This window comes from Spinacia oleracea, chromosome 5, assembly GCF_020520425.1.
Source record: "Spinacia oleracea cultivar Varoflay chromosome 5, BTI_SOV_V1, whole genome shotgun sequence".
Taxonomy (NCBI): Eukaryota; Viridiplantae; Streptophyta; class Magnoliopsida; order Caryophyllales; family Amaranthaceae; genus Spinacia; species Spinacia oleracea.
The window spans coordinates 126917934-126990022 of record NC_079491.1 but is presented as its reverse complement, the minus strand read 5'-3'; the positions used below and the strand labels follow the sequence as shown (position 1 = coordinate 126990022).

The following is a 72089-nucleotide window of genomic DNA, read 5'->3' as shown; positions in this document are numbered from 1 at the left end:
TTTGCATCTGGAATTCTAAGTTAATCGAATTTTGGAGAAATTTGATGCTTGATTTTACCAATTTTGTTTTTTAAATTAGCAGCTTCTACCGTTTAATCGGATTTTATTTTCTATTGATTTTTGAAATTTGTGGTCTTTGGATGCGCATGATTATATCTCAAATTTATGTACTGATATCATCAAACTTTGCCGAGTTTAACATTACTGATATTAAGGCAATGAAGCTCCTTGGGCTACAAATAAGCACTCAATTAATTAGTTGGCACCCTTTTTCCCCTTTAATTCCAATTTTCTCACATTTATTCTATTGTTCTTCAATTTAATTGAGTTTTGGTTATATGGCTATCAAATTCTTGCAAATTTAGAGTGACCCATTTAGATAAGAACGAGTTTTTGAGTGAAGAAATTAACGTCATTCTCATGTCTGAACCATTCTAACAAAAGTACTCTCTCTCCTCTCTTCACATTTTTTATTGTTGGGTATTTTGCAAATTGTTCAACAAACTATTACGTGTGTACTTGACTGAAATGCTGCTCTAATGTGTGTGTTTGACTGAAATGCTGCTCTAATGTGTGTGTTTGACCGAAACAAATGAAAAAACCAATGATATTGCTGCAGGGGATTGGTTTTATTTTCCCGCCTCTATTTTTTCATTAGTATGAAGTATTAGATATTGAGCAGTACCGTTACTCTGTTATTGTCTGTAAATTTGATTAAGTTTGAAATTCATCATCATTATGGTTGGATTTGTGATTTTCAATTGAAGCCCTAATCAATTAGAATTTAAATTTATTGGGGGAATTTTAAATTGGTCTCTATTATTGTCTGTAAATTTGATTAAGTTTGACTAACCCTCTTTGATATTTTGTTCAATTGTTTATTTCTTCAGCTCTAATGTCGAATTTTACATCTCTTACGAATTTGGGTCAAAATACAAATCCAACTAAGTCATATGAGGTAATTTTCATTTTTTTGTCTTCATGATCTTGATTGTTGAAATACTGAATTACAATAGTTTTTGGGTAAAAAAAATAATGTGAAAATTGTGGTTAAATTATGAACTCCAGGTGCCTCAACCACCAACTGATTCTGTGTCAACCCTTCATTTTAGTCCCAAGGCTAATCATCTTATTGCAACTTCATGGGATAATCAGGTTCGTCTTTTTGCATTATAGTCACATGGTTACATTATTTTACGTTTTTGCTACATAATTTGTTCAATAATTTTATGTTGTGACTTGGTGTTTCATTACATTGTTGTTGCAAACTTTTCTTGGGTTGCTTTGTTTTTTGTAGGACTCGATTTATTGAACAAGGTTAATAGTGTACTGCCTTATGATTCGTAATGGACGAATTTTTGCAATAATTGGTGTGGTTTTGGTTTGAGTTTGGTGACGAGTACATTCCCGTTGTTGTAATTGTAAGTGTGTGTAGTCGAAAAGATTGGGTTTATGACTGTAAGCTGATGTAGCCATGTAGTCTTGAAATGCTTTAGTCCCAATACTGACATTCTTCTGGGTTTGTGATATGGAATTTAATTGAATTGGTTTGTGAACGAAATTTCTGGAAACAGATTGATTTGGGTTTCTCTTGAAATGGGATAAAATCTTAACCCCGAAATTCAGTACCAAACTAGAATAGTTGTAGATAATACTCTGTGTATCCTAAACTAATTTAAAATAGCTTGAGGGCACAGAGATTCTGGAAGCTTCCATTAAGCTAGCTTCTTTAATTCAATTCATTTTTGCTCAAATTGTGTGATTTCTCAAAAAGAAAAATTTGACTTAATCCAAAAAAAACTAAGGGTACACCTTGCACGCTTTTCATCATGGATTTCTAATTAAATAATGTACATGAGTGATTAGCATCAAAACTTTGGTTAGAAGCCAATGAGACCTTGAAACGCGTTGAGAGTGAGAAAGTTGTTGTAGCGGAAAACCTCAGCACCTTGAGGCACAGTACAGTTCTGCAGCTGTGTTTGCTGCTGCTGTTGTTGAATGTGTACCTGCTGTTAGTTCAGTTCTGATTAGTTCAGTTAATCTGGCCAGTTACATTCAGTTGTTCAATTGTCCAATGGCAATGATGAGGTACCCTAATAGAAAAAGTACCTGAATTGTCACAGTGCTGGACCTCCTAGGGTCCTATCACATCTCAGTTTTGGACCTTATGAGTATAATTTAAAAGAAAAACTAAAGTTTTTTATGTTCCTTGAACCATTTTCTATATGAAAAACGAGATAGAGTAAGTTGGCTTATCAAGAAGAGCTGTAGATTAAAACTCAAGTTATGAGATAGGAGGGAGCATATGAATAAAACTCAAGTTACAATAAAATTTTAGGCAAGAAATTAGATTTTAGCTTGAGTTGGACCTTATTGGTTGTATTTCTGTTTGTTCTGGCATATAAAACTTTGAATTGTTGTGCTGAAAATTATATTGCTCCTTGAACTGTTTTATAACGGTGTCCCATTAGGAGGTCCTCCTAGGCTTAGAGTCGTGTACTATGTTCTGGCATTTAAATTTTCATTGTGATTTGTCAAAATACCATCCTAGAAACTCACAAATCTTGATTTCAGGTGTACATCCAGGGTAGTTACTGTGAAGCAGCAGCAACAAGAGGATTCTTCTCTACCAGTCGATGATCATGACTTTCTGAATCTCGGAAATTTGGGGTTTTAACAGTGGTGATCAGCCTGGCTATGCAGCAACAATGGTGAAGAATTCATAATGTAGACTTCATGTAGCAAACTCAGGATGGTATTTGGGTGTTCTATTTGGGAAGAAAGGCTCTTTATAAAGAGCAGGTGCCCATGCATCATATCCCCAATGCATCATTGTGTTTCATAGGTTTATACTAGACCCCTCATGGTTTGTTACTTTTTGACATGTCTTGGATGTCATTTTAGTTCACAGCCTTATGATATCAGCATTGCAACAGGCTCATAGCCTTACGATATCATCATTGTGTGGGATTAAGTTGAATTTCCGTCTACTAACTTGGTGTTCCTCCCCTCATTTTCGTGTGTAGAGTTACTTTTATTTTAGTTTTTCAATAAGGAATGCACCTACAATTTAATTTTTTTATATAATCCCGCACGTATCGCTCCCCATTATTTTATGTTTTTCGTCATGTAAGGCTACGCGTATTGTATGACTTCACTATCGCAAAATATGAACTTTACGAATGCTTTTTAATGCTTTCTAAAATTCCGCACGCATCGCGTGCATAAAATACTAGTTATTCATAACCTAACAAGAATGCGATAGAATTTTGCGCTTTTTACCTATTTTTATGGTATTTTTATGCATTTTTATGCTTATTTTAGAAAATTATACATGTTGATGCAAAGTAATTAGATTCTCCGCATAAGAAAAAAGTGTTCATGAGTATCACAAGCAACTTTAAGTTGGCAAAAGAGTGCACATGAGTGGCTTTTGAAAATTGTGGGAATTTTCATGTCAAGTTCCGGGACGAAACTTCTTTTAAGAGGGGTAGATTGTAATCCCCCGTAAATTTATAAAGTTTATTAATATATTTTAATGTATAATTAATTATATTTTAAATAAAATTGGTGAGTTTTAGTAAAAAAATATACATATATAATGTATATTTATTTTATTTAAATACATTTTAAATATTTTTATGATTTATGAAATCAAACATTTTTAGAATCATAATTCGAAAACGATTTGAAACATAGAAACACTTCGGTTTTGGAAAAGTATTTCTAATCGGGTTTGGACTCGAGCACTTTTAAAATTGGAAAAGGAGTCCTAATCCTAGCCCAATTAAAATATATAAGCCAAATAAACCCCCTAAACCCAAAAGTTTACCCACACAATAATTTCTCTCTCCTCTCAAACTCACAACTCACGTACATTTTCTCTTTCACGTAAAAACGCAGCCTCCTCTTTTCTCTTTCTTCTCTCGCAAGGCACCAGCCACTTCACACCTTGCTGCGCCACCGCTGTCGACCAGCTACCACCCCTACTGCGTCGCCGCCGCCGACCAACCAGCACCAGCAGATACCCTTCTTCCTCTATGTCCCTCGCTTGTGGAACCCCCTTCCTCTTTGTTTCTTCCCTTTCTCCTTTCGCACGAAACCAGCGCAACCACCACCCACCTACGTCGCCAGCTGCGGTGTCTAGCCTCCGCAACCGCCCAGATCCCGTTGTTGCGCCTCCCAGCCTGCTGTCGCTGCCCCTTGTCCGCCGACCATCTCTTTCTCTCTTCTTCTTTTGGTTAATTCTTAAACCCTAAACTAATTAATGTTTTAATTACGTTTTAATCATTTAATTATGTTTTCTGAATTAAATTTATAGTTTTTATGATTAAGTTATGAATTTCAGATTATATGTTTTGCATAATTAATAATTTAATTTTCAGATTATATAATGGAATTGAAATAAGGGTTTTAATTGTTTAAAGCATGAATTTTAAGGTTTTAATGATTTTAAAATCATGGTAGGATGATTATAGATTATTAAAGTTATGGTTTTATGATTCTAAGCATGTTAATTAGGTTTTGGTGAAGTTTTAAACTATTTTGTATTGTTGGAATTTTAAAAAGAGATGCTTTATTGGAGTTTATGATAATTGGTGATCATTATTGGAGTAATTACTATGCTAGGAGGTATATTAGTGAAGACTTTAATGTTGTTGTAAATTCAAGGGGAATTGGTATGAATTTATATTGGTTTTGTTTAGGTGGAGAATTCTCGGTATGCGACTTTTGAGTTATTAAAGTAGCCTCGCAATTTGTTTACACAAGGTACGTACATACCTATGTGTTTGTGGATGTGATACTATGAATGGAAACTATGTTGAATTCATGTATGACTCGATTATATTGGAAATTGCATGTTCGATGCCCTTGTATTAACATGTTGAACATAGAATTTTATTATGAAATTTATATTATGTAGGCATGATTGATTTATGCAAGCATGATTGATTTGGGAACTTTATATTATTTATATATTGGCATGGATCATGATTGATCGTTGTTCCCATTTTAGTATTTCACTACTTTATGAGGACCGTTGTAGACACCTACTTTTGTCCTCATTCCCGAACGGGAAGGTTCGATGATGAGAACATAAATCTCCACTTGGCAACGCATCTCCTATAAAATAACGAATCTCAATCACCCTTTTCATTTCACCCGAAACCTGCTATTTATAGAAACCTGCTATTTATGGAAACCTGCTAAAAATAGTAACTGCCGTAATGGGTAGTTGTTAAAAGTGGCAAGTCATAAAAGATAGAAACCTGTTAGAATTAGGTGTTGCACTCCAACCTAAATCCTAAATGAGATAGAAATTGTGAGAGGAATTCTATTCCTAATATGATTCGAAAATAAGAGTTACGTATTAATTAAAATCCTAACGAGCCTAGAGTTCGTAACGGGCCCAGACGCATCCCGTCATAAAGTTAATACGCACTAAAAGACTCGAACAAGTCTCGAACACTCCGGATTCTAAGAGTCCGAATCTGACAAAGAAAACGGCCCAGACCCTATTTTCAACGCCTGGCTCTGGGCGCCGAAATCTTCGGCGCCCAGCCCTGGGCGCTGAAATTACCTGGGACGTGTTCTTTCCTAATTCCTCGTGGATTAGAGCTCTAAAATTCTATCTTTCCACGAACTCTTTTCTATAAATATAGCCCCAAGTTCGACGTGAAAAGACACAATGATTATTCTGAGTATTGACTCCAACCCTTAAGCCTAAGCCTCACGCTGCGAAATTGATCACGCGTTCTGTCGCAATCGATCCAAAAATCGAACAGAACGTATCCTGTCCCGTATCTTGAGATTCGTTAAATAAAAGGAGAAATAGCAAAGTCAAAGTGGTTAGTTTTCTGAGAACAGTGACGCACCTCTCAAGGGTGCGTCGTAATGTGTCCCTTTTCCATGATTTAATTGCTTTCCTCGCCCTTTTATGAACTGTTAAACTAATTAAATCTGATTGTTCTATCACGCCTAATAAAGATAATATTTTTGGGAAATTGGATTATCATACTAGGTCCCTTAATACAATCTAAATCAGATAATCGCGCTCGATCTAGTATTATATGTTGCATATTGTTAAAATCAACTCAGATTAGTTTAATAGTTAACGCATGTCCCTTCAATTATTTATGCTGAGCTAGTAAGGATATCCTGCCTCTGGAGTTATCGACGAGCGAGTACTCCTCTCGGTAGTTACAGTCCCCTAAACCCTCAATCTCTACCCTGCGGGTGTACGTTGAGAGATCCCCACACCAGGGATCACAAGGGAACCTATGGTTGTCGTGGTCAAACATAATTGCACTCCCTTTATGTTACGATAACCGGGTTTTGTCAGTTTTTCTCATTGTCGTTAAAAACTGAATGGCGACTCCTATATTACTAGTCAATTGGGTGTAAACTCACAGGAAATCCAATTACACTTGATTTGACAAAAAGAAGCGTCACACCCACGAGGGACGGGGTCACGCATTAGCCTCGTGCTTTTTCGACCCCCTCACAACCGTGGACCTTTTTTAGTAAGTTGTTATTTACACCTATGAAAGGTAGTTAATCTGTAGGGGAATATAGTTAAATATACATAACATGTGCGGAACAATCCCCAAAGCCAGGAAACATGTATAAAGCACAGATTAAGCAAACTTACATCCGAAGCGTATTTTCCCGAGTAATGTATCAACGAACACGAACAAAGAACTCCACTTGTCGTTCATCTACTTGGTTCACCGACACGTTCAGATCCGTCTTGATAATCGTAGCTTAGACAATCACTTAAGAGATTTTACTTTTCGGGATGAACAGTTTTCACAAAGAGAAAACTGAATGACGTAATATTAGAATTAGGTTTTGGGGTTCTGGAAAACTAATTGTGTAATTGTGTGTGTGTGTGAAAATATAATTAACCTAATTATATTAATGATGTAACCGGCCAAAGACCAAATGGCCTTGACCGGCCACATCAACACACACGCCCCAACCCGCGCCCAGCCACACGCTGCAGGCCGAAGCCCACAGCGCGCGCAGCCGAGCAGCTAGGCCGTGGGCCTTGCTCGCTCGCTGCTGCGATGCTGTTGCTGTTGCCCGCTCATGCCACAACGCGGGCTGGCTTGCTCTCCTTGCTCGCGAGCTCGCTGGCTTGTTGGGCCTTGCCCGCTTGCGCGCTTGGATCGACGGGTCGGCAGCTCCGATGCTCCTCGTATTCGCAACTAATACCTTACGGCTATTATTTATCGTATCGTATACGACGAATCACCGTCGTACGATACGATTATTCATTTCGCCTAGCTTACGAATATTCGTGATACGATATACGATTCCGATGCAAGGTCGTATCGTATAATACGTTTTCCAAAACTAATTCCCGAAAAGTTATTAAATGAATTTCCGATTCATTTAATCCGGTGATCTGTTACATGCCATTGGTGTGACCTTGTAGGTTCAGATAAGAGTAAGTTGTGAGCTTAATATTCATTAGAACTCACTGATCGGAAGCATTGCTCCAGCTAGCTGTTCCGATCACTTGATCTCACTGAATTAATTATTCGCAATTAATCTGAACCTTGGTATTAGACTTAATGCACCTTAGATGAAGGACATATTTCCTTCAGTCTCCCACTTGTCATTCAGACAAGTGTGCATTCACATTCCTTTGTCACCTAGTGTTACTTACTGAACATAAGGTAAGATCCAAGCCATCCTTATTAGGTCCAGAAGTGTTACTCGGATTACAGAGCTCAACTGTTGAACTTTTACAGAAGGTTAAGCCTTAACCATTCTGAGCAAGGCCATACATTTTACAGTATCTAACTCTCCGAGAGGCCTTGTTACACAACAACACCATATCTTATCAAAGATAGGAGGACAATCCATTCTTGCAATCTATGAACACTCACTTTGATTCATAGAACTCCCAATAACTTATTTTATAGCCTCCTTTTACGGTGCGACGTTTAGCAAGCATCAAAGCGAACTAATTCTCAAACGAGCAGACATAATCGCTCATGTTCTGAGGAATGGTTCTAATCACCATTAATGAGAACTACTTATGACATGACTTTAATCTCTTAAATTGTTCTCGTGGTCAATCCGATACAAGATCCAATAAGTATCTATGCAAAAGATTCTGACATCCAGTCAAACTAGTTCAAGAAACAGAACCAAAAATCTACTTGCAATCTAAGCTTCATTAGTCATTAGTTGTCCACCTTTCAATGACCTGGATTAGGGATCCTTTGTGACTTCAATATTCAAGTTCACTTATGGGTGTTTCTTTGTCGAAGAATCCATCTTGACATCCCATTTGAATGATTTGAATCACATGGACTTATCATTTAATACTAAACCAAAATTGAATGAATATGAAATAATAAATTTCATAAATATGAAATGGTTCAACCAATTGTTTTAAACATCTAATAAATCTTCTAAAACAAAACTTAGAAAATCAAATCCGGTCTCCAACATGCTTGATTCCCATGGTTGCTACATAGGGATGGAAATATCCAGTGGATGATCCAATAACCCGGTCACCCGCTCTAATTAAACGGATGAAAACCCGAAATAAATGGATGAAAAGCGAGTGATGGGTGAAGCGGGTGATGGATGCGGGTCGGATGCGGGTGATGTTTTTTCATCCATCACCCGACCCACCACCCGTTTATCACCCGATCCATCACCCATTTATTTTAAATATATTATTTTTATTTTTGTTTTAAACATAAAAATGTGTTAGTAACTCCATTATTTATTAAAGTTAGAGTTTGTTTAATTTTTTTGGGTTACTAGTTATGCATGATGAGAAACAATTATATGTTTCGGTAGTAAATGTAGGTATATAAGATTTTTTTTTTTTGGGTTAATTATTATGCATATTTTTAGGTGGTGAATTTGTAGTGGTTAATAGTTTTCACCCGAATATCACCCGATCCACCCGGTTCACCCGCGGGTGATGGATGGACGGAATGCGGGTGATGAGTAAAGCGGGTGACGGATGGACCGGGTGGAGCGGATGAAAGCGGGTGATGGATGCGGGTGATGCTCCACCCGATCCAAATCCCACCCATTTCCATCCCTATTGATACATGTGTGTTGTGTTTCGCTTGTGGCAACGGTTTAGTCAATGGATCTGCGACGTTGTCGTCAGGTCCAACCTTGTAAATCTCGATATCTTTCCTTTCAACGATTTCTCGAAGTATATAAAATCGCCACAGTACTTGCTTGGACTTCTGGTGGCTCCTAGGCTCCTTTGCCTGGGCAATGGCTCCGCTATTGTCACAATACAAAGCCACTGGTCCTTTAATGGAGGGGACAACCCCAAGTTCTTCGATGAACTTTCGAATCCAAACAGCTTCCTTTGCTGCTTCTGAGGCAGAAATGTACTCGGCTTCAGTTGTAGAATCCGCAATAGTGCTTTGCTTAGCACTTTTCCAGCTTACTGCTCCGCCGTTGAGGCAGAACACAAACCCATACTGTGATCTGAAATCATCTCTGTCGGTTTGAAAGCTTGCGTCCGTATAGCCCAGAAACTGATCCTTAGTCCTTTTCAGGTACTTTAGGATGTTCTTGGCAGCAGTCTAATGTGCCTCACCTGGTTCTGATTGGTACCTGCTCGTTGCACTGAGTGAGAACAAAACATCCGGCCTTGTACAAATCATAGCATACATGATGGATCCAATAGCCGAAGCGTATGGAATTCCACTCATCTTTCTACGCTCATCAGATGTTTTGGGACACTGAGTCTTGCTTAGATATGTGCCATGTGACATGGGTAGATGGCCTCTCTTGGCTTCCATCATATTGAACCTAGCTAGAACTTTGTCAATGTGTGGCTTAGTCCAATCATCATCTTAGATCTATCCCTATAGATCTTCATGCCCAATATGTATTGTGCCTCTCCTAAGTCCTTCATTGAGAAACACTTTCCAAGCCAAGTCTTTACAGACTCCAACATAGGAACGTCGTTTCCAATAAGTAGTATGTCATCAACATACAAGACTAAGAATGCAATTTCACTCCCACTGACCTTCTTGTATACACAAGATTCGTCATGATTCTTGATGAAGCCAAACTTATTGACTGCTTCATCAAATCGTTTATTCCAACTCCTTGATGCCTGCTTTAGTCCGTAAATGGACTTCTTAAGCTTGCATACCTTTCCTTGATTCTTTTGATCGACAAAACCCTCCGGCTGCGTCATAAACACAGTCTTTTCAAGAACACCATTCAAGAAGGCAGTTTTGACATCCATTTGCCATATTTCATAGTCATGAAACGCGGCAATCGTAAGGATTATCCGAATAGACTTAAGCATTGCGACTAGAGAAAAGGTTTTATCGTAGTCAACGCCGTGAACTTGCATGTAACCTTTTGCTAACAATCTAGCTTTGTATATGTACACAATTCCATCTTTGTCTTTCTTCAATTTGAAGACCCATTTGCATCCGATAGGTGTAAACCCATCCGGCAAATCTACCAAATCCCAGACTTGATTTTCAGACATGGATTCTATTTCAGATTTCATGGCTTCTAACCATTTAGTGGACCTTGGGCTCGTCATAGCTTGCTTGTAAGTCACAGGTTCATCACTATCTAATATGAGAACGTCTAAGTTTTCAGTCAAGAGGACGCCTGTCCATCTGTCCGGCTGAACCTTAGTTGTATTTGACTTACGAGGGGCAACAACGTTTTGAGGAACTACTCCCACTGGCTCTTCTAAAGACCTTGGAGGTTCTTCATCCTGAACTGCTTCTAAAGAGTTCTTAGTTCGTTGTTCGTCTCGAATCTCTTCGAGGTCTATTATTCTCCCACTTGTCAATTTGGAAACATGATTTCTTTCCAAAAAGACATTGTCACGAGCAACGAATACCTTGTTGTCTGACTTGTTGTAGAAGTAATACCCCTTTGTTTCTTTTGGATACCCAACGAAGAAACATTTGTCAGATTTTGGTTCGAGCTTGTCCGAAATTAATCGCTTGACATATGCTTCGCAACCCCAAATCTTTAGAAAAGACAACTTTGGAAGTTTCCCAGTCCATAATTCGTATGGAGTCTTTTCAACAACTTTTGTCGGAGCACGATTCAGTGTGAGTACTGCTGTTTGCAACGCATGTCCCCAAAATTGTAAAGGAAGTTCGGCTTGACCCATCATTGACCTGACCATATCGAGTAAGGTCCTGTTTCTCCGTTCCGACACTCCATTCCATTGAGGTGTACCCGGAGCAGTCAATTTAGAAAGAATACCGCATTCTTTTAGATGGTCATCAAACTCGTGGCTAAGATATTCACCTCCTCGATCCGATCTTAGAGCTTTGATTTTCTTGCCATGTTGATTTTATACTTCATTTTGAAATTCTCGGAATTTCTCAAACGATTCAGACTTGTGTTTCATTAAGTAAATATAGCCATATCTACTGAAATCATCCGTAAACATTATGAAATAGCTGAACTCACCTCTAGCTTTCGTACTCATAGGCCCACATACGTCCGTATGTATTAGCCCTAGTAGTTCGCTTGCTCTTTCTCCCACCTTTGAGAAAGGTTGCTTTGTCATTTTGCCAAGTAAACAAGATTTGCATTGATTAATCTTCTCTAAGTCGAATGATTCTAGAATTCCCTTTCGTTGAAGTAATTCCATGCGCTTTGTGTTTATATGACCTAATCGACAATGCCACAGAAATGTGAGATCGGAATCACCAGTTTTAGCCTTTTTAGTATTTATGGTATAAACGTGTTTGCTCGTATCTAGCACATATAGACCATTTTCTTGTTGTGCTGAACCATAAAACATTCCGTTCAAAGCAAAAGAACAACTATTTGTTAGTTTATGATACATATGACAAAACATAAATCATGCGAACACTATGTTTCCGTTTCCGGCAACATCTACGACTTGGATAATATTTATATTTCCGATACGATCCATATTTCCGTTTCCGGCAATATCATCGTTTCCGGAGTATTCATTTCTTGCTTTTGACGATCTCAGCTCCCACTGAAACCCAGATCCGACGATTCCGAATATCCATAGATGGAGTATTTAATGCCATTAAATACTTGATCTGTTTACGTACTATTTGTGTGACCCTACGGGTTCAGTCAAGAGTAAGCTGTGGATTAATATCATTAATTCCACTTGAACTGAAGCGGCCTCTAGCTAGGCATTCAGCTCACTTGATCTCACTGAATTATTAACTTGTTAATTAATACTGAATCGCATTTATTAGACTTAACATTAAATGCATACTTGGACCAAGGGCATTATTTCCTTCAGTCTCCCACTTGTCCTTAGGGACAAGTGTGCATTTCCTAATTCCTTTGTCGCTCGATGCTTTCTCTTGAACATAAGGTAAGAGTTGTCATCCTTATTATGTCCAGAGGTGTTTCTCGGTTTCAGAGTTCAACTGATCAAATAAACAGATAATCATAGCCTATGATTCATCTGAGCACGGCCATGCATTTTACAGTTTCTAGCTCTCCAAGTGGCCTTGTACAACTTTTAAGCATCTCATCCCGATTTATGGGAGGACAATCCCAATCTTGTGGTCTTGAGACTAGACTTCGTTTGATAAGTGATTACCTGAGCGTTGCCTTTATAGCCTCCCTTTACGGTGCGACGGTTGGTCAACGTCAAAGTAAGCAGTTCTCAAACAAGTAATCTCAAATCACTCAGGTATTGAGGATTTAGTGTCTAATAATTTAATTGAAATTTACTTATGACAGATTTTCATCTCTTACAGTAAAGTTTCATAGGTCTGTCCGATACTAGTCTTCCCAAAGTAAGTATCTATGCAAATGATTACGACATTGCCATGTCCACATAGTTCAAGAAACAGAACTACTAGTCATCTTGCATTCTAGTCGTCTAACGTTTTCTATGCGTCCATCGTTATAGAAAACTCCGACCAGGGACCATTTTCAACTTTTGACATTCAAGTTCACTTGATAGACATTTCTTAGTCACAGGACTGGTCCTGACAGTCTATCTTGAATATATCGTCAATTTGAAGGGACTCATCATTTAATACTAAACCAAGATTAAATGGAATATGAAAATACATTTAATATATGATAAATGTTCAACCCTAATGTTTTACAACCATGGGCCTCAAACCCATCTTTAAAACAGTTCATGGAATTCAAAGCTATGCTTGATTTCCAGTGCTACAACGTGAGTGTTGCTTCTCACTTGTTGCATAGGTTTAGTTATCATGCTTTGCCAATCTTAATATCCTTTTCATCGAATGTTCTTCGAGATATGATGATAAGATCTTTTGAGTATGTTTATTTTGTGATCTAGTCTTTCTTGCTACATTAGTGGTTCTACGCATTTTGCAATGAAGAACCATTAAGTCAACAGACATGTGATCTTCGGTGAAGAACTCTTTAACATAAATAACCCTGTTTTATTGCTTCTTAGGCAATAATTACTTTTACTTCAACTGTTTAGGTTGCTAGTGATGCTTTGTTTGGATTTACTTATCCAAGCAGTTCACAGATATGTGGAAGACTTTCCAGCTATATCTTAGAGCATAGAAATTAATATTTAATTTCCCACGCAACAACTCATGGTCTCCAATCCATGTTGCCATTTCAAAACACGATGCTCTTTAGCTCGTCCTTGTCAATGGTTAACTCCAAAGGAATCTTGCTTGATCCTTTGCTAGTGTTTATGCGTGTAGCATCAATATTTAGCATATCTTTATTTCCTTGAATCAAGAACTACTCTTATGTACCTTTTCAAGTACCATAAGTTTTTCTTGACCTCAATCTAGTTGATCTTTACTTAGATCAATAGAGATTGGTTATATGTTCGTCATGCCTAAAGCCTTACGATACGTTTTTGGCGATCCTCATATTATATCATATATGATAAATTCTTTTGCAGAATAATTCCCAATTGAATTCTATTCATGTAACTTTAGCTTATCTAGTTTTAGTAGATACTAAATCCAGCTAAATTCTTTGACATATAATATAGGTTAATGATCTCATTTAGATCCTTTGATGTTTAACTTAGTAAATTCTTATACATAGTTCAAACATTCATTACTTAGATTTATTCATATGGGGTCGAATGTCTCCAATGGAGTCTTTCGTGTTTGATTTAGTAAATGCCATTACTTAATCCAGAACAATATTATAAGATCTTTGTCAATGGATCTTAATACCCAGTATGCACTAAGTTTTGCCTTGGTCCGTCATTGATGAATAATTTTCAAATCTAAGTTATCAGCATTTGGATGTTATTTTCACAATAGAGAGATATGTGTATGACACACATAGGACCAATTAAGTTGTATGTACTCCCACTAAACTTCTTATACATCTATAAGAATCATGTACATTTTATGAAACTAAAATACTTATTAGCTTCACTAAAATACAATTCCAATTCCCAATTGCTTGCTTAAATCTGTACTTAGATTTCATAAGCTAGCATTCATTTCAAGCATTATTTGGATCCACAAATCCTATGACATGCCATGTACATAGTTTTCTTCCAACATTTGATTGAGGAATACGTTTTGTCATCCAATTGCCATGTGTACCAATATGAAATCATTGCTTGAATTATAGACTTAAGCATTACGATTTTGCATGAGGCTTCAACACAATCCACGCCGTGAATTTGCTTGTTACCTTTAGCAACTAATCTAGCTTTGTGTGTGAACACAATTTCATGTTTGATGGTTTTTATCCTTAAAACAAACTTGCAACCAATAGGTGTGAAACTATTCTTGCAAATCAACAAAATTTCAATTTTGTCATCAAAACATTGAGTATGTTTTATGGCCTCTAACCATTTAAAACATTTGAGTCTATATATGGCCTCTAACCATTTTAGGGAATCTGGGTTTCGTCATAGCTTTCTTACAAGTCACAAACTCATTAATCTATGTCATAATAGTTTGACTGCAAGTTGTAGGTTTCTTCACTATCTAATAGAAGAATCTCATAGTTTCATTGACCTGAACTCCATGTTTCTTCACTGTCTAATAGAAGAATCTCATAGTTTCAGTGACTTGAACTCTATGCCTACTTGGGTATAGAACATCAAACAATAGAATATTAATAGCCACTTGAAAGTCCTTTGAATATTTTGTTCTCCTTGAAGCACTTGTAAAGTCTTCTAAGAGATGTCTATTCTTTAAAGCCACTTCTAAAGTTCTTAAGAATAAGTGTTCGGATTTTCTGAAGAACTTCGAAAAGCCTCCGGAATGTCCGTTTATGTTTGTTGTTCGCCTCGAAGACTTTCGAGGTCTATTTTCTCCCACTTGTCATTTTGGAAACGAATCTCCAAAAGGACATCATTTCGAGAAAACAAACATTATGTTCTCAAAAATTCGTGGTAGAAACAATACCCTTGTGTCTCATTTGAATAAATCACAATGAAACATATATCTATACTTGGGCCTTAGTTTGTTGAATAACAAACACGAAGCTCCCAGTGAGTTTAGCAACTCTTTAGATATATAATTATGAAAAGATATTCTGAAATTACTTTTCAATAGCTTTGACGAATTTGGTTTAGTTTGGTGGTAGTTGAGCATTTTGTTTTAGAAATTATAGGAAAAGTCTTTATGATTCATCATTGATCGAATCAAGTACTAATTGACTTCGATCATTCCACTTAGATATGCCATATCTCATGGAGCTAGATTGTGAAATTACAACACACAATCATTGATGATCATATTTGGTCTTAAAGTAATCATCGTCATGATCTAACCTAGATCTTTACGATTTCTTGCCAAGTGGATTTTATACTTCTGAATCTTTGAACTAGCCAAACAGATTCAAACTTATATCACATTGAGTAAATAAACCTATATTCACTCAAATCTGTGTGAAATAATAAAGTCATAAAACCTTTCTTTAGCTTTGAACTCTATCGTCTAGGCGTTCTAACAATAGTTCATATCTTTTGTTACTTTCAACAAGTAAGACTAGCTTGTCGTGAATTGATCTAGAAATCAATCAACTTTCAGAAGTCCATCAAAATAGAGCTTATGAATGTTAACTTGTTGATATGTTCTAAGCAACAATGCCAAAGATAAGTGGAACTCAAATCAAGGGTTTGATTTGAACTTAGTAAATTTTTATTGTTAAAGAGTTGTTTGTTTTAATCAAGCATATTGACTCAACCCGTAAATGACCATTTCATTCAAATAAACAAACAAACATTGTTTTTGTTCTTCTGAATGTGAGTCTTTCTGTGTTTGAAAATAGAAATTTAGGTATGCTGATTGTGGAACAAAATAGCCATTAAGTTCCAGCCTTTGAAAGGACTTAAAAACAAACTATATGACCCTACAACTAATGTAGCATTGCCATGCTTCAATTCCCACTTGTAGGCCATTAGTGTTAGCCTAGCTACCATTGTTTGAGTTATTACCGAAGTAAGAACCTCAAGCGGTATATGATACCAAGGAAGTTTGACTGCTAGGTCACTTCTCTTTAAATATAAACTTATAGGTAGAAACGGAATTAAAAATTCCTTTCCTTTGTTCCTTGTTTTCCTATTTCTTGTACCCTTTCTTATAGTCTTAAGAATTGAATTCTTCAGTGTTGACTTTTATACTTTGTTAGATATGTCCAATGTCACTCCAACAAATTTCTTACCATTTTATTTATGTTGAATATTTTGCTTCAACTAGATGATCTTTCCAGAAGCTTCTAAAGTTCTCTAAGCATCGATCTATTCGAATGTCTAGGGACTAGACTCATTCGAGAATTAAATGGACAAAGATATTAGGTTGTTAACCATTGGTAAAGCTGAGTGTTTAAACTCAATGCTTTATGATCTCAAAACTACATTGTATTTTGAATTCACAAGCACCAATCGGTTCGCCATTCGACTTTTGATACTCGAAAACAACCATAAAAGTCTCTATAAGAAACGTACATTTTAAATTGCTCATTTTCTCTCATTTCCGTGAATCGTTCTTGGATTCACTACCAATCGAGGAAATTTATTGTTACCTTTCTAAAAGGATTTACTACAATGCAAGATATCTAATTATAAACAATAATTAAAACATACATCGAAGCATGCAAAGTCTAAACATTTATCATGAATAATAACTTGAAATTAAAGCAATCATGCAATTTAAACAAGTCATTGGCAGTTTATTCGAATTTATTGTTCCGATAGGTGTGAGTAAAATGATTCCAAGACCCTAAAATCATTGAAGAATTAAGCACATTATGTATTTTGACTCAATTCTAAAATATTTTAGGTAAGCAAAAGCCCTTTGCTAATAGTCTAGAAACTACTCTTGGTTGATAGGTACGTCTAAGAACTTATTAGGTAAACCTATCAATTTTTCCACGACATAAAAGGACTCCTTACTTATATCGTTGAGTTTCACCAAAACTAACATGTACTCACAATTATTTGTGTACCTTACCCCTTTAGGATCACTAAGTAACACCTCGCTGAGCGTAAAACTATTACTAGATTGATGTAAAGGTTATCCAAGTAAGTGTTATTTTGGCATGGCACCTTTTAACTCAATTTTTAAACTTTGGAACTTAAGGCTCTTACTATGTTGGTTAGATTTTAAGTGAACTAAAATCCTTAATCATGCAACGTAATCAAGCCTTAATCTCATGCATAATTAAGACATATTTAAAGCAATAAATAACTTAAAGCATGCATAAGATAAATGTGATCTAGTATGGCCTGACTTCATCTTGAAGCTTTAACTTCAAAGCCCGTCTTGAAAATGGTTGGAAACTTCGTCTTAAATTTCACCGTGGGAGGCGCCATTTTCTCCAAATAGGATCAGCTATAATTAAACTAATTACAACTATTTGATGGTACGCAGACCATATTTGAATTGAAAAACAAACTTTGGTGCATTAGACCAATTACATTCAAATTAATGGTACGCATACCATATTTTCTATCCTATTTGGGCCATACTAGTCACTTCATAACCTGCAAAACAGTACATATACAATATATACCATTCACCCATTCATTATCATGAATGGCCCACATAGCTGGTTAGTAAAACACGTTATGCATCACTTAAATATTTGCAGCAATTAATCAAGGGCACCAATAATCTACCAATTATTCAGTCCTTATTAATTCTAATCAAGTTGTTTAACCTTAAAGGATTTGTAGACCTAATCAAGAGTTTATGACTAAAATTGCTCCCACTCAAACCAATAACTTTATATGCTTTACTAATTTTAAACATAAAAATGTATTTCTAGTCTAACCGGAAACATACAAGTTTAATTAAAATTTAAAGCTCATATAAAATTATAATCGAATCCATTTATTTAATTTATTTTTCAGTTGAATTAAATGAATTTAAATTAATTCAAGGTTTAATTTTAGTAAAATAATTAGTATAAATTAAAATTTATAATAATTATAATATTCAAAATTAAAATCCGAGAAAACAATTTAAATTATTAATTTTAAAATTAATTAAAATTATTTCCGAACTGAAAATTTCAAATTAAAATTCAAAACGACTCAATCGTAACACGACGAGCACTTGGGCTTGCGCCCAAGCCCCATCGTGTGCACGACCGATCGCATGGCCATGGCACAATGTCAGCAGCAGCCACGCGCAAACGCAGCAAGCCAAGCCACGCTTGCGCGCAACCTGCTCGCCCGCATGCATCGCAGCAGCTACCGAAGGAGTGCTCGCTCGCTAGGCGCAAGCAAGCTCTCGAGGCGAGGCAGCGCTCGATGGTGCGCGGAGCAGCGATCGATGGGCGACCCAGCTCTCGCCCTCGCGCGTGCGCCTCGTCTTGTGCCACGCCCATCGCCCTTCGCCCATAGCACACAGCACACACGCCCAGGCTCCCTTGCCTCGTGTGCGCGCCATGCCTTGGTTGCTCGTTGCATTCGTACCACACGGGCGACGAGCTCCCTTGCTCGTCGTCGCGTGCCAGCACTATACAACACCCCTTAAGGGTAACACGTAGCGTCCTTTGCTTTGTGCGTGCAACGTTTATGAGCGAATTTTATAAAATTTAAAATTTTTAATTTAAAATCTATGACAAATTAATAAATCATATTAATTTCATAATTTTAGGGCGAAAATCGAAAATTTATTAATCAATTAATTTCCGATTAACATGGATTCAAATCTAGGTCATAAATAATTAAAATTTATCACAAATTAACAATTTTTATGGTGGATTTTAATCATGGATACCTAATTAAATTATTAATTAATTATGAAAAACAAATCAATTCTAAATTATTCGAATTTCAACAAATTAATCATAATTACAAATTAGGTTGTATAATTAACAAGTCTAGGCATTCAAATTTGTTAAACATATACTGTAGGTCAATCAAAAACTCAAGATTTATCAACAAGAATCGCAAATATTCAATTTAACATCTTAAATTTACAAACTTTTGCGTTCGAAAAACTAAAACCTCCGAAAAATCATAGTTAGGTTTCGAATTTGGGAATTCTGGGTTCGGCCGAAAAAGAATATTTTTGTCAAAATTTTAGAATGCCTTTTACATGCGGAATTGACACAAAAATCACTCGATTTGGATGATTAACGAAGAAACTGCCGAAAAACTGCGTACATATAATTAAATAAACGCAATTTGCAATTAATTAACAATTACGAAAATTAATCACCCCTTTTAATTCTTTGCAAATTTGTAAAATTTAACCATGTCATGCAATTTAGATTATGTAAATAATAAGAGGCTCGTGATACCACTGTTAGGTTATGATACATATGACAAAACATAAATCATGCGGAAAACCTTAATGCCAGGAAACATATTATTTACACATAATCATTTAGCATAATTTAGGTGCATACACTTTGTAGCGTGCCCTCTCTAGCTGCGCCCGAACCGAACAAGAACAAGTCTTTAGGACTCCAAGCGTCGTCCCTCCGTAGATAGTCCACAGCACGACTGGATCCGCCTTAGCTTAAGCTTGACCAACTAGAATCGCCCTTAAGGTTCTAATAATTTCGGTTAAATAGGTTGCAAGTGTTTGGCTGATTTTTGCTTCAAAATCTTACCTTTGAATAATTCAATGATGTGTATAAATTTGTGACCCTAGGCCCCTATTTATAGAGTTATGGAAAATGACTTATAATCCTATTAGAATACTAGTTTAGGTTAATTAGAATCCTGCTAGGACTCTATTAAATAAACTATATCTATTAGGATTAGGATTTAATCATATAACAAATTCTAATAGCTTTAGGATTCGTTTTGCACACAACCGTACACGAGCATGAGCACGAGCACAGCCTGCGCAAGCCTCGCGGCCCACGCGAGCTGCACTTGCTCGCAGCCAATCATCGCAGCCCACGACAGCTCCGCGCGCGCCATAGGCATTGGCTGGGCCTGGCATTGCGCTGGGCCTGGTCGAGGCTTGGCGTGTGGTTTGTTGCGCTTGGCTTGCTGGGCGACGGCCTGGCTTCGTGCTGAGCCTTCGTCTAGCAAGCCTCGTCCGATGCTAATTCGTACGATACGCTTCTGATTAAATTCCCGATTTCGGAATTCATTTCCGATACGAACAATATTTAATATTTCCGATTCCGGAATTAATTTCCGTTTCGAACAAATATTTAATATTTCCGTTTCCGGAATTATTTTCCGATTTCGATAATATTTCCGATTCTGACAATATTTCCGTTTCCGGCAATATTTCCGATTCCGACAATATTTCCATTTCCAATAATATTTTCCGATACTTACCATGTTTCCGTTTCCGGCAACATCTACGACTTGGATAATATTTATATTTCCGATACGATCCATATTTCCGTTTCCGGCAATATGATCGTTTCCGGAGTATTCATTTCTTGCTTTTGACGATCTCAGCTCCCACTGAAACCAAGATCCGTCGATTCCGAATATCCATAGATGGAGTATTTAATGCCATTAAATACTTGATCCGTTTACGTACTATTTGTGTGACCCTACGGGTTCAGTCAAGAGTAAGATGTGGATTAATATCATTAATTCCACTTGAACTGAATCGGCCACTAGCTAGACATTCAGCTCACTTGATCTCACTAAATTATTAACTTGTTAATTAATACCGAACCGCATTTATTAGACTTAACATTAAATGCATACTTGGACCAAGGGAATTATTTTCTTCACTATTGTCTTTAAGTTGAAAACTAAAATCTTTAGAATCCAAACTTGAAACGGAAATAATGTTTCTGGTGATACTAGGAACATAGTAACAGTTTTCTAGTTCCAAAACAAAACCACTAGGCAAAGAAATAAAATAAGATCCTACGGCTAATGCAGCAATCCGTGCTCTATTTCCCACGCGTAGATCCATCTCGCCTTTATCAAGTCTTCTACTTCTCCTTAGTCCCTGCGAATTGGAACATAAGTGTGAGCCACAACCAATATCTAATACCCAAGAAGTAGAATTAGCAAGATTACAATGTATAACATACATACCTGAAGGAGAAGCAACGTTTTCGTCCTTCTTCTCTTCCTTTAGTTTAGGGCAATCTCGCTTGTAATGACCAATTTCATTGCAATTGAAGCATTGTGATGTTGAAGGAGAAGCATTTTTCCTCATCTTGCTCTTGGAAGGCGTCAGTTGCCCTCCGGGAGTGGATGAAGATCCAGCCTTGCTTATCTTCCCCTTGCACAATTTCTTGAATTTGGTGCACCTCACATTTAGAGGGTCTTGCTTGAACTTAAGGAATCTCTCGAATTTCTCGAGCAATTCCACAAGTTCACATAATGTGCTCTCTTTCTGATTAAAGAGATAGTGCATCTTAAACCCCTCATAATCCCTATGAAGAGAATTCAGCACTAGTGCAATTGCTATCGACTCTTTGACGGAACCACCAAGTCTCTCGATTGTGAAAAATAATCCAGACATCATATCCACATGAGACCGAATTGGTGTATTTTTGTCCATCTTGATTGAGTAAATGCGCTTTTGTGCCTCTAGAAGCTCGTTCTCTAGGCACGACTTGTGTGGGGTAATGAGTTTGAGATCGCTCATTGAATTAGCCAATTCATCAACCCTTTTGCCACCAGTTGGCACTTGGGTTGGAACCCCGCACGACACCTATCCCCAAGATGACTTAGGAGAGCATGAGGCTCAAAAGTAATGAACCTCCCTCTCCAACTTTCGGGAATAGACTTTAGGATAAACTCCGTGACAAGGTACTTGTGAAGTGCCCAACTTCTGTACCTTTCAGGAGACATACCCTGCGCATCATAGCTAGGAAAAGAATTCAATGACATAGTGCATGTCATTAACTTTTAAAACTTCGATAAGTTTCCTTTCCCATTCAAGAAAGTTAGTCAAGTTTAACTCGACATCTAGAATTTCCGATGATTTGATTGTTATTATGTATGCGGCCATTTGATTACTACATTTGAAAAGAATTCGCAATAAATAACCATTCATAACTTAATAAATTTGAAATAAATTCTAGCATGCAATCATTAAAGCTATTAAACATTTCATTCATGCAAAAGCAAAAACATGGTCCAAAATGAATGAAACGATTTCAAGACCCTAAAAGTCCTAAATCCTTAAGCAGCTTTGGCATGCCTTAAGTAGTTTAAGATTCTAGGTAAGCAAAACCTATTGCTAGTAATCTCCAAACTACTCTTGGTTAATAAATTAATACCATAATTTATCTCATTGCCACAACATAATGCCATTTTTGTTTGAGTTGAAACCACAATCACCGTGCTCCTTTGGGACGCCTTACCATCTAAGTCAACTAATATAGCACCTCGCTTTGGCGTAAACCTACTACGTTAGATCCTTAGATTTTTGTAAGTGCTTGATTTGGAAGGCAATTTTTAAACTCAATACTACTTTGGACCTAGTTGTTTCTATGTTGGTTTGATTATTTAGTGAACTTAATCTAATCGAGTCATACAAACAACCTATTCATGCATAATATACATTCATTCAAGCATAATATATATAAACTGCATAAATAAATTGGTGAACTAGTATGGCCCAAAACTCTTGTCTTGAAGCATCCAATCTTCTTCACCATCTTGTTAGCTTGGCATCGTCTTGAATCTTCATTCAATTGCTAACTTAAAGTTCTAAACTTAGAAATACTTGAAAATAATAAAATTACATCAAAATTTCCATGGTAGGCAGATCATATTTAAAACTTTACATTCAAAGATAGAACGGTTCGCATACCGTATTTAACTATCCTAAATGGCCAAACTAGTCACTTGGAGTACCTGCATTACATAAAATATACATTCTATGCATTCACCCATTCGTATGCTAAGACGAATGGCCCATGTTAATTATGCAAGTATTTACATGAATTAATTAAAATTCATGTTTACATAAACGCGTCCTAAAAGATTAATCAATTTCCAAATTATTAATCCTTGACTTTATTCTAATTAAAATTGAATTTAATTAAAATAATGCGACCTACGAAAATAATTAAAATAATTATTTCATTTTTAATTTCATTTAGTGACTCCCACTCAAACCAATAATTTTTCCGGATAATTAATCATTTAAATATTAAATTAAACTCACGGCCCAACCCAAGTAAAAAAAATAATTATTAATTATCTCGTTAGCCCAAATTAATGCAAACATAAAAGTCAAGCCCAACGAAACCAAAAAAAATTGTCCGTGTGCATGTGCGGGCTAGGCTTGCGCCCCACCCACCATTGCACGCTGTGGCCTACGAGGCACACGAGCAAAGCCCATGCCCCTCGCAGCCGCGCCCACGTACCCGCAGCATCGCTGCTGCCCCTGTGTGTTGTTGTGCTCGTCGCTGCGCAAGGCAAGGTGCCTTGCTTGCTCGCAGCTATCGCAAGCCAAGGCGCCTGCCTTGCTCGCCCCTTGCTCGCCCAGCGCGCGCGGCACGCAGCACGCTGCTGCTGCCCGCGTTGATGTGGCTCGGCACAGGCGTGGCAGCCCGCGTGGCTCATCGAGCCACACGTCCACCCCACCTCAAGTTCGTGCCTTTGGTTCGTTCCTACGGACCAACTTAATTAAAAATTAATTAATTTCACGAACGTTTGCATTTAAGTTATTTTTCATAAAAAGTTACGATTTTTATTTTCGAAAAACAACAATTTTTACGATTTAATTAATTTAACAACAAACCAATTTCGTTAAAACTATTAAATCAAGGCTAAAATTATTCAAATTTTAAGAACGAACGATTTCAACTAAAAATTTGAACTTTTAAATAATCATATCTAAAACTTTAAATCGTTCCGGCCAAACAACTAAATTTCAGATTTTTAATCAATTTGGTTCAAGTGTCGATTAAAATGAACGAAACTATTCAAAATTTTAATCCAATAATTTTTAAAATTTGCCACTGACCATGAAATTATATTCCCTTTCCCAATTAACCAAATTATTAGATCCAAATTATTTAAAAAAACAATTAGCGATCTAAAATTTACGAATTTGGGGAAAGAAAAATTAGGGTTTATACTTATCGAAAATGGCTGAAATTTTTACCATGATTCAAGAATATACCCAAAAGCATTTTGTCAAAAATTTAATCAATTCCGAGTTGTTTAGGTCAACCAATTAATTGAAAAACTTTCCGAATTTATTAATTTTAATACAAAAATTAACAAAAATGCCCAAAAACACATACTTCGAGGCCTGTCTTTGCGATTCCGTTCTCATGAGTTGATCTTAGAAAATTGTTTTCAATCAGATTAGGGTCAGAAAAGTCGAAAATACGAATCTTTTTTATTTCAGAACCTATTACGCAATTAATCCAATAATTCATAATAATTCCGAAAAAATCAACAAAAATTCCAAAAAATTCAACAACAGTAAAAACAATAAAATCATGCTAAAAGTAAAAAAGGCTCATGATACCACTGTAGGGGAATACAGTTAAACATACATAACATGTGCGGAACAATTCCCAAAGCCAGGAAACATGTATAAAGCACAGATTAAGCAAACTTACATTCGAAGCGTATTTTCCCGAGTAATGTATCAACGAACACGAACAAAGAACTCCACTTGTCGTTCCTCTACTTGGTTCACCGACACGTTCAGATCCGTCTTGATAATCGTAGCTTAGACAATCACTCAAGAGATTTTACTTTTCGGGATGAACCGTTTTCACAGAAAGAAAACTGAAGACCGTAATATTAGAATTAGGTTTTGGGTTTCTGGAAAACTAATTGTGTAATTGTGTGTGTGTGAAAATATAATTAACCTAATTATATTAATGATGTAACTGGCCAAAGACCAAATGGCCTTGACCAGCCACATCAACACACACGCCCCAACCCGCGCCCAACCACAGGCTGCAGGCCGAAGCCCACAGCGCGCACAACCGAGCAGCTGGGCCGTGGGCCTTGCTCGCTCGCTGCTGCGATACTGTTGCTGTTGCGCGCTCGTGCCACAACGCGGGCTGGCTTGCTCGCCTTACTCGCGAGCTCGCTGGCTCGTTGGGCCTTGCGCGCTTGGCTCGACGGGCCAACAGCTCCGATGCTCCTCGTATTCGCGACTAATACCTTACGGCTATTATTTATCGTATCGTATACGATGAATCACCGTCGTACGATACGATTATTCATTTCGCCCAACTTATGAATATTCGCGATATGATATACGATTCCGATGCAAGGTCGTATCGTATAATACGTTTTCCAAAACTAATTCCCGAAAAGCTATTAAATGAATTTTCGATTCATTTAATCCGGTGATCTGTTACATGCCATTGGTGTGACCTTGTAGGTTCAGTCAAGAGTAAGTTGTGAGCTTAATATTCATTAGAACTCACTGATCGGAAGCATTGCTCCAGCTAGTTGTTCCGATCACTTGATCTCACTAAATTAATTATTCGCAATTAATCTAAACCTTGGTATTAGACTTAATGCACCTTGGGTGAAGGACATATTTCCTTCATAATCATTGGTTAAGGAATGATTGAACTAAAGTTGGAATTAATCCCGGATTGTAAGTTGTGTGTCACTTATTAAATTCCAAGATAAAAAGGAAATTGTAATTATTTGTTGATTGTGTTCTGTATGTTGTTGATGGGTCATAACGACATTAATTGACAAAACATGTAAAATGAAACCGGATAGCAATAGCTTTAGACTGTGCACGTCAGAAGTGACAGACAATTAGGAGTTGGAATTCATGGTGGTAGCCCATGGCTTTTTCTGGGACTGGATTGATCACTGTGTTATATTTTAATTAAAAGGTTCCTCGATATCGCAGGTCATAGGAATACAGAGTCGCGCCTGTATTATGTCTTCCAAATGGAAGGCTTTTCAGTTAGACAACTCAGTCCATTGACTAATCCAAATTAAATGAATTGTTATTCAAAGTCAGTCTAGTAAAAGTAATTTGCGAGTCTTTATGATGTTTCTTATTATTGTTTATTATTTGTTAGAATCATGTTAGTATTGGAATCATGTTAGGATTATTATCGTTTTAGTATGTAGTACTCAACTTTGCTGATTACGTGCTTTTGTTTGTGTATGTTGATCATGGCTATGCCTTATTGATCTTCTGATGACCCATTTTGGTGAGCAGTCTCTAAGGATCAATAAGCATTGTCCATCTATAGGTTTGAAGATGATGTATCATTGGTTCAGGATTGGAGAGCTTGTAGTTTAGTTTTAATATTCTAAGTTAACTTTGGTTTGTTTAAGTTGACTTTGAACTCATTGAATTAGTTATGTTGACTCTGTTTTTCATTGGTTGATTTTGGAGTTTATTCTGTAGTTGACTATTCACAAACTTAAAGTTAGTTATTATGTTTTCCGCTGCAAAATTCTGAATAAGCCAATACGTTTTCACACGGGCGATAATGCCTCAATGATTCTCTATATTTTATATTAAAAGGTTATTTTAGAAAAGAGAGAATTATCGGGTGTTACATGCATCCTCCCACATTTTCCCCTTATACGGAGTATATGCATATCACGTTAGGAGAAAATGAGAGAGAACCACCAATATGCATAAAAATACAATCGGGTGCACATTACATGTGTTTCCCCTTAATTATACATGTTTTTTAGAGTGAAAAATCAAAATTTTAATTTTTTTTAGAAATGTGAATTAGACGAAATCAAACCGCATGCCTAAGTTTGACTAACACAACCAAGGTACATCCGAGTACATCGTGCATCCTGTCACATTTTCGCCTTATATATGCATATATATCATGTTAGGATAAAATATGAGAAAGACCTCCAATAGCCATAAAAGTACCCTTAGGTGCACGGTGTACCCGCGCGCACCTATGAATTTTTAAATCTTGGCAATGTACATAACAATTTTATTTTAAAATATTAGCACAAATTCACGATTTTAAAACGTTAAATAAAACATGAATTCTCCATTTATTTTAGAATTTTATAAATGTTTGGAATCTTTGTATGTACAAGTAAGCTACAATACGTTAGTATCTGTTTGAGAGGGGGGAAATTTGGAGCATATATTTATAGAATGATAGTTTTTCTAATTGATTATTTTTTTTTGAAAAAAGCTGTTTAAATTTTATAATTCTTTTTGTAGTTGGTAAAATATGATTTTTTCTTCATTTCTCTTTCATTTTTTAATTCTTAAGAAGTTATGCGCATGCAAGAGTAAAAATTCATCTAATCAATTTTACGTTATACACAATGTTGACCATTATTCTTACTTGATTATTATTTTTACCCATTAGATTCTGTTAAACCATCATTGTCTTAGTAGTTGGCCGGACTGTGGACTAGATCATCTATCAAAATACACGGGAAAAATCCGAGTTTACTATCATTTACTACTATGTAAATAATATTATTTCTGAGTATGCAAAACATATCATGTACTCCGTATATCAATAACTTCGTTTAATAAATAATCTCTTATGTTATAACCATATGATTATATTAGGATTAAAGTTATGTTGTTCACATAAAATCTCAAGTAATTAAGCATAATGTGCATAAACAATATGAATAAAAATCCTGATGCAATTTTTTAGTAAGACACATCATTTTATTAGGATTATAAAGTGTTCACATAAAATCTCTAACACGCGACGCGTCCATCACACTATTATTGTAAGAAAATTACAAATATAGCATTAAAAATCCAATTACTATTAATAATAACTGACACGATAATAAATATCCCGTGCATTAGCACGGGCACAAACTAGTACAGGGTATCAATTTTATATAAAATTTCATGCAAAATTAAAATATTTTGATGTGTAAACTGTGCATCACACCTTGGTGATGGGGGGTAGTTTGGATTTTCGGATGTGGGTTACAAGTACAAATATTTCTCTTAAAGTATATTTCTTTATCTAGCCGTCTCATTTGGTAGCCGACTATAAATGGTGTCAATGAGAATGAATTTGGAGCGATTTCCTTCAATATTGTTTAAAGAACGTCAAATTCCCAAAATGCGCCACTTTTTAACTTAATTCCCACCATACCGTCCACGTCAGCATTAAAACCGGTCTTTTTTTTAACGAAACGGCACTAAACCGCTATCTCAGGTAGCTGTTGACTAAAGTAAACCGCTATCTGAGATAGCGGTTTATAATCACTATTTATAAATGGTAAAAAAGAAATAAGCGAATAAGCGCGTCAGGTAGGGTCGAACCCACAACCTTCTGCTTAGAAACACGCTCTATCCACCACTAAGCTACAGACGCAATTGATGTCACAAGAGGTTAGTTCTAAGTTATATTTCTATTTAAACTGTAATTCGTGTTAAAAATAATTTACAACTAAGAAAACCACCATCTGAGGTGCCGTTCGGCACTATTGCAGTTTGCTTGGTTTCCGTTTTTTTATTGAAAAAAAAAATTAAAACTTGTTCGGCATTTTCGTTTTAAAAAACTAATTCATAGTAATTTTAACAAAACAAAAACGGAAAAGGCTAAACCACTTTTAGTGGTTTTAGGAAAGTGGTTTTTAAAAACAAGTGTCGTCTACCGTTCACCTTCACTTTGTCTCTCCTTCTCTGTCCCTCCTTTGAGTTTAATCTTTTACTTTCTCTCCCTCCCTAGCTTGTTCTTTAGACTTTTATTTTCTCTCACCTCCATGACTTACTTTCTCTCTTCTCCGTAGCTTTTCTATCTTCCATGGCTAACTTTCTCTATCCTACATGGTTTTTCCACCATAGCTCAATTATTTAGAATCTCCTTTAAATCAGCATAGATCGTGTCCTCACACATCCGTAACATCTCAATTACACATCAAGAAAATAATTTGATTCAACTTCGTAGATATGGTACCTTCAAATCCCTCCTTGTTGACCAGAGTATGATAAAAAGGAATGTGTTGAACCATTGACGGAATCGGGAAAAAAAACTCCATACCCGAATATTTGCAGATTCCAATAAAAAAGACTCCATTAATGTTTATCATCATCGAACTCATAAAGATACATTGTGTAGTATGAAGTAATTCGGTTGATGTACTATTGGAACAATTTAAATGGGGATAATGAAATTCAAGGAGTTATACTAATTTTGATGAGAAAAGAAACAAATTGAAAAACAAAGGAGACAATCGATTTCAATAATTTCGTCTTGCTACGTGTCTTATTAGTTGTCACTGGTATGTTATTGCTCAATTTCTGTATTCTTTTTTTTTATGCAACTTCAATTTCTATAGTCTCTCATTCTGTCAAATGTGTTTTATTTTTGATTTGAAAAAACATAAAACCAAACCTATAATCAGTTTTGTATTTTTTTAAAACATAAAACTCAAAATCCAAAGTAGTGCCGAACAAAGCTTGAGATAGCGGTTTTGTTTTAAAGCAAACCGCTATCTCAGATAACGTTTTATAACATTGAACCGCCATTTGAGATGGCGGTTTGCTTTAAAACGAAACCGCTATCTCATATGGCGGTTCAATGCTGAACCGGAAAAAAAATTACTTCTCTTTCTCCCTTGCTTACGTGGAAGGTATGGTGGAAAATAACTTAGAAAGTAACGTATTTAGGGAATTATTGAATCTTTATGCAATATTGAAGGAAATCGCTAATGAATTGTATGTAAATTTGTAAGAAAATTCAACATTCATTCGGTCATACCCAAATATAATAATGATAGTTCACTCAAAATTCTCTCTTTTTCTTCGTATATTTTCATTACTATCTATTATTATTTGGGGGAGTGTTATAGATTAGAATGCAAATTTACAAAGAACACCCTATTTTGAGTTTCATTACGATTGGCACTAAATGTTATTTTCCTTGTCAAAATAACAATTGGATTTATTCCCAATTCCACCATTATTATCGGCCAAATGTGCCGTAAATACGAATGGGCGTACTTCTTTGGTGCCCTTGCCCTAACTTTAACGTGGCATTGTTAAAACAACCTGCAAAACTCCGGGAAAATTACGGAAAATCAAGAAGCTTTGATCTGCAGACTGCAGAGTAAAGCTTAAGAGTAATGGTGGGAACGAACTTGAAGGAAGCAACAGTGACGCAAATGGATCAAAGGGGTGCCATGGAGTCTGAGATGAACGCAATTATTCAGCGTCTTTGCTACTCAGGAGGTCCAGGTCTATCTGCCAACCTTGTCGACTCTGAGGTACTCCGTTTGTTTTATCTCCTAAACATATTTTTTATCGTTTCCAATTTTATTGATAACAAAGTGTTAAATGAAGTTAGCAATTTTGCATCATTGTTTTTCCCCAACTGCACTAATCATATTTTAGGTTTAATTTATCAAAGAATGGAAATTAAAAATTGGTATTTTTCAATGCAAATTGTTGGGGAAGGGCTTGAGCAATGGCGTTTATGTATGAGCACAAGTGAATTCGTCCTCGAATGTGTTTTGAGGTTTTCTGGTGTGTCCTTGTCAAATCTTAGCACTACAATTTGTTGCGATTAAAGCGAAAATTAGAACAAACTTATCTGATTCGATGAACTGAACGAAGAACAATTGTTGCGTCGTAGACACCCACTGTCCTAAAAGACGATTCCGCGCTACCTCCCGGTGCAGTAGAACAGAATGCGGTCGGCCTCCAGGATTAGCGCAACTCCGACGTTGTGTGCACTCACAAAGCCGGATGGAGTCAGAACGTATGCCCAAAACGTTGAGAGTAAGAATGTGTTTTCGTATTTTGAGAGTATGATTTTTCTGTGAGAAGGGAACTGAAACTCTGATTTAAATAATTAGAAGGAAAGCATTGCAACAGACAAAAACGGCTGAGGGAATGAATGTTGCAACAGCCAGAAAACGGTCAAAAACATTGATCATAGTAACGGACGTAATTAATGGCATTTAATCCAACGGTTACGTAATCAATACAGATTCCCGTAACAGTGACTTGCGCAAACCGGTCCAGTTACCAAAAAGAACAGGGTTGACCCACAAAACCCACCCCACGCCCGCGAACCGCATTCCCAAGTACCAAGGCCCAAGGCCCACGGCCCGCGGCCCGCGCCCGGCCCGGCGCGCGCGCGCCTGTGTGTGATGTGTCCACCCATACCATTCTCACACTTTCTTAAACAAGAGTTACACTCATTCCCCAATTAATAAACAAGAGGAATATGAAGAGTTTTTCCAATGTGGGACTCTTGAATTTTCACTCACCCTTTTTTCCTTTGTGTTTCCCAATGAGAATTTCCAACAATCCCCCACAGGTTCGAATATGCGGAAAAGAAAGAAAAGAAAGGAGAAGGATATTGGTTTTGGGCAAAACAAAACAATTGAATAGGTGTCAATGTCTTTCGACTTGAATTAACACTTAGTGACATTTAAGCTATGATCTCTTTCCTACCAAGTGACTTTCGTATTGAACTTGATAGGGAGATAGAAACCCGTCACTTAAAGCACGCAACTGAATATGTATGACATTCTGACTCCGCGAATAAAGTGACGCCTTATACTGGCCATACGTCCGACCTGGATATGCTCATAGGTGCTCTAGAGAATAGCCCACATCGCAATTCTCATAGGAAGCGGCCACACTTCCACACCTACGTAGGTGAATCCCATCAAGTGTGAGCTACATTCACACCACCAAACATATGGTATGGGTTCATTAAGAGCCGTATGCTCAACCTCTTTCCTATTGTAGCAAGCACATTATAACATCTAGGGGATGGACAAAAAATAAAATTTTGTGCTTCCGAATTATAACAATAATGTCGTCCTTTGAACTCTGTGAGTAGGAGTTCATTATTTTACAATTCATTCAACGGGCTTCAGGCCCATCCCTTCCGATGTTTCCAAAACTAGTTTTCTACATAGGCCTTTCGTTAACGGATCCGCAATGTTCATTTCAGACTTTACATAGTCTAGTGATATCACCCCACTTGACAACAATTCTTTGATGGCCTTGTGCCTCAAACGAATGTGCCTTTTCTTCCCATTGTAGGCATGGTTGTTTGCCACAGCAATAGCCGCTTGCGAATCACAATGAAGTGCAACTGAAGGAGCTGGCTTCCCCCACAGCGGAATATCTGCAAGCACATTTCTCAACCATTCTGCCTCATGACCTGCCAATTCAAGAGCAATAAACTCAGATTCCATAGTAGACATAGCAGTACAAGATTGTTTACAAGATTTCCAAGACACAGCTCCACCCCCTAGGGTGAAAACATAACCACTGGTAGAGTTAATTTCATCATTGCCAGAAACCCAGTTAGCATCACAATAGCCTTCCAAAACTCCTGGAAACTTGGAGTAGTGCAAACTCCAATCCATGGTACCCTTAAGGTACCTGAGCAATCTCTTCAAAGCATCCCAATGTTCATGACTTGGGTTATGAGTATACCTGCTTAATCTACTCACAGAATAAGCAATGTCAGGTCTAGTGTAGTTCATCAGAAACATAACACTACCAATAATCTTAGCATATTCAGATTGGCTAACAGGATCACCATTATTTTTCCTTAAGTGGATGCTTGGATCATAGGGAGTCCTAACTGGATCGATGTCAAAAGAGTTAAATTTTTTAAGTAACTTTTCAACATAGTGAGCTTGGCTAAGACAAATGCCATTTGGAGTTCTCTTGATTTTCACTCCTAAAATCACATCTGCCTCACCCATATCTTTCATTTCAAACTTAGAACTTAGAAAACTTTTTGTCTCATTTACTCGATCCAAATTAGTCCCAAAAATTAACATATCATCCACATAAAGACAAATAATCACACAACCATCAGAATCATGCTTAGAGTAAACACAAGAATCACCTTCATTTACATGGAACCCATTACCTGTCATAGTCTTGTCAAATTTGTCATGCCATTGCTTTGGAGCTTGCTTAAGCCCATACAAGGACTTGACTAATTTACAAACCTTATTCTCTTGACCAGGAACAACAAACCCTTCCGGTTGAACCATGTAAATTTCCTCATCCAAATCACCATTTAAAAATGCAGTTTTAACATCCATTTGATGCACAACAAGATCATGAATGCAAGCAAGAGCAATCAAAGTTCTAATAGTAGCAATTTTAGTGACAGGAGAATAAGTATCAAAATAATCAATACCATGCCTTTGGGTGAATCCCCTTACCACAATTCTAGCCTTATACTTGTCAATGGATCCAGTGGATTTCAATTTTTTCCTAAAGATCCATTTACAAGTAATGGGCTTGCAACCCCTAGGCAGATCAACCAACTCCCAAGTATTGTTACTTAGGATTGACTGAAGTTCACTATCTATTGCCTCTTTCCAAAACACTGCATCAACAGATTTCATAGCCTCTTCATAGGTCCTAGGATCATCTTCCAAAATAAAGACATAAACAAAGTCATCATCAATCAAGTAAGGTTCAGTTAAGAAAGCAGTAATAAAATCATCACCATAACTGGTTTCCTTTCTTGCCCTCTTGCTCCTCCTTGGCTCCAATTCAGAATTCACATCAGAGGTGGGAGGAGCAACAACAGGCATACTAGAAGAAGTGCTAGAAGAAGGCACATCATTGATACAAGATATTTTCAAAGGAAATACTGTTTCAAAAAACTCGGCATCTCTTGCCTCAATGATGTTACCACCTGCATAAGAATTGTTAGCACCTTTAACAAGAAAACGATATGCAGCACTTTGGTAAGCATAACCAATAAAAATACAATCAACCGTTTTAGGACCAATCTTGTCCCTTTTGAAGCTGGGTATAGCCACCTTTGCTAGACACCCCCACACTTTCAAATAACTTAGGTTAGGTGCACGACCCTTCCATATTTCGTATGGAGTCTTGTCTAGCCTCTTGTGAGGTACCCTGTTTAAAACATGACAAGCAGATAATATAGCTTCCCCCCACATGTTATCAGAAAACCCAGAACTAATAAGCATAGAATTCATCATGTTCTTCAATGTTCTGTTCTTCCTTTCAGCAATCCCGTTCTGCTCGGGTGTGTAGGGAGCCGTTGTCTCATGAATGATTCCATTCTGCTCACAAAATGCCTTAAGAGTGTTAGGGTCATATTCACCACCCCTATCACTCCTAAGTCTCTTGATCTTCCTATCAAGTTGGTTCTCCACTTCGGCCTTGTATTTGAGGAACATTTCCTCAGCCTCATCTTTTGACCTGAGAAGATAAACCATGGTGAATCTTGAGCAGTCATCAACAAAAGTAATATAATACCTTTTACCACCCCTGCTCTCATAATTTTTAAAATCCCCCAAGTCACTATGAACAAGCTCTAGTACTTTAGTTTGTCTATCTATTGATTTAAATGGCTTCTTTGCAAACTTGGCCTCAACACATACTTCACATTTTGCAAAATCAGTTTTAGAAAAACTGGGGATCAAGTTAAGTTGTTTAAGCCTTTTAATTGAAGCAATGTTAAGATGACCCAACCTTGCATGCCATAAATCAATAGACTCAGCAATATAAACAGAAGAAGTACTAGCATTCTTATTCATAATTTCAAGTTTGACATCAAGAGTAAATAAACCCCCATTACAGAAACCCTTTCCCACAAACTCCCCATTATGAGTAATAACAAGCCTATCAGAATCAAATGAAAGCTTCAATCCAGCCTTAATTAGCAAGCTACCAGAAATCAGGTTCCTACGCATTTCTGGAACATGCAACACATTGGTAAGAGTAATAAGTTTTCCAGAGGTAAGAGTGAGAACGATCTTCCCTTTGCCTTGAACAGTTGCAGAAGCTGAATTACCCATGAAGACATTTTCACCATCAGTTTTTTCGTAGGTAGTGAACATGTCTTTGTTGGTGCAGATATGTCTCGTTGCTCCAGTATCAACGATCCATTCAGCAACATTACCTGTCAAGTTAGCTTCTGAAACAACAGCAACAAAATGGTTAGTATTAGAAACTTCATTAGCTTCAGCAAGGTTGGCTTGGTTCTGATCCGACTTCTTCTTGGATCTGCAATCTACAGACTTGTGACCAGTTTTCCCACATTCAAAACACTTGCCCTTGAACTTATACTTCATTGGTTTCCCTTGAGGCTTGAAAGGACTTCCCTTTCCCTTAAACTTTTCAGAATATGCATGAGGCTTAGGTTCTACAAGGTTAGCCTTAGCAGACCCGGAAAACACAGATTGACCCTTATCCTTAATACGATTTTCCTCCTCAATTTTCAGGTGACCTACAAGCTCCTCTAAGGTAAGGTCCTTTTTCTTATGCATTAACTGATTACGAAAATCTTTCCAAGAGGGTGGGAGTTTCTCAATTAAAACTATAGCAAGGGTAATATCACAAATACTCAAACCCTCGGCAGCCATAGCAATGCAAATATTTTCATAAGCATGAATCTGATCAATAATTGGTTTATCATCTTGGACTTGAAAAGCTAACCACTTACTGACACAATAACGCTTAGTACCAGCATCATCAGTTCCATATTTCTTTTCTAATGCATCCCAAATATCCCTAGCATGATTAAACCCCATATAGATATCAAGCAAAGTATTCGACATATGATGCAGCAACATGCCCTTACAAGTCCTATCATCTTTAGCAAATTTCAACTCAAAAGCATGCAATTCAGTTTCATCATCAGGTTCGACAACATCATCAAGCACATAAGCAATCTCAATTTGTTCTAAATAGAATCGCATCCTAACAGCCCAACGTTTATAATTCTTGCCATCAAGAGGTTCTAACTTAGACATATCAGGAATCATGAATTTGGAAGTCAAAGCCATAATAATCGTCTTTTAGATTGTTGCGATTAAAGCGAAAATTAGAACAAACTTATCTGATTCGATGAACTGAACGAAGAACAATTGTTGCGTCGTGGACACCCACTGTCCTAAAAGACGATTCCGCGCTACCTCCCGGTGCAGTAGAACAGAATGCGGTCGGCCTCCAGGATTAGCGCAACTCCGACGTTGTGTGCACTCACAAAGCCGGATGGAGTCAGAACGTATGCCCAAAACGTTGAGAGTAAGAATGTGTTTTCGTATTTTGAGAGTATGATTTTTCTGTGAGAAGGGAACTGAAACTCTGATTTAAATAATTAGAAGGAAAGCATTGCAACAGACAAAAACGGCTGAGGGAATGAATGTTGCAACAGCCAGAAAACGGTCAAAAACATTGATCATAGTAACGGACGTAATTAATGGCATTTAATCCAACGGTTACGTAATCAATACAGATTCCCGTAACAGTGACTTGCGCAAACCGGTCCAGTTACCAAAAAGAACAGGGTTGACCCACAAAACCCACCCCACGCCCGCGAACCGCATTCCCAAGAGCCCAAGTACCAAGTACCAAGTACCAAGTACCAAGTACCAAGTACCAAGTACCAAGGCCCAAGGCCCACGGCCCGCGGCCCGCGCCCGGCCCGGCGCGCGCGCGCGTGTGTGTGATGTGTCCACCCATACCATTCTCACACTTTCTTAAACAAGAGTTACACTCATTCCCCAATTAATAAACAAGAGGAATATGAAGAGTTTTTCCAATGTGGGACTCTTGAATTTTCACTCACCCTTTTTTCCTTTGTGTTTCCCAATGAGAATTTCCAACACAATTATCGATTAATGGTAAGTTTTACTCCGTATTTTATATAGGAAAATTTGTTAATATTAATCCAACCTTTGACAGATATTCTTATGTGAGATTTTTTTTAATAATCCAAACCTTTAGATGTAATTTCCTATAATGGTCCCTTGTGACCAGTTACCTAATTAATTTTAATTAAAAAATTCTCCTTTTCTCCAAAATACCTTTGTCTTCACCTCCCATCCCCCAACCCTGTTCTATCTTTATCTCATTTACAACGCGACTACTGAGATTATGAGTGTCTTATGGTCTTACAAGAATGATCCAAGTTTTAATAATAAAATAAGTCTGTCTTTAGTTTACAGATTGATCTTAGAAAGTCATCCCTGAATTGTTGAGCATAGGTTTTTCAGTCAGCGACTGGGGTAAGCACAGAGCGACACACTGTCGAATCTTGGGAGTTCTTTTCTAGTTTGGAGTCAACTACTAACAACAATGATCTTCATCCAAAGATTCATATGATTATTATTGTGTCGTCATGTGCTTTCTTTGTTGTTTTGGGAGGGATTGTTATTGTGTTTTTTCTATGCCGAAAGAGAAGCAGGCGAAATTGCTGAATGATGAGGAAACTTCATTCAATGATGAACTCGAGAGAGGAGCTGGTCCAAGAAGGTTTTCATACTTTGAGCTTGAATCAGCCACCCACAATTTCTAGTATGTTGCTGAGGTGAAGATTATTAGTAAGGGACATAGATTTCGAGAAAGAAATCATCATTTTGATTATCATTTGCCACAAAGCCCAATAAATTGCTTAAAAACACAATCTCTTCCGGAATTGTTTCTGTAAAATTGTTGTTAGAAATAGTAAGTTGAGATAAATTTGAAGCAGATGCGACATATTTCATATCTGATTTCATATCTCGCCGGAAAACGAGTTGAATGGGATTTCTAACAGTAACACTCGGGGCACCCCAAGAAGCCCGGTGCATACGTTGCTGGAGAACCGATTGTTACCTAGTCTTATGCTATATAGTGTCGGGCACTTGGACAAACTTGTCGGGATTTCGCCGGAAAACTAGTTTTCCACCAACAGAAGATCCGAAAAATCCCCTTTGCGCACAAATTTGGGGGATTGGATGAGGTTGTTGGTTGATAAGTCGACTAGATACAATGGAGAGTTTTCCCCGAGTTTTCTGAGGTACCTCTCCGCACAACCGGTTATTGAACAACTTCAACTCGTAGAGATTGGGCGAGTTTGTTAACGTTAAGGGGGGTTTTGTCAGTTGAGAAAGGATAAGAGGAAGGAGAAGGAAAAGAGAAAAAAAAAGAGGAAAGAAAAGAAACTTTTTTTTTGACTAATTAGAAAGCGATACGTGTATAGGTAACCTGTTACAACGGGTGGGTTACCTGTTGGGACCATTAAAAGCGAATGGGTCTATAAGTTCGGATTATTTAAAAAAAAACCCATATGTAAGCTTAATAAAAGAAAATCGGCCATTTGTTGAGTTAATATTACCAAATTTTCCTTTTATATAAGAAGGTCAAGTGAGCCCATAATCAAAGCCTAGTGTCCCTAGACTATGGACATAAGTGCACTACACTCACTGTGTACCAAAAGGACACATGTGTTCCATGCGTAGAAGAACACATGTGTATCGTAGCATTATTTTGGCGCACTATGAGTATCGTGCACATGTGTCTCTGATCTAATTTGCGGTTCATGATATGGAAACTAAGTTCATGTAAGGGTTACCAAGTTCCATTCACAATTATAGTCTATGATGCGCGGGTACGACACTTTAGTGAGGTATCCGTACCGGGTACCTCTCGGGTACTGTACGGGTACCTCATGGATACGTACCGGATTCGTATCCAAAAAATGGGTACGGTCAACTCAAATGGGTACGGTCAACATCTTGAATGGGTACGTTTCAGATACTTTTGGGCCTAAAATGTAAGTACCCATATACAAAAGTGGCAAAAAATTAGGTTAAGCTTTAACCTAAAACTTTAAAAAACTCAGTAGGCGATAAAATTAGCCTTACCCGCAACCAAAGGAATTGGATCTTGAAGAATTTGAAATCCTATATCTAACAATTGATGGTCGGGAAAGGTGATAGAAGAAAAAAATATGTTGGGGCTTTTATTGTAGAAGGAAAAACGAGATGGGTGCATTTTTCAATTCTTGTTTTCATTAACAATAGTCTTCTCGAGGAAATCAACCATAGCTATGGCTGAAGGAGAAGCTTCTCGTCATTTTTTTGGGTTCACGGTGGAGAGGCGAGAGACTGAGAGTCGTTTTCTTTTTCTATTTTTTAAACTTTTTTTTTAAACTTTTTTTAATTAAAGAAACAAGGGTGTGGGAGGTGGGTGGGAACAAACCCACGTGATATTTTATATGTTTTTGAGGAATTTTTCCTATTCCTTTGCATACAGCTAACTCAATGACTCATTATAACTTTCTTTTACTTAATATCTATTTTTAAAACCTTAATTAATTTGTTGCATTCTCAGTATTTTAAAACCTTTTAAAGAAATATTCTTTGTATTTTTTAATTTTACAATTATGTTTTTTTTTGGATTTTCATTGCCGTATCCTTGCCGTACCCGTTTCTTGAAAATTTGATTTTGCCGTTTTCCGTCCTCGTACCAGTATTTGTCCCCGTACCCGTTTCCGTGCTACATAGATTAATAGTAAGCTCGAAAAATTTCAAATAAGGAAAATTTAGTGGCGAAATTCTTTTCACCTTAGCTAAACTCAAGAGTAAAGAGTCCTAGATGTTTGATTCTTTAGTAACTTAGGAGCACATGATATGCTTCTCATTTGATCTTTATCCTTGATGCAATAGGGAAGAAATATATGTGTTTCTCTATCCCTACCTATGTCCTATTTCTTTCTTCCATATCTTATAACAGTTTTTGTTTTGTTGAAATTTCAAAGAGGTGGAACAAATGTAGACCACAACCGTCATGCCATTGTATTTATATAGTCCTTCTTCTGCAACCGTGGTTCAACTGGATCCAGAGTCATCGCATCCTATTTATATAGTCTTCTTGTGCAAGTTTGCTTTATAGCCTATGTTACTCAGACTCTTCATTTTACCTCAAGTACCCGTGTCGGATCCTCAACACTCCGATGAGGGTACCGACACTCCGACGAGGGTACCGACACTCCGAAAATTCATTTTCGACTTAAATCATGGAAACTTTTCACAATTTAGCCGAGTCGGATACTTGGACACGTACCCGTGTCTGACACTAGTACCCGTCTACCCGAGTCCAAGTAACATAGTTTATAGCTCTCTTATCTTTTTGGGTTTAAGGCTCTGATATTGTTTGTTTTATTTATGGCTTTTATGCAATCTTATTTTTTGTTGGATAGTATTTCCTTTTTTTTTGGCAACAAAATAATAAAACACAGACTAGACCATTAAGGGCGACTCAAGACTTCCTAAGGCACTAGAACAAACACATTGGGACTTATTACACATAATACAATTGACACTAGCAACGGACATCTTCCTTGGCTGAACAGACCAACTAATTGAGGGGGGGTGAACAATCTTCCTTTTGCAACCAACCTGAAACCTGCAATCAAAACCAGAATTAGTCATCAAAGAACCATCCTTGCGCCTACTTGTTCTCCTGGTGGGTCTTCTGGTTTGAAGGCGGCGCTTGGGGGCGGCTACTGCAGTGTCAACCTTCCTTTGTGGCTTGCTCTTCAGTTTGGTGGAAACCTGCATAAATGATACTTGCCTTGTAAGGGTAAAGGCCCTCTATCCTTCATATCCTCATGTGTGGCTTGAGTGTCAACCGACGCACTTTAGTACTTGAGTCTGAGGTACTTGGAGATGCAACTATATTCAATTTTGATGGAGGTATTGATGGGTGTGGTTGGATTCCTTCTCTCAGGGATACATCTAATTGTTTAAAAAGAATATGACTGTGAGTTAAACAGTGCGATGGCCTTTCCTTGAGCCATCATTTGATGGTGCTTCCTTGAGATCATAAGGATGGAGCCCTGCCTTTTTCGGTTATAAAACCGATACTTGGACTCCGCAATATCATTTTTTTCCTGTCTTGCCGTCTTTGCATAATAGCAGTGTCATTAACCAAATTCTTCAATGAGTTATTTGAAGAAACACCTCCATATGACTTAGAGAGATCAACCCTTTCTTCGCACCTCGATTGGATCCTCCATATCCTTAATCTCAGAGGCACATTAATGTTCTCCACTCGAGATGGGGGTACCAATCTCCATTTCCATACCCCACTCGTCTTTCTCATTAGTCTTAGGTAATTTCTGATTGTTTTGGTTAATTGCAAGTTGCTCTGTGGTAACTCCTTTTCACTGCAACCTTTTCTTTTGACTCCTTCTTTAGCATCTGACATCATATTTCGAGTGATACTCTCCTTAAGAGTTTTGTCTTTCTTAAACTTTGTTCCTTCCTCGCGAGATCTCTCCAAGTTTCTTAGCTCCCTTGCAATATCCTTGTTATTTGGTTTAACCTCCCTTGCTTTGGTCAAATCATCATATGCTTTTTCCAGCAAACTCAATTTAACTAAAGCCAATCCCCTTCTAAAAACAACCTTCACGCTTCTCTTATCAACCTCCAAGATGAAGGAGCATGAGATTATAACTTGGTTCAAATTGTCTAGTTTAGCCGCACAAGCCGCAATGTTTAAATGCAAAGCAATTGCAAGTTCCTTCAATTCCAGATTGATATTACGCATATAAAGTCCTTGCTCACATCACAATAATGACACAGAAACATTTGATGGCCTTATTATACTTGGCTAAAGCATTGCCAAATTCCTTCCTTTTAAACAGAGAATTTCCTTCCTCCTTTTGTGAAAACACATAACCCATAGCCATTTCTGGACTACTAATTAACGTGAACATCTCCTCAATATCACTGTCATCTTCTTCCAAGGGTTCCGAATGGTGCAACAAAATAGAGGCTGAACTTGATTCTTCCCCCGACCCCATACCTTCCAATTGAACTAGGGCCGAAAGAAACAAGGAACTAACTGAAAACTCACTGATTAAGACAACACCCAAACAAGAGAACTAAGGCTAGGACTAGCGACCAAATTTGCTGAGAGAAGCAATGAAAAGAGAGAAAAAGATTTAGCAGATTACACGTACAGATCGGACGGACTTTAGGTAAGAGAACAGAATCGCTGCAATTGGACGGCTAAAGAACATGTCTGAAATCGCCCAAAAAATAGGCCCGCCGTACAGAAGCTAGATCGGCTGCCTGTGAACTTCCTGGTTGTGGGGTTGTCGGTGCGGTAGGGTTCGTGGTGCGGTGGATAGTATTTCATCACAGTGTTTTCATTAAAATTCAAGTTAAATATTTCCCATCATACAGAAGCTTAATTCTCAAAACTTGTCTATCCTCATTATTGACAAGATAAGAATATTTCTCTTTATGCTTCCTCTTCATGTTTATTTTCCTGTTTCGATTTGGCTCGTGTTCTTCATATGCATGCACTAATGTATCTAAACATTCATGTTTGTGCACAAGGAATCTTGGTTTCTACTGCAACCATTAATTGTTATGTAAGTGGTGGTTCTTATATACTCCGTAAAGGAATTAAACTTGTGATAGGCTGTATGCCATCAACGTGAAAAATGATACTATGGCCTGTTAACTGGTGCTTGATACTTCTCTTTTACTCTCTTAATCGTTCTCTCAATTCTTATCTTTCCTTTTCTGCTCCTTGATTTTCTATAAATTTTGACAGGTAGAAGTAATGTTCACATGACCCTCTTACCCTTATTTTCTTTCAAATTCCTGCTTTTCTTTTGGCCCTCTCTCCCATGTTTTTATTCTGTGAGTTGGCAGCTAGTCTGCTACCAGCGTTCTCTTGAGCTTGTTAAGCAATAGCTAAGACACTAAGTCTTACTTATAGTTGGCTTGTTACATGAAAGATTATGATCTAGCTACCCACATTAAGAGCTTGCTTTCTGTTTTTAGAAGTCTCAAGCTACTGCAATGAACCAAGTGTAAGGGAAGGGCATAATGGGTAGTGAGTGATATTAGGTAGAAGATAAATTAGGTAGGTGTTGTAGAATGGTTATAAATACTAGCACATTAGGTTATGAGAGGGATGTTGAGAATTTGGTAAAGTTTAGGCTTTGGAGAGTGGTGACCTCAAGTCACTAACCCTAGAGATTGGTGGCCTCAAGTCACTACCTTTTGTATCCCATTTTGTGTTTATCAACTTTCAACCAAATAAATATATATTTTGCCATTAATTTTCTGCTCAAAATTATCAGTTCATTATTAGTTCATTACTTGTATCTGATTTTTTGAGTTTCAGAAGAAAAAAAAAACCATTTATAGAAATGGAGGTCGCCGGAGAATATGCAGCACATCAAATGCAAACATGGATTCAGGAGGAGTTTGCGTACATCACATGTAAAAGAGATAGAGGAATCTCAGTTCTCGAAGATGAGCGGAGAATCCGACGAGAGCTCCAACTTCCAGAATTTAATGGAAGAAATTTTGATGGGTGGACCCTGCAATTAGAGGAAACCTTCCATTTTTTCCAGTTAGATGAAGAGGCAAAGTTAAAGGCCGCCATAATATCACTTGACGGCGAAGCGAAGTGGTGGTTTGAATGGGAACACCAGCGTTGGCCGTTCTATAGGTGGCCGGAACTGAAGAATCAGGTGAGGCGCCACTTTGGTTCTTCACCAGTGTTGTCCGGGCACACACAACCAACTACGACAATATTAGATGAAAAAGGTGGAGCACCAAAATTTCTCCTTGAGCCACGGTTACGGTGGACCCACTGAATTGGCAGGTGGTGTTAGTCCACAAAGTGGAAGCGTGGTGGTGGCAAATAGAGAAGTCAGTAATGTCTTTCAACCACCATCACGACAAAAATTTAAAGAGAAAATGGAGGAGGAACTCAAGAAGTTTGAAGAAGATTTGAAAAAGATAATAGGTGAAGCATTCTCTCCATTCCAACGAGAATTAACGCAGATTACGGAGGAGCTTGATGACAAAGAACATCAAACAAAACTGGTGGTGGGGAATTTCACAACCAAGCCACAACTTTTGGTGGTGGTGCAAGAGAAAAGGAAGGTCGGTAAAAGTAGATCCGGTAATCTACCAGAGTTTGGAGATGGATATGTTCCTTGGGTTTTTAATGTTGATGGTTCAGGAAGCTTTGTCGACGGAAACAACCACAGTGGTGGAAAAATTTTCGAGACCGGTGGTGCCGGAGGGAGCAGATTGGGCGGAGGACCAGGCTGTGCTAGGTATGGTAAAGTAGGTGGAGATGTTGGTGTTTTGGTAGGCAGACCAACTAGAGATTGCAGATCTGGTGGTGGTCCAGGTCTGCTCGTAGGTGGCTGCCGCAGTGGTGGTCAGTTCGTGAATGGAGTTGGTAAAGTCGACTCCTCACCACCAAAGTTTGGTGGAAGACAGGGTGATTTTTCAGATGGGTACACCGGTGGAGGTGGCTTGGTCATAAGTGGGCAAGGTCTTTTCGCCGGCAGTATGACCGGTGCTGGAGCACTCCTGTCTTGGTGGAGTTTGCAGAAAAAGTTCCAGAAAATGAAGTTTATGGCAGAAGCTTTGGGGAGTCACTGGTTGGCTCGGAGAAAAAGTTAATTCCAAAATATACTGCTAGGGGTATTTCTGCGATTGGAAAAATTGAAGACACATTTAAGAAAGCTAAGCTGGTAACACGTGCTGAACATTCAGCCTTCAACATGGTCTATTTGAATTATTTTCTAATCAATGTGGACTTGACTTTTTTATGGGCCTACCACATCAAAGTCCAATTCTAGTTGTCATCCCATTTCTCCGGCCCATATTTTTAGAACCAATAACTCCATACAATCTTTTAAACCCCACTTCTCTACCCATCACTGCCATTGAATTGCAAAACCAAGTTTCAAACCCTTTCATCCATAACTAAACCCAATTCAAAATTATTAATCCCAGACCATCTACCACATTTTTCTATCATTAGCCTCAAAATATAGACCAACATTCCATTGTTAATTTCCCCAACTTACAACCTTACTATTCCAAGTCAGACACCCAAACCTTACTTCCAGCTCATGACAGCTTCAAGGATCATTTTTTCTTAGCTACAATACCAGAGGAGGTACAAGGACTTACAAGTAAAGAGCTTGGGCCCCAATGGAAACCGAACGTCAATTTCAGGAAACAGAATGGCACTGACCATTGCTACCGAGGTTGTGAATACTGTGCTAATTACTACCCACCTTGAGGACAAAGTGGAAGTTTAGGGGGCCGGTATTGCAATGAACCAAGTGTAAGGGAGAAGGGCATAATGGGTAGTGAGTGATATTAGGTAGAAGACAAATTAGGTAGGTGTAGGAGAATGGTTATAAATACTAACACATTAGGTTATGAGAGGTATGTTGAGAATTTGGTAAGCTTAGGCTTTGGAGAGTGGTGACCTCAAGTCACTAACCCTAGAGATTGGTGGCCTCAGGTCACTACTTTCTGTATCCCATTTTGTGTTTTATCAACTTTAAACCAAATTAAATATATTTTTTACCATTAATTTTCTGCTCAAAATTATCAGTTCATTACAGCTACTAGCTTGACGGTTGGAGTTGTAATAGAAAATTAGCTTGGCCAAGCAAGTGAACTTAGGTAATTGGGAAAGCTAATTTGCTTGCCAAAATGTTGGGAAGAGGAGGAAGAATAAATAAAAGTAGATTTAAAAAAGATGATTGACAAGTGAGATAAATTTAATTAGCAAGCTAATAGCTAACCATTAGGGTACAAACTAGCTAGAAAATAAATTAGCTTGAAATCTTATATGGTATGACAAGCTAATTTGGCAACGAGCTTGCCATTGGAGGTGGTCTAATGTGGCCTCGACCGTAATAGCTGCTAGTTAGGTTTTTTGTTTCAGTGTATTCATGAATTCATTAGCTTTGATAGTTTCAAACTCTTGAGGAATTTGTCTTTAAAAGATTTCTTGATTTACATTGGTTTGCATATTGCAACTCTTGTAGGGCTTCCCTCGTACAGATATTGATATTCCTGCTGTTCGTGCAGACCGTCAACGTCTAGCTGGTAAGATACTCGATTGCTATTTTACATTACTAGGTTTATATATCATGTTTTTAGGGTCATACCAAGTAATGTTTGGTGGAGATGTTCTTTTGCATGGCCCATAAGCTACCAGTCTCTAGGTTATGCCATTGAAGAAAGATATTTTAAACTGATATAAGGCTAAGTTTCGTCAATACCGTTTATGTCAAACACTAAGCATTTTTAGTAATATAAAATAACACCACTAACCTGATTGAGACTTAAGGGTTGTAATCTGTACTACCTATTGAAGGTCATTTGTTGGTCCAAGGCTTCTTTTAAAGTATATTTCTTTGCCTGGAAAATTTCTTAAGAAGATGAACTCAAACAGAGGAGTTTAAGTTTGGCTAACAGATGTAGGCTCATGACGAGGAACTTGACCCCCTACATCTGTTTTGTGCCTTTTCCCCTTGGGTGCTTCGATTTGTGATACTTGAGTGTTTGTCTATTTGAGTTGGATCCATCCTGCTAAAGTGAATTGGGTTCTGGTAGTTCTCTCCTCCTTTTCTACCACAACTACTGCACTACCAGCCCAAATGAAGCCACTTCTGCTTTTGCTCTTGTTAACCCGGCCTGCTGTAGAAGATACCATTCTCTGGAGATGGTGGCTAAAGGATTGGGAAAGATTTAGCCGGTGCTATTTGACATAGCGAGGGGGAGAGTGGATCCAATTTTGGGTAGTAGAGAGGGGTTGTTTAGCGGGAAGGAGAGGTGTTGAGATGTGTGATAGAATAGAGAAAGAGACGGGTGGACATGGGAGGGGTTAGTTATGAGTGGTGCTAAGAAGATGCTGCTAATGTTAGTGGGTGGGATGAGGTTGAAAGGTTGGGGAAGAGAGGGGTAGCGGTGGTTTCCATAAGTAGCTTGCTGTCCACCAAAGGCCCCTCCACCCCTTTCCATATGCTTCACACTATTCTAGTATTGAAGAACATGGAGGAGGTGCGGGAGAGAGATTAGAAAGCAGAGGTGAGATAATGGGTCTACTTGATGATTTGGGGGAGTTAATGGTTTGGGGAATATGGGTGAGAGATGGCTTTATGGTTGTGGTGGTACCTTTGCGTCGAAGAAAATGAGAGAAGACTTGGGTAGTTGATTTTATTCTCCTTGTTTCCTTAAGAACTAGCTTCTAAATGCATTTATTAAATAAAAAACTAGTGAAAGTTAAAAGGGTCCCATGTGAATTCGAAAACCTTATGCTTTACCAATTAGAATTGTCGAAAATAGGACGGTACTATGTGTGTTTCTTTTTGATTGGTAGTCTAGGTAACATGTGCCATGTATTATTTGTCCATATGCTCTTAATAAGTACTCTAGATGTTAGATCTTGTTTTTTTTTGTTTATGGTGTTTTAGCCTGGCTAGGTAAAGAGGTCCTTTCAGCTACATAAAAGGACTACTGTAAATATAGGGGAAGAAAAGGACTACTGCAAGTTGTAACACATTATTAATATGTAATGAATGTATGGGAATTTGTGTCTATTTTCCTTTTTGAAATATATCAGGTTTCATAAGCGATACACAAACCTATTATAATTTCAGGAGTGAATTAGTGTTATTGACCGAGGATTTATTTTAGGAGTGTTTTAGACAATTTAAGGGATACAAGATCCTATACGCTCTTTCTGGATTGATTAAGTGAATTGTTTATCAGTTACTTTTTTGTAGGACAAGATTCATTTGTTTTTTGTCTAGATCCACATCAAGATTTATATCACCTCTTTTGACTTGCTTGTAAATATAATTGTTCTCAGAGCTTAAAATTGACCACAAAGATCTCACAGAGAAAATCAGTCAAAATATACAACTTATGCATGCAGCAAAACTGGGACCTAAGTTTTCAACCACCACGGATTCAGGTGAGATTTTTTGTTACTTAATTTGTTTATATGAATCTCTATGTTATTTTTATTACTTATTGGAAAGGGAGTTGTAAAAGATTTTAACCAATATTGGAAATATGACACCTTTGGACGATGACATTCTTTTTAGATGTTTACATTTGAAAGTGAACTTTGGAACTTAAAAGTAATTAAGGTTAAATGATGATTATCATTTTATCAATTGATTATATTGAGCAAATTATTATTTTACAACTTTCTGAAAGATGATGTGAGAGCGTTAGTAATTTGGATATGGTAATTGGTTTTTACAGTTTCAAAGAAACTTTAGTACCAGGATCTATATGCTTGTTGTTATATAAGGTCCATTCTTGCATGGTTCTTCCTCTGTATACACATGGTTTAAGGAAGAGATTAAGGCAGGTAGACAAACAATTAAATCAAATTAACTAAACACCGATAAAAGGTAGGGATGGGTATGGAGGAAAATAAAATAGGTCTAAATCAAATTGAAAAGAAAAAGGACTGATGCTTTTGGATTCTTCTGAATTAACTTCTTTTTGCGCGTGACATGTCAATGACCACACCCAATTCCATAGTTGATCTCCATGGAATATGTTGGGCAAAGTTGTGTGTGAGTGTGTGTGTGCCTGTGTGTACGCGTGTATGTATGTATTAGAAATACTTCCTCGGTCTCAGAGGTAGGGACCTGTTTAAATAGTCAGTTTTCTAAAAATGTTACTTTTGAACATATCATTGCCATTTGATCTGTTAGGACTTTGTTCCGTCATAATTGTGGAGTCCTCATTTAGGGAAGAAACTCACGAAGAGGTACATAATCAAATGCCTTCCATATCTAATGGTTGTAAATCTCCGTGGGCAGATAATGTTGGCATGAGGAGTACTGCTGTACCTGCAGATGTGCATGCAATTAGCAGATTACCTTTTGCAGTGGTAGATGAAATAGTTGAGGAATCTCCTGCAGCAGAAGATGGTTTGCAGCTAGGGGATCAGCTGGTTAAATTTGGAAGTGTAGAGTCTGGGGAGAACTTACTCTCGAGGCTTGCTTCTGAAGTTCAGAAAAATCAGGGCCTTGCAACATCTGTGGTGGTTATGAGGCAGGGTGTGCTGACGAGCTTACACATTACTCCTAGAACATGGCGAGGCAACGGTTTACTGGGGTATGTTTGATATTCTCTTTCACCTTGTTATTAAATCATCTCGCTTTTCTGTTATATTGGAGGAAAATGATAAGGTTATTAAGTTGAAAATTGTACCCCACCCAAATTGAATGTATAAAGTTGACTTTTGTATACAAATAATTAAAAAGTTCCTTACAAGAGAAACTATAAGAAGTGCATGGAAAATGTAGGTAATGGGGAAAAAATGATACGAAATTGGATATTTAGGCTCATTGGACCTGCAATTCGGAATGGGTGAGGCTAAAGGCACAAGATCAAACACTTACGTAGTCATTTGTCACTGAATGAGAATCGTGACTTGTCGTTGCAATAATTGTAATTTGTCGTCTTTCGATGGATTTCAATGCACGAGATCAAACACTTGTGTTGGTCTTTCGAGTTAGGGAGCCTACTACTTTATTTGTTTGATTTTTCTTTATTCGTTGAACATCCATTGGTCGGAGTTAGGAGTAACTCACAATCAAGTTGTCGAGGAGTAGATTTACTCTACCCTCAAAGGATCGCACAGTGTAGAAACGAACAAGTGTCCATCCTTACTTCCCATTAATTCTCGATGCTCCTAGTTGAAGAAATAGCGGGTTTTGTCCACTTGTCCCCATTCAGATTGTGGCAACTAAGTGGGGAATGATTTTGAAATATGATGTTGATGTGCAATAATGTGGTAAGCTTTGGCGATTAGCCAAAAGATTTTAAGCGAGTAAAACAAGGAAACAGAGGTAGTAATAGAAATAGAGATAAAAGATTGTAGACATTTATTACAACCAACCATCGATGGCATAACATGACGGCGACCGCCGGTCCACCGTTGGTCAGGAAGACATTTTTATGTGGGGCAGCTAAGGTTTAGGAAGGTAATGGAGAAAGAAAAGCTTTTTCCTCTCAACCCTCCTCCATTCATGTCTTCTCACTCTCTCTTCCGTCCTAGCCGTCCTAGGAGTTTTCTCACTTTTTTCCGCCCCTAGAAATCAAGATGGATGGATTGCTCGCTTGTGACTAATAATCACTTAATTAGATAACAAACGACAGTAAATATTGTAGTAATGACTCGTTTTTTTGAGGTTTTGTAATGAACATGCATGATGAAGCTTCTACTGGAATAAAGTTCTTACAGGCTGTTTGGTTGACTTAGGGTAAACAAAAAACCAAGGGAATAACGGGTAAGGTATCAAGAAAGGGAGTTTGACTATTTTGTTTGTTTCAACTTTTAAGCACGTTGAGAACTTCTTTTAACCTAATTTATGACATCATCCAACCTTCATTACTACTTCCATCTGTCATCTTATAATATCACTTCTCTATTTATTCTTCCTTCTATTCATTCACCATCTTTTGTCACCGCCACTACCCCCCTATTCCCTTCCTCATCGGTGCCATTACCAGCTCCCTCCATCTAAGAGAGTGAAATATTTTGTGGCTTTTCAGACCGAGGTTCTAAATGTTGAATTCGAACACCTAAACCGACTAATGAGATGGATTCATTTCTACCTTAGTCAGATTTTTAGGTAAGACTTATTTCATATGTGCTCCCTTGTTCTCTTCTTTCTCTTTACCTCTTTCTTTTCTATCTTGAATTGTGGTCTTGAGTGAATGTCTAGGTTTTGGGGTTGAAGGAGAAAGGATGGTAATTTGGGTGCTGAGATGTTCGGGTTGGGGTTTCTTTTAAGGGAGGGTTTCTTTTAAGGGAGGGTTTCTTTGAAATTACCCTTAAAAGTAAAAAAATTCTTAAACAGGTCAACGCGTATATAATCGGGTTGGGTTAGGTTGAGAATCTCAACCCGTTTAAGTTAACAGGCCGGGTTGGGTTGGGATTATCTCAACCCGTTTATAAATAGGTTCGACCTCATTTCGACCCAACCCAACCCAACCCAACCCAACCCAACTATTGCCATCTCTAGGAAAAGCACGTCTTTACACGGGCACAAAGTCATAGGTGGGGCTCAGGCTGCATATTTTTGGAAAAAGCATGATAAAGTTGGCAAGATAAATCACGTTATTTGAGTGAAACGCATGGTCCGTCACGAAACAAGTGGGCTTAGGAATGCATGGTCCGTCACGAAACAAGTGGGCTTGGCATGTCGGGCCATTCAGGCCAAGCCCAAGGCATGTGGGATCGGTTACGAAGCATGACCACGACCAGTGTTATCAAGTGCACAATACAAGTACGCTATTCACTCCCTAATTATGTTAAATTAGTCCAAAATGTTCCATAATACTAATACCCGTGTACTCAATACGCGTACACGGTAAAAAAGCGTATTAGGTAAACTTGGCACGACCCACAACCATCTTTAAGCTATAGTGGCATTTCCCTATTTCGTGTGAGAGTTGTCAAAAGGTCTTTGTTTTACATTATGGTGATAGAGGCAGAGAATTAGGTAAGTGTTATTGGAGTGAGAAGAGCTTAAGGGTGAGAGGGATAGTATGCAATACTTAATTGAATTGAATACAATGTAAAAAAAAGTGCGACTAACGCTCACTAGGCACTGTGGTGCTAGGCGAATTGGGTAAAACACTTCTTTTGAGCTAGTCAAATTGGGTAAAACACTTCTTTTGAGCTAGGCGAGGCACACCTAGCACACAAGGCCCATTTTTTGATATTTATTATGTAAGGCGCATCAAAGCGTGCGTGCCTAGGTGCAGCACGAGTGCACGACCCCTATCACGCGCCTTATGCTTTTTTATATATATGCCGATTGTGCATTTCTTTTAACTGTGCTTTTCTAGAAATTGTTTTATTTGATTAAAAAAGATGTATGTTTTGTTCTAAAAAAAGGCATTCAATTTAGTTTTTTTGCGCAAGAAAAGACATTTTAAAAATAGTTGCAGCCTTGTGTGTGAGAACAAACCCAATTGTGGGTTTACTCAAAAGAAAATCTCAAACAGGAAACTGAATGTCTAGCAAAGCCACCAATAACACTTTTGAATATCTCACTTAATAATTTTCCCTTTTATCATAACTTGGGACCTCTTCGTATGTGTCTGTGTTGCTGATTATTTTTCTGCAAGTTAAATAAAAGGGGTTGTTTGTGCAGATGTCATTTTAAATTTCTCTGATGCCATACTTCTATATTAGCAAGGTGAAGCGAGCTTCTAGGCGTTGTGTTTGTGTATTGCAAGGGGCTTTCTACAACCTGGTTCCATGTTGCTATTTCTATCTTCTGTCTGTCTCTCAGTGCTGTTAGTTTGTATAAATCAGAGTTGCTTGAACATATTTAGTTTTTTCTTGGGGGTTTGTTTATTTGGACTCCGCCCTGTTCGTATGAGGCGTATTTTGCTTCATAGTGGTGGTTTACTGACATTTGCGTGCCATGAGAACTCGGTACTTTTAAGTCTACTTGGAGGTGCTGAGTCTTCACATCCCCATATCCGAGACAAGATCTACAATAGTTTCTTTTTGGCGGCAAAATCACGCCTTTGAAGAAGTGAGAAAGTTTCAATTCAAAGGTGTCATAGCTATTCTTATTCTTGCAATTAAACTTGCTGATTTAATTACCGAAGGCATACAAGCAAGTTTCTTGTAGCAAAATGCCACTACACCACTATGGTAGGCCACTATTGAAGATACCAAAGGGAAGTCAAACTTACTGATTTCATTACCAATTACCGGCAAGTTGCAAGGTTAAATTGCTTTAAATGATCTAATTACCAAAGGGATACAGGCAAGTTGCAAGGGTTATGAAATTGCTTTAAATGATGGAAATGCTAATTTGTCACGGTTATTGTCTAGTTGCTTAATATAGTTTTTTTTATTCGACAGAAAGTTCATTCAATGAAGAAGTGATTACAACCTAAGAAAGTAAAACAAACTAAATACAACTTTCCACGCGCTAAACTTATACTTTTTCCGTTTTTTAATACTCGTAACATTTAGACTTTTTACACTATTCATTTAATTTACTTTGACTATTCTTAGTGTTTTTTATATAAGATAAAACATAGTCATGTGAGATCTTGTTAGATTCGTCTCAATGTGTATATCAACTTTTTATAATTTTTGAATAAAGAGAATTTAAGATATAAATGACCAAAGTTGTGCATTGGCATGCGTGAAAATAACAAACGTTGCGAGTATTTAAAAACTAATGAAGTAATACACATAGTGGTTACACAAAATGGCTTAAAGAGGGTGATCACAACTATCTCGCACGCCATTGAACAAAAACCCACGAGACAAACCCTGTTAGAGAATGTACATGCCAGGAAACAAACTGTAGCTACCACCACTTTTTAGAAATCGGGAGTGAGAGAGATCGATGAGGTTAACAAGCTCAGATGTTCCAATTCGCAGGGACTAAGGAGAAATAGAAAGCCTGATAAAGACGAGATGAATCTACGCGTGGGAAATGGAGCACGGATTGCTGCATTAGCCGTAAGATCTTATTTTATTTCTTTGCCTAGTGGTTTTGTTTTGGAACTAGAAAACTGTTACTATGTTCCTAGTATCACCAGAAACATTATTTCCGTTTCAAGTTTGGATTCTAAAGGTTTTAGTTTTCAATTTAAAGACAACAGTTGTTCTTTTGCTTTGAATGGAATGTTTTATGGTTCAGCACAACAAGAAAATGGTCTATAAGTGCTAGATACGAGCAAACACATTTATAACATAAATACTAAAAAGGCTAAAACTGGTGATTCGGATCTCACATTTCTGTCGCATTGTCGATTAGGCCATATAACCACAAAGCGCATGGAATTACTTCAACGAAAGGGAATTCTAGAATCATTCGACTTAGAGAAGATTGATCAATGCGAATCTTGTTTACTTGGCAAAATGACAAAGCAACATTTCTCAAAGGTAGGAGAAAGAGTAAGCGAACTACTAGGGCTAATACATACGGACGTATGTGGGCCTATGAGTACGAAAGCTAGAGGTGAGTTCAGCTATTTCATAACGTTTACGGACGATTTCAGTAGATATGGCTATATTTACTTAATGAAACACAAGTCTGAATCGTTTGAGAAATTCTGAGAATTTCAAAATCAAGTAGAGAATCAACATGGCAAGAAAATCAAAGCTCTAAGATCGGATCAAGGAGGTGAATATCTTAGCCACGAGTTTGATGACCATCTAAAAGAATGCGGTATTCTTTCTGAATTGACTGCTCCGGGGACACCTCAATGGAATGGAGTGTCGGAACGGAGAAACAGGACCTTAATCGACATGGTCAGGTCAATGATGGGTCAAGCCGAACTTCCTTTACAATTTTGGGGACATGCGTTGCAAACTGCAGCACTCACACTGAATCGTGCTCCGTCAAAAGCTGTTGAAAAGACTCCATACGAATTATGGACTGGGAAACTTCCAAAGTTGTCTTTTCTGAAGATTTGGGGTTGCGAAGCATATGTCAAGCGATTAATTTCGGACAAGCTCGAACCAAAATCTGACAAATGTTTCTTCGTTGGGTATCCAAAAGAAACAAAGGGGTATTATTTCTACAACAAGTCAGACAACAAGATTTTCGTTGCCCGTGACGGTGTCTTTTTGGAAAGAAATCATATTTCCAAATTCACAAGTGGGAGAATAATAGACCTCGAAGAGATTCGAGACGAACAACGAACTAAGAAATCTTTAGAAGCATGTCAGGTTGATGAACCTCCAAGGTCTTTAGAAGAGCCAGTGGGAGTAGTTCCTCAAAACGTTGTTGCCCCTCGTAAGTCAAGTAGAACTATATTTCAGCCGGACAGATGTACATGCGTCCTCTTGACTCAAAACTTAGACGTTCTCATATTGGATAATGATGAACCTATGACTTACAAGCAAGCTATGACGAGCCCAAGCTCCACTAAATGGTTAGAGGCCATGAAATCTGAAATAGACTCCATGTCTGAAAATCAAGTCTAGGATTTGGTTGATTTGCCGGATGGGTTTACACCTATCGGATGCAAATGGGTCTTCAAGTTGAAGAAAGACAAAGATGGAATTGTATACATATACAAGGCTAGATTGGTAGCAAAAGGTTACATGCAAGTTCACGGTGTTGACTACGATGAAACCTTTTCTCCAGTCGCGATGCTTAAGTCTATTCGGATAATCCTTGCGATTGCCGCGTTTCATGACTATGAAATATGGCAAATGGATGTCGAAAAATTCCTTCTTGAATGGTGTTCTTGAAGAGACTATGTTTCTGACGCAGCTGGAGGGTTTTGTCGATGAAAAGAACCAAGGAAAGGTATGCAAGCTTAAGAAGTCCATCTACGGACTAAAGCAGGCATCAAGGAGTTGGAATAAACGATTTGATGAAGCAGTCAATAAGTTTAGCTTCATCAAGAATCAGGACGAATCTTGTGTATACAAGAAGGTCAGTGGGAGTAAAATTGCATTCCTAGTCTTGTATGTTGATGACATACTACTTATTGGAAACGACATTCCTATGTTGGAGTCTGTAAAGACTTGGCTTTGAAAGTGTTTCTCAATGAAGGACTTAGGAGAGGCACAATACATATTGGGCATCAAGATCTATAGGGATAGATCTAAGAGGATGATTGGACTAAGTCAGAGCACTTACATTGACAAAGTGCTATCTAGGTTCAATATGATGGAAGCCAAGAGAGGCCATCTACCCATGTCACATGGCACACATCTAAGCAAGAATCAGTGTCCTAGAACATCTGATGAGCGTAGAAAGACGAGTGGAATTCCATACGCTTCGGCTATTGGATCCATCATGTATGCTTTGATTTGTACAAGGCCGGATGTTTCGTTCGCACTCAGTGCAACGAGCAAGTACCAGTCAGAACCAGGTGAGGCACATTGGACTGCTGCCAAGAATATCCTAAAGTACTTGAAAATGACTAAGGATCAGTTTCTGGTTTATTGTGGTACAGATGAGTTGATTGTTACGGGCTATACGGACGCAAGATTTCAAACCGACAGAGATGATTTTAGATCACAGTCTGGGTTTGTGTTATGCCTCAACGGCGGAGCAGTAAGCTGGAAAATTGCTAAGCAAAGCACTATTGCGGATTCTACAACTGAAGCCGAGTACATTACTGCCTCAGAAGCAGCAAAGGAAGCTGTTTGGATTCGGCAGATCATCGAAGAACTTGGGGTTGTCCCCTCCATTAAATGACCAGTGGCTTTGTATTGCGACAATAGCGGAGCCATTGCCCATGCAAAGGAGCCTAGGAGCCACCAGAAGTCCAAGAACGTACTGCGGCGATTTCATATACTTCGAGAGATCGTTGAAAGAAAAGAAATCGAGATTTGCAAGGTTGGAACTGACGACAACGTCGCGGATCCATTGACTAAACCGTTGCCACAAGTGAAACACAACGCACATGTAGCAACCATGGGAATCAAGCATGTTGGAGATTGGCTTTGATTTTCTAAGTATTGTTTTAGAACATCTGTTAGATCTATGTTTAAAACAATTGGTTTAACCATTCCATATTTATGAAATTTATTATTTCATATTCATTTAATTTTGGTTTAGTATTAAATGATAAGTCCATGTGATTCAAATCATTCAAATGGGATGTCAAGATGGATTCTTCGACAAAGAAACACCCATAAGTGAACTTGAATATTGAAGTCACAAAGGATCCCTAATCCAGGTCATTGAAAGGTGGACGAACAATGACTAATGAAGATTAGATTGCAAGTAGATTTTTTAGTTCTGTTTCTTGAACTAGAGTGACTGGATGTCAGAATCTTTTTGTAACACCCCGACCTCTAATTCAATTATTTAATCATAATTAGCAGCGGAATTAACCTAATTCGGTCAGGACATTACCTGCCGTGACTCTCTCTTGGGAATTACAAGGCAACTATCAATCATAAGTTATTAAACTCCAAAATTAACATGATAATCCTTCTTAATTCCTTAATAAAAGTACATAACTTAATCAAGAATCTTTACTTAAACTTGTTACAACTTAACATTAACTTAGGTGAACTTGGTAATAGTGAAATCCTCGCCACTACTCGTTTCCGTGGTCCCCAGCAGTACCTAAAACGTAAAACAAAACGGTGAGCCGAAGACTCAGTAACGAGTTACCCTAGCATCGTAACATCATTTCAATTCATTTTATTTAATAAACGGGGAGAATAGAATATAGTAAAACATTTAATAAATCAACATTTCAGAAGCATCATTTCGAAAATATCATTTCAGGAACATTAATTTCAGGTACATCGTTTCAGGAACATTATTTCAGGAACGTCATTTCATTAATCTTTTTCCTTTTAACAGTATTATTCTGGTCGTCAGGACTTTACAGGAAAACATGGTAGGACGTCTCCTACGAACAGGGGAAGCCAGTGCTTCATAACAGGGGGAGTCAATGCTCCATAACAGGAGAAGCCAGAGCTTCATTTCAGGGGGAACCTTGGTTCCATATCAGGGGAAGCCAATGCTTCTTATCAGGGGGAAACTTGGTTCCATATCAGGGGAAGCCAGTGCTTCTTATCAGGGGGAGTCTGGGCTCCATATCAGGGGAACTTGACCAGTTCTTAAACTTTCATTTATCATGTTTACATTTCTTTTAGTTGAACATTAGTCAGGAAAATCTCAATCTTTCAGGGTGGTTCAATAAACTATTAAATCTCGTTATTTCAAAAAATCATTTCTTTCAGGAATAATAATTCATCAAATCAATACTTTGCATAAAGTTGCATTATCGTAAAACAATTCAATCAAATCATACTTGTAATCCCGCAAATCATAAAACATCATTATAAAACATCAATCATTCATAAATCATTCATAAATACATTTCGAAGGGATTGCGGGTACTAGCAATAACCGTTACCTCAATTCCACAATTTGCTAAGCCTTTTCGCTGGTTCGTTCTTCCTGAGCTCCAAGTCCGAATTCTTTCAAAATATTAAATTATTGAATTAATATTAAACGATAAACAATTTAAAATCAATAACTTTGAAATAATAATTATATTATAAATCCATTTGCATAAAAATCATTTCAATTTATTTTAATAGAAATTCAGAAATAAATTATAGCCTCTATGTTTAAATAATAAATAATTATTCGTAGTCATTTTACGTAAAGAATTTTTAATACATTTGAAAATCTGAAATGGAAATTAGGGAGTTAAAAACTTACCAAAGCCCAAATATAAGGATTGGGCCAACTTTTATTAAGTTGGGTTGATTATAATAGAACAAGGAAGCAAGAGTCAGGAAGTTGGGTTTCCTGACTCCTTGCAAGTCGACAAAAAGAGAAGAGGGAGCAGCAGAGCACGAAGGAGGGAGAAGAGAAAGGGAGGAGGGTGTGGCGGTGGTCCGCGACTGAAGGGGGGGAAGAGGGAGGCGCGGTCAAGCGGCGTAGAGGAACGGCACGGCGGCGCAGGGCTGCGAACGGAAGAGAGGGCATGGGAGTCGATTGAGGAGGGAGGCAGGGGAGGCTGGCGCGGAGGAGAGGGACGCGAAGGGGGTGGGTGCGTGGTGGTTTTCGGCGAGGCAGACGGTGGTGATTGTGGTGGTTTCTATTTTTTTTATTTTTGAATTAATTTAAGAGGTAAATTTAGAAATCAAAAATCAAAATTGAAATTGGAATGTTTATTGTTTGTTGGTGGTTTGAGGGTTGAAATTCCAGTATAGTTGAACAGCTATTTATAGCAATGGCATTGAGCAAGTTACGTGATTGATGACCCAAATTGGAAGGATTTTAGATGACAAATGTAAGAAAATAGAGAAAAGTAGTGATGAGTAATGAAATCTAGTGACTTTAGGTGAGTGAATCAGCAAGCCTAAAGTTTGTAGATGTAATTAGATGGCAAACTCCATGGCTGCCAAATGCTCATGTTTACACGACAGAGAATAGGAAAAAGAGAGAAGGGTTGACTTGATTTTAATGAGTCAAAAGGGCATTTTGGTAAATCTACAATGTAGGACAAATTTTCAGAATTTTATTGCTATTTTTGAATGAAAATAGGATCACTAAAATTAATTTCCATTTATAAAGTGCTAATAAGATAAATTTAGTTTTTTAATAAAATTAGTCGTTGATAAGAACGTTTTTGAAATTATTAAAATCTTTTACATATTTGACAGGCTAAAGTCGTATTACCTAATCAAAAATAACCTAAGGTCCACTAGCTAGGTAGCAAGGGAAGTCAGGATCGAATCCACAGGGAAACAGTGTTCTTTCTACTATAAATCGACTAAACTAGACTATTGGGAAACAAGAATTGGTTGGTTTGTATGCTAAGACTACAAACGATAATCAAACAATTAAGAATTCAGGAATTAAAGGATCTAGGGAATAGGTTCACCAACAAATAACAATCCAAGACGATAAACAATCACAATAATCAACAAAACAATTAATTAGACTAGCATGCTCTCTCGAATCGATACTAATCATAGACTTAGAATTAACGGGCTCTCGCTACGTATTAATCCTAATTCCACCTATTGACACAAGCCTCAACATCAAATTGCATCTCTCGAATCTTAACTTGATATTGCCAAACTACCACAATCAAACCTGCGCAAATCTAATTGTATAGTAATAATAACCAATCAATAGGAATTAATTACAATGCCAACAATCACAATTATTCAATGTTCCTTCATGTTATTCATGGATCCCCAAACCCTAGAAAATAGATTTACTCAAGCATATTAACAATAACCAAAGCAATTAACATAATCAAAAGCATTATTAAGGCAACACAATGAATGAAATTAAGGAGCAATACCTAATTGAATGGCAAAGGAAATTGAAAGCTTGAATTTTTATTGAATTCGAAACTATGTGTTTTTAACTAAATTTGAGAGAAAAACTAAGTGTTTAATACTAGAGTATGAGATAATGATAAGTGTCTCACTAAATTAACAAAGGTTATATTTATAGTTTAGCCTAAAAACATAAGGAAAAACCGGAAAAGAATAAAGAAGGACGCGCGCGCACAACGCCTTGGGTTGTCGTCGCCCGGTGGGGCGGCTCTCCGCCCGACATGCGAGAAGCTCGAAATCCGCCCGACGGGCGCAGGGCTGCCCGACGGGCGTAGGGCGACTTTCTGGACACCTTCTCCGCGCGCCCGGTCGAGCGGCTCTCGCCCGTCGGGCGGAGAGCGATTTCTGCTGCTGCTTCTGATGGGCGCCCGGTGGGCATCGGGCGAAACTCCGCCCGTCGGGCGCCCTCTGACGAACTGTTCCTCTGCTTGCTCGCCCGATGGGCGAGGGGCAATCCACCGGGCGGAGGGCTAAGTGATCCGCCCTTCGTCCACAACACCGAGTCTAACTTCCGGGGCTCGATCATGAACATCTAGGGCTCCCGTAAGTCGACAAAAGTCGTCCCGAACTCCCTCGGGATCCTGTAGTGGCCTAAATCATCAAGAAACGGGCCTAAAAAGACCAATTTCTCACTAAGTATTCCTGAAACTCAAGGCACACTAAAATACACAGATTAGTACTAAAATGGCTCCTAGGAGCTCATTTGACGCATAAAAGTACTAAGGGACGGGGGTGGAAACAATATATAAAACGCACATATCAAACTCCCCCAAGCTAGATCTTTGCTTGTCCCTAAGCAAAGAAATCATCGATGAACACAAAACCAACTTCACCCCCAACATATTTCAAAATGAACACATGATCCAAGGTAAAATCTAACAAGTATGCATCAATGTCAACCAATCAAGTCCATTCAATTGCTAATCCTCCTTAACAATCGTCACGCAAAGCGAACCACAAATGCACAATGAAATTTAAGACTAGTGCTGACACACTCGTCACTCATTTATGTGGCGGATAAAAGATGTACCCGTTCGCTCTCCTCCCAACATATAAGTGAACAATGCCCTCCCAAACTTACACACTCGTGTGTCTAGGAAAACATACACTCAACCTAGTAGTCGACTCGGAATGTGTCATGTCATAACTTGCATTGATAAACAACTACTTTCACATTAATACAACTCTATGCACAAAGGTAGGAAGGTCTTTCAAGCTTGTAATGATAGGCTTAGGTAAGGGTGCGGTAAGTTTGGGTAAAATGTGAGCTTAAAGCCTTGGCTTTGGGGAGCATAAATCCTAGAAACAACCGCGATCAATCAACACAATGACCATAATCTCCCACTCAACACATGAATAAAAACAACAAACAACCACACTATACTTTCTTGCCTTGATTCCACAATTGTAACCAATCACTCATGAACATAAGAAATTGTAATACCGGAGTGACAAAAGCTTGATTCAACTTGAGAATAACGATTTTTTTTTCTTTCCTTTTTTTTTTCCTTGCTCAATCTCATTTTTTTTCTTCTTTTGGAACCTTCACACAAAATTTTTTATTCTCCTCATCTCATTCATTTTTCATTTCATTTTTTTCAACAACAATCATGATAAGAAGAACTTCCCTTTTCAATACTCAATATGCCCAAAATGTATCACACTACAACTCCCTCACCTCACTACTATTAGCTCCCCCAAGCTAGGCTTGGGACTAGTAACCAATGGGGAATTTACGGGCTTGTAATGTGGTTAGTCACCGAATAAATGGCACAAGCACAACATGGGTAGAAAAAGAGGGAACAAATGTATCTAATTTCATCTGAAGGCTACCTAAATAGAAAAATGCCTTCGTCCTTCACAATGTGCATGTATATGACTCATAAAACATTACTAATAGTTGCAAACCAATACTCAAAATCGACGACACACCAGGAAGCTAACACACATCCTAACCAAGTCAACTAGTCAAGCACCAAGTCCACAAGCAGTTAGTCGGAGTTGACTCATGTTTAGGCATCAAAGCAATCGAATATCAAATCATGGCTAACACATCTACATTGCCCATCATCAAATACCAAGAATCAAAACAATTTCCGCTCAAGGGGCACAGGGAAGCATGATATTGTATTCATCGGAACGTATTTTTGTATTTTTTTTTCAAAGCAATAAACTAATCTAGAAAGCATTAAACACACCAAAGAAACACACAAAAATAAAGAAATACGAAAAGAAAAGAAAAACATACCTAATATATGCAGGTAATGTGAACCCCCCCAAACCAAATCAGACAGTGTCCTCATTGGCTCAAGGGTACCGAACCATCATCATCATCAAAAGCATCACTGATGACCTTGGCCATCATCACCATCATCACCATGGCCACCTTGGCCACCATAGCCGCTGCTGCCCGCTCCAAACCCCCCGTAGTGGGTGGGCGTGAAGGTGCCCATGGAACCGGGGGCTCCGTACCCCTCTGTGGGGTAAGTAAACCAGGAAGGGTGCTGATGATCTGGGGCAATGTAGCCCTGCCTGGCGTACTGATCATAGAAAGGGAACATAGTCCTCTGGTGATCCGCGACAAACTCGTGGAAACCGAGCTCAAGTCTGCCCAGCCTCTCATGAATGGCCCCTAACTCCTCTGAAGACCCATGCTCCTCCTGTGGAGCCGGACTACCTCTCTGTCCCGACCCCCTCTCTCTACGCCCTCCCCTCCTGTGGTGGGTGCGAGGCGCAACCTCGGGCTGTGGCTAGGCTAAGGGTGCTGCCTGCTCACCTACATATATGTAATGGGGCTGACCCCTAGTAAAACTGCCGGTGGTGTCCGGGAGAGTAAAGAGAGCGTTCCTTTAGAACATCCATGACATCTGACCGGGGAGAAGTCCCCCGTACTCAGAGTGCACCCCGTAAAGGCTCCCAAAATACTCAATATCCAATAGGTTGTTTCCCCGGACCGCAGCATGGTCCCTTTCAACAAAGTTTGCCACCGCTACGGCAATGTGGGTGATCAGACCACCCAAAGCAATATCGGTCGAGTAGCGGTGGGTGGCGGTAGTAAGCAGTTGCATGGCCAAGTGATGGGCCAAATTCATCCTGTAACTGTCATCACCATCTAACAAATACCCCCCGAGCACCTCCAACTCCGTGCTCCTCACATTCTCCTTTTGGTCCCTCCCAAAGATTGTAAAAGCCATAAATCTGAACCAAACAAAGGGGACGGGGTGTTGCACGCTAGAGGCGTGCAAATGTTGCATGCTACCGGGATTAAAATCCCCAGTCAATTTCCCCCATACCTCACTATTGTTATGCCCATCCCCGGGGAACCTGTTATACTCCACATTCAAACCAAAAATAGCACCAAAATCCTTGATAGGCATATCATAATCATTATTCAACAATCTAAAGGAAACTCTAGTGACATCTTTGTAACCATTCTTTCGGACATTAAACGAGCTAAGGAATTCAAGAGTAAGATCCCTAAATGTCAACCTAGTCATGGAAAACATATGTTTCATGCCCACCCCATGAAATAATCTCCTAACATCCCTCTCAATACCCATATCATTCAAAGTTTTCTGACAAATAAATCGAGTAGGGACTATCTTCCGTAGCTTGAGGTGTGCAATGCGGGTTTGTTGCTCCTCACTAGAGAGAATCATGTTCGGGAAAGCCGAATCCGGTGCAAATTGAGGTGGTGGTGGTGGGCGGCTTGTGGAAGCCTCCTCTTGTCTCCTTGTTGCTCCCGTGCAAGTTCTTTTTGGCCTTGAACCCATTGTTGAAGATGATTTTGAGTTTTCAAAATTTTTTGGTGAAATTGGGTTTTTTGTGGAGAGTGAGGAAGAGTGAAAATGTTTGGTGGAGGTTGAAGAGGATGTGATGAGGATGATTTTGGTGTGTAGCTTGATGAATTTGAGTGAGAGATGAGGGAGATATGGAGAGTTGAAGTTCTTAGGGTTTGGGGTTTAATGGAGTATGTGAGAGAATGAAGAAGATGATTGAGAGGTGAAGTGAAGAAGAATAGAGGGGACCCGTGTGTTTTAATCCGCAATCTCTCCCTACGCCCGCCCGACGGGCGAACAGCTCGTAAGCCGCCCGACGGGCACAGGTCCGCCCGTCGGGCGAAGGGCGACACTTGACAATTTTTCTCCGCGCGTCCGGTCGGGCGGCTATCGCCCGTCGGGCGTATGACGACACTTCCAAAACTCTGCACACGCGCCCGGTCGGGCGCTCCTCGCCCGTCGGGCGTATGGCGACACTTCCAAAACTCTGTAGTGAGCCGCCCGTCGGGCGCTTGGCTGCCCGTCGGGCGGAGAGAGACTTTCTGATGGTTTCTCCGTGGCCCGGTCGGGCGGCTATCGCCCGTCGGGCGGTTTGCGATTTTTGCTCCTACGGATTTTTTCTATCTTTTCGTGCTTAGAAGCTGAACCTGTACATCATTAAACACCCAAGGACCGTAAAATGCTCTCTCCTCACCACTCATGAACAAAGAAACTAGACTACAAAACACACAAAACAAAACTAAACTATCGAAAGCAATGAAATACGGGTTGCCTCCCGCAAAGCGCTGGTTTATTCATAGGTCCCGCTCGACCTTGTTACCTTGAATATGCCGTCTATGAGGCGGAGGGGTTGAGGTGATGGACCTCAACCACTCCTACAGTAGCCCCATCATGGTACAACTTCAGACGTTGCCCGTTGACCTTGAATCGTTCACCATTCTCATTCTCTACTTCAATAGACCCAAACTTTCTTACCATAGTCACGGTGAACGGCCCAGACCACCTAGACTTAAGTTTTCCAGGAAATAACTTAAGCCTAGAGTTAAAAAGTAAAACCTTGTCGCCCACCGCGAACTCTCTATGCAAAATGTGATTGTCGTGCCACTTCTTGGTGTTTTCCTTGTAAATCCGGGCACTATCATAGGCTTGTAGTCGGAATTCATCGAGCTCACCCAATTGAAGTAACCGCTTCTCACCGGCTAGCTTTGCATCCATGTTGAGCTGTTTGATTGCCCAATAAGCCTTGTACTCCATTTCTACTGGTAAGTGACACGCCTTGCCGTACACCAACCGATACGGGGAGGTACCAATAGGTGTCTTAAAGGCGGTTCTGTATGCCCATAGAGTATCATCTAGCTTATCGCTCCAATCCTTCCTAGACTTCGCCACCACTTTCTCAAGGATAGATTTGATCTCTCGGTTGGAGACCTCAACTTGACCACTCGTCTGAGGATGGTAGGCTAGCCCAGTGCGGTGATAAACCCCATACTTGCGCAGGAGCGCGTCCAAATGCCTCTCATGGAAATGTGACCCTCCATCACTGATCAAGGCGCGCGGAGCCCCAAATCTAGGAAAAATGATCTTCTTGAACAGGGAGATAACTGTCTTAGCATCGTTAGTAGGTGAGGCAACGGCTTCCACCCACTTTGACACATAATCTACAGCAACAAGGATATATAAGTTACTCTTGGACGATGGGAATGGTCCCATGTAATCAATTCCCCATACATCAAAAATCTCAACCTCAAGGATCCCGTTCTGTGGCATCTCATACCTCCTTGAAATAGTGCCGGCCCTCTGGCACGCATCACAAGCCATAATAAAAGCCTGTGCATCCTTGAACATAGTAGGCCAGTAAAAACCACATTGCGACAACGTAGCGTTTGTTTTAGACGGTCCATGGTGACCACCATAAGGTGAAGAATGACACCTACTGATAACACCTTGAACTTCCCATTCTGGAATACAACGCTTGTACAACCCTTCAGCAGTCTCACGAAACAAATAAGGGTCGTCCCAAAAGTAAAACCGGACATCATGTAGGAATTTCTTCTTCTGTTGATATGAAAGATCGGCCGGAAGAATTCTCCCTACAATGTAGTTAGCAAAATCTGCGAACCATGGTGACTGACTGGCAAGTGCAAGTAGATGATCATCCGGAAATGAATCATCAATTGGTGTAGATCCCTTACCATCGTCATACCTCAATCTAGACAAGTGATCGGCAACCACATTCTCAGCCCCTTTCTTGTCGCGGATCTCTAGATCGAACTCCTGTAGCAGTAGTATCCATCGAATAAGCCTAGGCTTGGCTTCCTTCTTAGAGAGCAGATACTTAAGGGCCGCATGGTCAGTATAGACTATCACCTTGGATCCAATCAGATAGGTGCAGAATTTATCCAAGGCATAGACTATAGCTAGAAGCTCCTTCTCAGTAGTTGCATAATTAACTTGAGCTTCATCCAAGGTCTTACTTGCATAATAGATGGCATGTAAAACCTTCTCCTTTCTCTGGCCCAGAACTGCCCCAACTGCATAGTCACTTGCATCACACATTATCTCAAACGGAAGATCCCATTCGGGAGAACGAATGATGGGAGCCGAAATCAGTGCCTGTTTAATCCTGTCAAAGGCTTCAAGACAAGCATCAGTAAACACAAACGGGGCATCCTTGAGGAGGAGCTAGGTAAGTGGTTTAACAATTTTAGAAAAATCCTTGATAAAGCGGCGATAAAACCCCGCATGACCAAGAAAACTTCTAACACCCTTCACATTAACTGGAGGGGGTAATTGTTCAATCACTTGGACCTTAGCTCGATCCACCTGAATGCCCTTATCAGATATCAAATGTCCCAAAACCACCCCTTCAGTAACCATGAAATGACACTTTTCCCAGTTCAAGACTAAATTGCACTCTTCACATCTCTTCAAAACTTTAGTCAAATTTAGCAAGCAAGAATCAAAAGAAGTACCATAGACGCTAAAATCATCCATAAACACTTCCATGATAGACTCAAAAAAATCAGAAAAGATACTCATCATGCAACGTTGGAAAGTAGCAGGTGCATTACACAGACCAAAAGGCATCCTACGATATGCAAAGGTACCATAGGGACAGGTGAAGGTGGTCTTTTCCTGGTCATCTGGATGTATGGGAATTTGAAAGAAACCAGAATAACCATCCAGATAACAGAAAAACTTGTGACAGGCTAGCCTTTCTAATATTTGATCAATGAATGGAAGGGGAAAATGGTCCTTTTTAGTAGCAACATTAAGACGCCTATAATCAATGCACATGCGCCAACCTGTGACTACCCTAGTTGGTATCAACTCATTTTTTTCATTTCTCACCACAGTTGTCCCCCCTTTCTTAGGCACTACCTGAACGGGACTCACCCACTTAGAATCAGACACAGCATACACTATACCCGCATCAAGCAATTTCATAACTTCAGCTTTTACAACATCTTGCATGACAGGGTTCAAACGACGTTGGGGTTGGATGCATAGTTTATGATTCTCATCTAGATGTATCCTATGCATACAAAAGTCAGGGCTAATACCCTTTAAATCATCAATACTGTACCCAATGGCCTTTTTGTGCCTTTTCAACACAATAAGAAGTTGGGATAACTGGTCTGCATCAAGTGCAGTACTGACGATCACAGGGCAAAGTTGTTCATTATCTAAAAACGCATACTTAAGGTTAGCAGGAAGAGGCTTAAGTTCGGGTTTCTTTACCTCTTTAACAGAACAAACCGGCCGAACTAACCTCTTCAATTTGGTGCTCTCCGGCTCAGATTCTCCACCATTAAGAGCCAACTCCAGAGCATCCACTTCAGCACTCCAAGAACTGCTATCACCTGCAGAAGACTCACAACAAAGCACTGCCTCCAAAGGGTCTCTTTCGAGAACTTGGGAGACGTTATCACGAGTAATAAAGTCAACTACATCTATGCGATAGCATTGTTCCTCCTCTAGCATGGGACTTTTTAAGGCACTGTTTAGATTAAAAGTCACCTTATCATCCCCAACTGACAATGTCAATTTCCCACTTTTAACATCAATTACCGCCCCCGCCGTGTGAAGGAAGGGTCTACCTACTATTATGGGAATTTGAGAATCCTCCTGCATGTCTAATACTACAAAGTCTACAGGTATATAGAATTTACCTACTCTAACAGGGACGTCCTCTAAAACACCTAAGGGGTATTTGACAGAACGGTCGGCCATTTGTAGAGTGATATTGGTAACTTAAGCTCACCCATATTCAGTTTAGTACAGACAGACAAAGGCATGACAGACACACTAGCACCTAGATCACATAAAGATTTATCAATAAATACGGTGCCAATGTTACATGGGATGGAAAAACTCCCGGGGTCCTTAAGTTTAGGTGGAGACTTTTTTTGCAAATAAGCACTACATTCCTCAGTAAAAGCTACAGTCTCTACCTCACAAAAAGCACGTTTCCTAGTCAAAATATCTTTCATGAATTTAGCATAAGCAGGAACCTGTAAAATTAATTCAGTAAAAGGAACCGTTACCTGCAAATTTTTGACCACTTCCAAGAATCTGCCAAACTGCTTGTCTAGCTTATTCTTGAGTTGTCGGTTTGGGAAGGGGAGTGCAATAGGTGGTACTTGAATATCCGCCCCCTTCTTAACCTCAGTTGTAGCCTCATTCTCATTGGCTACCTTTTCAGCTTCCTTTTCACCCATAACCATCTTCGGGATTTCCTCACTGACCAGATCACTAACAGACACCCCGGAATCAACCTCAACCGGCATAGAAGGACCATCATAATTCCTACCACTCCTCAATGTAATTGCATTAGCAGTCTCCCTATTTTCGGGTTGTGAAGGAAGTTGGCCTGGTGGCCTCCCTGCAATAGTAGTAGCCATCTGTGCCAACTGTGTATCAATGATCTTGTTATGAGCAGTAAGAGCATCGATTTTTGCATCCTTTTCACTTAGAGATTTTTGCATTTGTAGCATCATGTTTCTCATCTCTACTAGCATAGGGTCGGGCTGTGTGGCTTGAGGTTGTGGTTGTGGGGGTGATGTGTGTTGTCTAGAGAACCCAGGTGGCCCGCTAGACTGTTGGTTGTAGTTGTTTCGGGGTTGGTAAGATTGTTGGTGTGGGGGTTGATATGGTTGTGGTGGTGGATGTTGAACTTTGTGAGGGTTTTGGATATTGTTGCTCCTGTAGGAAAGCAGAGGGTTATTTTTGTAGCCCTCATTGTAAGAGTTGGAGAATGGGTTGTTTTGTTTGTAGGATTGAAATGCATTACATTGTTCAATAGAGCTCCTACATTCCTATGCATAATGACCAGACATTCCACAACTTTCACAAATAGTAGCAGGTTGGGCACTCATAGCAGCTACACTAACAGGTTGGGCAGATTGAGCATTGGCCGCTTGCATATTATCAAACTTATAATGTAAAGCAGTCAATTGGGCAGTTAATTGTTCAATAGAATTTAAATCATGCTTACCACCCCTGTTAGATAGACCTCTAGGATTTCCATACTGGGCATTGTGAATGGCTATCTCCTCAATCACCTCCATAGCTCTAGGCACCTCAAGTTGCATGAACCTCCCACTGGAAGCCGAATCCAACAAACATCTAGACTCATTGCCCAAACCATTATAAAACTGCTGAATCAAGAACCAATCTTCCAAACCATGGTGCGGGCATTCTCTTTGCAAATCCTTGAATCTCTCCCAGACCTCGAACAAACTCTCATCCGCTTGTTGTGAGATACCTAATATCTGACCCCTCAGACGAGCCGTTTTCTCAGGTGGAAAATATTTAACATAAAAAGCAAGAGCCAAGGATTCCCAATTATTGATTTTCAAAGCCGCCCGATTCAACCCATTAATCCACAATTTAGCTTTCCCACTCAAAGAGAACGGGAAAAGTATCTCCATAGTCTGCTCCGGAGTCAATCCCTTTTGCTTGATGGTGGAGCAATATTGGATTAAGGACTGAATGTGAAGATTCGGATCTTCACCTGGTTCCCCACCGTACTGGCGTCTCTCGATCATCTTAATCAATGCAGGCTCAATCTTGAAGGTCTCAGCTGCAATAGAAGGCATGATCGCCTTTGGTAGCACGGACAGACTTGGCTTAGAATAGTCTGTAAGCCGTGGGGTAGGTGGCGGTATCAGATTTTCGTCACCCATCTCTATCTCTGAAACTGAATCTGTATCTGAAGGAAAAAGATCGCCAATATTATGACCAGAATCAGAGTAATTCCCACACTGTGCAATGAAAGTTCTTCGTCTAAGAAAGGTTCTTTCGGGCTCAGGATCGAATGGAGTAAGATTACTAGTACCAACGGTCCTGGGCATAGACAAAGACTACAAAACAATGTGAGATCCGGTCTCAAGGAACGTGAGTTCCTTGAGTAGTAACAAACAATAATCTAGGATAAGCAATCAACAACAGAAAATAAAACCGTTTCCCCGGCAACGGCGCCAAAATTTGACAAGCTAAAGTCGTATTACCTAATCAAAAATAACCTAAGGTCCACTAGCTAGGTAGAAAGGGAAGTCATGATCGAATCCACAGGGAAACAGTGTTCTTTCTACTATAAATCGACTAAACTAGACTATTGGGAAACAAGAATTGGTTGGTTTGTATGCTAAGACTACAAACGATAATCAAACAATTAAGAATTCAGGAATTAAAGGATCTAGGGCATAGGTTCACCAACAAATAACAATCCAAGACGATAAACAATCACAATAATCAACAAAACAATTAATTAGACTAGCATGCTCTCTCGAATCGATACTAATCATAGACTTAGAATTAACGGGCTCTCGCTACGTATTAATCCTAATTCCACCTATTGACACAAGCCTAAACATCAAATTGTATCTCTCGAATCTTAACTTGATATTACCAAACTACCACAATCAAACCTGCGCAAATCTAATTGTATAGTAATAATAACCAATTAATAGGAATTAATTACAATGCCAACAATCACAATTATTCAATGACCCTTCACGTTATTCATGGATCCCCAAACCCTAGAAAATAGATTTACTCAAGCATATTAACAATAACCAAAGCAATTAACATAATCAAAAGCATTATTAAGGCAACACAATGAATGAAATTAAGGAGCAATACCTAATTGAATGGCAAAGGAAATTGAAATCTTGAATTTTTATTGAATTTGAAACTAAGTGTTTTTAACTAAATTTGAGAGAAAAACTAAGTGTTTAATACTAGAGTATGAGATAATGATAAGTGTCTCACTAAATTAACAAAGTCTATATTTATAGTTTAGCCTAAAAACATAAGGAAAAACCGGAAAAGAATAAAGAAGGACGCGCGCGCACAGCGCCTTGGGTTGTCGTAGCCCGGTCGGGCGGCTCTCCGCCCGACGGGCGAGAAGCTCGAAATCCGCCCGACGGGCGCAAGGCTGCCCGACGGGCGTAGGGCGACTTTCTGGATACCTTCTCCGCGCGCCCGGTCAGGTGGCTCTCGCCCGTCGGGCGGAGAGCGATTTCTGCTGCTGCTTCTGATGGGCGCCCGGTGGGCACCGGGCGAAACTCCGCCCGTCGGGCGCCCTTTGACGAACTGTTCCTCTGCTTGCTCGCCCGATGGGCGAGGGGCAATCCACCGGGCGGAGGGCTAAGTGATCCGCCCTTCGTCCACAACACCGAGTCTAACTTCCGGGGCTCGATCATGAACATCTAGGGCTCCCGTAAGTCGACAAAAGTCGTCCCGAACTCCCTCGGGATCCTGTAGTGGCCTAAATCATCAAGAAACGGGCCTAAAAAGACCAATTTCTCACTAAGTATTCCTGAAACTCAAGGCACACTAAAATACACAGATTATTACTAAAATGGCTCCTAGGAGCTCATTTGACGCATAAAAGTACTAAGGGACGGGGGTGGAAACAATATATAAAACGCACATATCAATATTACGAAATATAATTTAAAATTTAAAGGTAGCTTAATCTCGTAAATATGAAATTAAATTATAAAATTTGATAAATAATAAATCGTGTAACGATTTTCAAAAATAAAACTTCGTTAATCAAAATAAAGTTCAAATTTTTGGATTTAAAACAATTTTAAGCTAAATAAAAATAATTAAGCATAATTAATCGAGTTTTAAAAAATCGGGGTATTACATTCTTACCCCCTTAGAAAAAGTTTCGTCCTCGAAACTTGAAAATGAGATTTATAAAAATGATTGATGAAGTTGAAAACACTCGAATGAAAGTATGATGTTTTATTTTAAAACAAAGATCTCACAATTTCAATTCTGACAATGTCTAGCCTTCATTCCGCCATCATCTTTTAGAACTCCGCTTCAACTCGAGACCTAGAATCGAAGAGTAAAGAGTACAAAAGGGGCAAAATTATATATTGATCCTTAATCGTCATTAAGGTCAATTACATTCCGCCATCGTCTTTCGTATCTCCACTTTACTTCATAAAATAGGATCGAGGAGCAAAGAACATAAAGGGGCAAACTTGTTAGCATAGACTAGGCTCCCATTTTACTTGTGATATCTTGTTTGAAAATATTTTCCACCAAAAATAGTAACATTTAATGCAAA

At 38.6% G+C, this 72089-nt stretch overlaps 1 protein-coding gene and 1 non-coding gene across 3 annotated transcripts; both read left to right on the top strand.

The window, feature by feature from the left end:
* The first annotated feature begins 30229 nt into the window (after positions 1-30229).
* LOC110796891 (uncharacterized) lies at positions 30230-53548 on the top strand. Of its 2 annotated transcripts, none has more exons than XM_022001979.2 (5): positions 30230-30538; positions 45901-45961; positions 47730-47834; positions 48700-48997; positions 53307-53548. In XM_022001979.2, exons 1-5 carry the CDS (start codon positions 30398-30400, stop codon positions 53311-53313), a joined length of 612 nt encoding a protein of 203 aa, XP_021857671.1. In that variant the 5' UTR covers positions 30230-30397; the 3' UTR covers positions 53314-53548. The 2 variants fall into 2 exon arrangements, with proteins under 2 accessions (XP_021857671.1, XP_021857670.1); XM_022001978.2 differs by lacking the exon at positions 53307-53548 and adding an exon at positions 52051-52455 and having other exon boundaries at positions 30233-30538.
* Positions 53549-69178: 15630 nt separating this feature from the next.
* On the top strand, positions 69179-69285 carry LOC130462355 (small nucleolar RNA R71). Its single transcript, XR_008922450.1, has one exon. It is a non-coding gene; the product is annotated as a small nucleolar RNA R71 (small nucleolar RNA).
* Positions 69286-72089: the final 2804 nt, after the last annotated feature.

What these genes read in the sequence shown, in the direction of transcription:
- LOC110796891 (XM_022001978.2), top strand. Translation starts at nt 30,398, where the DNA reads ATGGTGGGAACGAACTTGAAGGAAGCAACAGTGACGCAAATGGATCAA. An exon ending in CCAACCTTGTCGACTCTGAG is followed by an intron (nt 30,539 to 45,900) that starts GTACTCCGTTTG and finishes CAACTCTTGTAG; the next exon opens with GGCTTCCCTCGTACAGATAT. An exon ending in TTCAACCACCACGGATTCAG is followed by an intron (nt 47,835 to 48,699) that starts GTGAGATTTTTT and finishes CTCCGTGGGCAG; the next exon opens with ATAATGTTGGCATGAGGAGT.